Source organism: Gossypium hirsutum, chromosome D11, assembly GCF_007990345.1.
Source record: "Gossypium hirsutum isolate 1008001.06 chromosome D11, Gossypium_hirsutum_v2.1, whole genome shotgun sequence".
Lineage (NCBI taxonomy): Eukaryota > Viridiplantae > Streptophyta > Magnoliopsida > Malvales > Malvaceae > Gossypium > Gossypium hirsutum.
The window spans coordinates 55,466,583-55,532,783 of NC_053447.1; the positions used below are offsets into that span (position 1 = coordinate 55,466,583).

General features: G+C 35.4%; 6 protein-coding genes and 2 pseudogenes across 13 annotated transcripts; 4 read left to right on the forward strand and 4 right to left on the reverse strand.

Annotated features, from left to right (window-relative positions):
• Positions 1-3,558: 3,558 nt before the first annotated feature.
• LOC107963428 (germin-like protein subfamily 1 member 7) lies at positions 3,559-4,568 on the reverse strand. Its single transcript, XM_016899950.2, has 2 exons — positions 4,385-4,568; positions 3,559-4,251 (listed from the first exon to the last, which is right to left on the reverse strand). The coding sequence occupies exons 1-2, from the start codon at positions 4,506-4,508 to the stop codon at positions 3,698-3,700; spliced, it is 678 nt and encodes a 225-aa protein (XP_016755439.2). The 5' UTR covers positions 4,509-4,568; the 3' UTR covers positions 3,559-3,697.
• Positions 4,569-5,615: 1,047 nt separating this feature from the next.
• LOC107963087 (germin-like protein subfamily 1 member 14) lies at positions 5,616-9,216 on the forward strand (annotated as a pseudogene).
• Positions 9,217-11,889: 2,673 nt separating this feature from the next.
• LOC107963088 (uncharacterized) lies at positions 11,890-13,780 on the forward strand. The gene is made up of 2 exons (XM_016899678.2): positions 11,890-12,786; positions 13,103-13,780. The coding sequence occupies exons 1-2, from the start codon at positions 11,890-11,892 to the stop codon at positions 13,778-13,780; spliced, it is 1,575 nt and encodes a 524-aa protein (XP_016755167.2).
• Positions 13,781-16,109: 2,329 nt separating this feature from the next.
• LOC107963090 (germin-like protein subfamily 1 member 14) lies at positions 16,110-16,887 on the forward strand (annotated as a pseudogene).
• An 18,711-nt stretch (positions 16,888-35,598) lies between these two features.
• On the reverse strand, positions 35,599-40,909 carry LOC121223123 (uncharacterized). Of its 7 annotated transcripts, none has more exons than XM_041104158.1 (9): positions 40,256-40,909; positions 39,878-40,186; positions 39,211-39,417; positions 38,811-38,912; positions 38,268-38,330; positions 36,865-36,922; positions 36,191-36,292; positions 36,000-36,088; positions 35,599-35,918 (listed from the first exon to the last, which is right to left on the reverse strand). In XM_041104158.1, the coding sequence occupies exons 5-9, from the start codon at positions 38,276-38,278 to the stop codon at positions 35,726-35,728; spliced, it is 453 nt and encodes a 150-aa protein (XP_040960092.1). In that variant the 5' UTR covers positions 38,279-38,330; positions 38,811-38,912; positions 39,211-39,417; positions 39,878-40,186; positions 40,256-40,909; the 3' UTR covers positions 35,599-35,725. The 7 variants fall into 7 exon arrangements, with proteins under 7 accessions (XP_040960092.1, XP_040960097.1, XP_040960096.1 ...); XM_041104163.1 differs by having other exon boundaries at positions 39,211-39,380; positions 39,878-39,990; positions 40,074-40,909; XM_041104162.1 differs by having other exon boundaries at positions 39,878-39,990; positions 40,074-40,909.
• LOC121203119 (probable UDP-3-O-acyl-N-acetylglucosamine deacetylase 1, mitochondrial) lies at positions 38,838-40,315 on the reverse strand. Its single transcript, XM_041104322.1, has 4 exons — positions 40,256-40,315; positions 39,878-40,141; positions 39,211-39,417; positions 38,838-38,912 (listed from the first exon to the last, which is right to left on the reverse strand). The coding sequence occupies exons 1-4, from the start codon at positions 40,313-40,315 to the stop codon at positions 38,838-38,840; spliced, it is 606 nt and encodes a 201-aa protein (XP_040960256.1).
• Positions 40,910-44,369: 3,460 nt separating the features above from the next.
• Positions 44,370-45,368, reverse strand: LOC107961914 (germin-like protein subfamily 1 member 7). The gene is made up of 2 exons (XM_016898087.2): positions 45,184-45,368; positions 44,370-45,050 (listed from the first exon to the last, which is right to left on the reverse strand). Exons 1-2 carry the CDS (start codon positions 45,305-45,307, stop codon positions 44,497-44,499), a joined length of 678 nt encoding a protein of 225 aa, XP_016753576.1. The 5' UTR covers positions 45,308-45,368; the 3' UTR covers positions 44,370-44,496.
• A 1,081-nt stretch (positions 45,369-46,449) lies between these two features.
• Positions 46,450-59,403, forward strand: LOC107961913 (germin-like protein subfamily 1 member 14). Of its 2 annotated transcripts, XM_041104165.1 has the most exons (3): positions 46,450-46,573; positions 58,678-58,910; positions 59,022-59,403. In XM_041104165.1, exons 1-3 carry the CDS (start codon positions 46,450-46,452, stop codon positions 59,229-59,231), a joined length of 567 nt encoding a protein of 188 aa, XP_040960099.1. In that variant the 3' UTR covers positions 59,232-59,403. The 2 variants fall into 2 exon arrangements, with proteins under 2 accessions (XP_040960099.1, XP_016753574.1); XM_016898085.2 differs by lacking the exon at positions 46,450-46,573 and adding an exon at positions 58,370-58,501 and having other exon boundaries at positions 58,678-59,403.
• The last annotated feature ends 6,798 nt before the right edge of the window (positions 59,404-66,201 follow it).

The following is a 66,201-nucleotide window of genomic DNA, read 5'->3' on the forward strand; positions in this document are numbered from 1 at the left end:
ATTGATGAAGGTAAAATTCGTCTTCAGAAGATTAAGACTGCAGATAATCCCGCAGATATGATGACCAAGGTGGTAACAACAATCAAGTTCGAATATTGTTTGAACTTGATCAATATTCTGCACGTTTAACAGTTGAAGAAGGCACTATCAAGTATTGTTGTCGAAGGCAGAAAGAATTGTGTGAAGATAAGATTATTGGAAATCAAATCTTCAAGGTGGAGATTATTGGCAACCTACAATCTTTGATTTTTCAAAGATATTTGTGTCAGAAAATTGGGCACCGAAAATCTAAGCATTTAAGGCATAGATTTTTGGGTTGAAATTTGGCTTGGGATAATTGCAATTTTGGTCCCTAATTGTATAGGGACTTTGCAAGTTAATCCTTGAGCTTCAGCTATAAATAGGCCTAGCTATTTCTCATTTTCTCCATCCCACAAATGTCATTCTCTACTTAAGGCATTATTCTCTCTCCTTATTTGTAAAATTTCACTTGTATTTTGGAGTGAAATATATTTGGCAGTGCCCGAGGACGTAGGCAAAATTTGCTGAACCTCGTTAAAATTCTAGTGTTCTTTATTGTTTATTCTGCATATTTTACGAGTGTGATTGTAGTGATTTATTGTGCTATTAAATTACGATAGAGGGATATTCTGGCTAGGAAAGACCTGGTACTTAAGCGATCTTCGTGATCCACCTCTTTTTCCTGGGAATTGAACTTAGTGTGATTTTTTAGTACAATAATTTTACTCTTTTACACGCTTCCACGCAACAGGGTTATTCTCTTCTCTTCTATTACATTATTTTTACTCTGGTAACTGACCAAAGAAAGAGTTTTTCATTAGAGAAAGACCAACAAGTTTTTGATTTATAAGAAAAGTTCTACTATAGGCTAAAGATATGAAATTTGAATTTCAAAGTGTTGAAGTAAGTTTAGTAAATTTCAAAGGTAAGTTAAATTTTTTTAAAGAAAGGTATAGTTGAATGAATTCAGTATGTGTGCGAGCATTTATTAATTGAATAATTTTAAACATTATGTTACGATTCATTTACCTATATATACTCTTGTAGTGCTTACTAAGCCTTCACCGGCTTAATGTGTTTATTTTAATGCGCAAGTACAATTAGACTTGAAGAGCTAGAGTCAGGCTAGGAGATCTCTCATCCAATCATATCCTCTAGAGCTACAAGAGTAGGTACTGTATTTTGAGTTAAAATGGCATGCACATAGGCAGACCAAATGTGTTCCAAAGTGTTAGGAACTAAAATGCAAACTCTTGAAACTCTATCTATTTTGGTTTTTATTTGAAGAATTTTGGCTCTATATGAAATGAATTATTGAGGTTATAAGTATGTCTGCAAATGTAGTTTGTTAAAGTGATAATTGTGATTGATTTGGAGTTATTTTAAGTAGTTTAAATGCATCTTGAATTGGTCTTAAAAGTTGAGTTGAATCCAATATATTGTAGATGGTGTTAGTGAGCTTTTAACTGATTTTTACCAAAATTTACCCAATATATCGATCCCTATACCCTTGGTATCGATACCTAAGCTTTAAAACTCAAAATTTCCAAAAAATAATGTGATTTTGGAATTGTTTTTAAGATAAGTATCGATATTGAAGGCTAGGTATCGATACCTAGGCCTAAGGTATCGATACCTTCATCAAAATTTGAATTTCCAGAAGGCTAATTTGGTATTGCCTTTCTTGTTTTCTCTTCAAAAAGCCATTTGGGCATCATTGAAATACTTTTACAATCCAAGGATTTTGATCATGGAAGAAGATCAATGAAGGATCTAAATGTCCTTTTGTTACTCATATGGGTAAGGACGCAAATTCTTTACAGAAGAATGCTATGAAAAGTTATCTCAATCTTCATAATTCCTTGAAAATATTGAGAGGATTATTGAGAAACAAAATTCTGAACAAGTTGCAAGAAATCGGCTATAGCTCAAGGTGTTAATAGATGTTGTTAAGTCTCTTGCATTTCAAGGTTGTGCCTTTAGAGGACGCGATGAAGCACAAGATTCAAGATATCGAGGTATCTTTCTTAAACTAATAAAACTCTTGGCTTCTTATAATGAAGATGCGGGGGCAATTGTCTTAGAAAATGTCCCTCAAAATTCACAATATGTTAGTCCGACTGTTCTAGAGGACATTCTTTCTATTTCGGCGAGTAAAATTCAGGGATTCATTCGAGAAGATATTAGAGATTCAAACTTTTCCAGTTTAAGCCAAGCGCACATTTAATGGTCAAAATTTTAGTATATTCATATTCTTGAATTCCTATCAGCCCCACAATCATAATGCAACACAACCCCACAACCTAAAGCCCCTAGTTTTTCGAAAGCGGAATCGTCAACATTAAACTTCAAAGCTCCCTCTTTATAGGGATCGCACTGAACATTGAATTTGATTTTAACCACACAACAGTCTTGGGCACATAAGCTTGAGTCATCCTAAAAAGTCCACTCATTAACAACACCCCCCTCTTTAACATTAATCAATTAAAGAATTTTATTTTAATAAGGATATTAATGTTAATAATAATATATTTTATTTTAATTAAAACAGATTGAACAACTAATTTTTTTTTTTTTAAAAGAACTTAGAATAAAGATTTCATTCACTATCTCTAATACGTACATTTATGTATAATTTGAGGGGAGAGGAAAAAAGCCAAAGAAATTGCGAAGGGTTTATACAATTTTGAAGGGTGTATAGATGATTATTGAATTTTGTCTGTAAACAACAATTGTAGTTGAGAAACTAACGAAATAATATTATGTTAGATCCCAATCAATTTTCAAAGGAGAGAAAAAACAACAAAAAATTAATACAATAATCAATCGTAGTGATTGTCAGTACAAATCTCTGGTGAAAAAAATCTCGAAAACACGAACGGAACTCGAACAGAAATAGAAGAAATAGGACAAGGCTCCAAGGCGTGTATCAAGTCACTATCTTTAAGGTTATATTCGCCCCCACCTATCTTCGGTGTGCAAATGAGTTCCAAGCAAATTAACCTCAAGGATACAATGAAGTCAATGACTATTTGCGTTTTGCACTGACAAGAATAGTCTACCACACACTGAGCAATATTTAACAAGAAACTCAATTTCTACAAAGGATTTCTGCAGTAATACTTTATAGAATAATCTAATAATATTAGAAAATGAAGGGAGGAAAGAAAGAATATTAGAATTTGTTGCTGTAATTTTCAAATGAAATCTCATTCCTATTTATAGGAATTTTCATGTCTCTTTATAGGCATCTTTTAATAGGTGTCTTTCTGAACAATAATGTTTTTAAAATAAACATATAATTATTCATTTAATATTATAACTATTCAAATGATATTATTTAAATAGTTATAATTCTTTCTCAGAAAATCAAATAATATAACTTTTGATTAATTACACCCATTCATTTATAGTTATTCGAACACTATAAATATTTGAAAATGTTCTAGTGATTCATTCATTTCCCTAAACAAAGGTCCGAAATCCAAACTTCAAATTAAAAATAAATTGTAATTGTAATACTCTATATCGTATGACAAAAATAATATTACTGAGAGGTTACAAAGGTACATGAGAAACCTCTTTATTTTTCTTTCAACTAAATTCAACGTGAAAAACAAGTTAAACATCATCCAAACAATTAGCTACTAAGGTTCATGGGGTTTAGAAGTATCCCCTAGTTGTTGTCCCACCAGAACCGGGACTGAAGTTGTTTAACGATATTTTGATCCAGCTGGAAGGCCTTGGCAAGAACATCAGGATTGATGGCCGGGTCAGAGCCGAACACTGCATTTGCAATGGTGATCACCCCTGGGTTTTGGCTACTGAGAGCAGCAAAGGCAACCGCATTCGTACTCCCTATGTTGAACTGGAAGTGAATCATACCTTCGGGGAAAACGAATACATCTCCGGGGTATAGGACTTTGGTGAAGAGACGGTTATCCGTGTTCGATGTGACAAAGCCGACGGAAAGTGTGCCCTCCACAACGACTAGAATTTCAGTGGCACGAGGGTGAGTGTGAGGAGGGTTTAGGCCACCGTAAGGTGCATAGTCAATTCGAACAAGAGATATGCCAAGAGTGTTAAGTCCAGGTATTTGTTGAACATTGGCTGGAGTGACCATTGATCCTACTTGGTTTGATGTATTTCCAGGAATGTTGAGGCCAGGCAGGAAGAAGTCTTCTGCGGTTGCAAGCTTGGGGTCCTTGCAGAACTTGCCATTAACGAAAACTGCATAAATGGAAACAAAAGAGTTTACTACTTGGACACTTGTCCAATACTTGTACTTGCTATATTTCTCCACTTTTAAGAGTCGAAACGAATATATTGCAAAGATGAAATTTCAAAGAATTAAAGAACACACCACCGTCTTTAGTATCATTAATTGCTACACAGAAATCCTGAAGAGGGCTGGGATCTGAAGCTGAGACAAATTTGGAAGCCAAAGCCAAGAGGACAAATGCTACAAGGAATTGAACACCTTTCATTGTTGTAAGCAACAGTCCTGAACCTGATCAAATTGAGCTTCTAAGATTTCTTGCTTTATGAGGGGTGAGAAATCTGGTTTCAAAGCATGTCCATTTATAGATAGTAGTCACTGAGCAGGTCCATCGTCATTTTATTTCTTTAACAATTCCGTTTTAAAAAGGAAAATAAAAAAAGACGTTTGCCAAGTCTGGAGTGATTACTGGTTCTTAAAGAAATCTGAAGGAATCATTCTTCAACTACTCTACACCCTCATCCTCATCGAACTGGTCGTTTTTACATACCCAATATCGTCTTAACTACGCTACTGACTTTGAATGTATATATATATTCACAATTGATAAGCCTCTAGCAGTATTTCAAAGTTGCAGTGCTCCTATATATCCATAGAATGGTGAAAACTATATGCAGATTACATTTAATGCAACCGGGCTTTTATGAAGATGTCCATGCACGTGTATATTCAGAGAGATATAAAACCACAAGTATTGAATCATTCCGAGGCGCTTTTCTTGCAAATACTTCTTACTTAATCAAGCTATTTTATTTGAATTAATTAATAGATGTTGAAGCTGGTTAATAGGCCGGCCTGGAAAAACAGTTTCTCTAATTTTTTTAAAAAATAAAATAGAATTGAGATCACTAATTGCAAAAGGAGATGATAATGAGGGAAAAAGATCATGTCAAAGGTTTCAATAGTTAATCTCCCTCAACCCACAATGGCAGTCTCTTTCACACTTTAACCAAGCCCAGCTGCTGGCACTTTATGTTTAAACACTGCCAAATGGCAAAATGTTTCCAACTAGGATTATTGTTAACATTATTTTCATTGTATCTTGCATGAATAGTGTTGCCTGCCCGCAGCCTTAGCAACCTTGGGTATCTCCTAAGGTCAACGTTCGAATGGATCAAGTTGCATTAAGTACTACAAAAGACATAATTTAATTACAGGTTTGACTACTTCCATGACAAAGATACTGATGTAAGCATTGGAAGTGGGAAGAGACAAGGGTAGTAGTTGAAGAACAATTCATCAGAAATGGAAAAACATAGACTAGCTCAAAGAATGTTCTGTATAAATAGTCATGTTCTGCAGCAGAGTTCCTCATCCTCTCCAAAGCAATCAAAATTCCATTTATCACAATGAAAACTGCCCATTTCATCCTAGTATTTTGTCTCTTGGCTCTGGCTTCCCCATTTGCCTATGCATCTGATCCCAGCCCTCTCCAAGATTTCTGCGTAGCCATCAATGACCCCGAGGATGCTGGTAAGTTTTGTTTTTATCTCTTCTTCTTAAACAAATTATAAAAAATGATTTTTTAGCCCGGTTTAACCAGTCCATACTAGCTCGCAGGTCAACTAGTTTTTTACCTCTCATCGGATCGATACCCTAGCTAATTCTTGACCCAATCGATCCGGTCCAGTTTAAATAACATTAAATTTTAGAATTTCTTATGTTTTTAAAATAGTTTTGAAAACATCTTTTTAATCTTTTATTTTTAAATAGTTTTATTTTTTAAATTTTTTTAATTTTTTAAAAACTTATATATACTTTTTATTTTTTATTTTTTTATGTTTTAAAATAGTTTCCATAATGATTTGACTTGTTCTTTTCTTGTGTTTTAAGCTATATTTATTATGTACACGTATGCCACTTAAGAGGCAAAATTGTTGAGCACTTTAGCGACAACCATTCCTTAGCTGATTCAACTATAGGAACATTAGCAAGTATCAGCATTAATTGGTGCAAGAAGTTTCTATTTGGAATGCAAGGTTAGGTCAATCCTGCATGAAGTTCGACTATAGCAACATAAGCAAGTAATGTTTTCTTTTCCTTTAAATATACAATTTTTTACACTCCATCACTACTAGAAAACATGACACCCCTAAAGCATGTTGCTTTTTGCCAAAGAGTGAGCTATCTCATTAGCCACTCATAACACCATAGAGAAAGCCACTTCTCCAATCTTATTCAATGACTAGTTTTATCTTACTTTTTCAGTTTAAGTTAATGGCACATTTAACGCTCACAATTTCAGCATCTTTAAAATCTTGAATTCCTATCAGCCCCACAATCATAATGCAATACAACCCCACAACCTGAAGTCCCTAGTTTCCCGAAAGTGGAATCGTCAACATTAAACTTCTAAGCTCCTTTACATGTGGATCCCACCGAACATTGAAATTGCTTTAACCACACAACAACATTGGACACATAAGATTGAGTCATCCTAGCAAGTCCACTCATTAATGAAAACCCCTTCCTTAACTGCCTTTAGCCAATGGTAAGCCATCGTTCTAGCTAGAAATGTAAAAATCAGAGAATATGAAAAAATTATTTACAAAAAAAATTATGTACTTTTGAAAGGTAAGAACCGAATTGGCAAAAAAAATTGTAAATGTTGAGGGCTAAAAAAGTTGTTCTACCTTTGACAATGTTAACTTTAACGGCAAAAATTAAACAAAGGGACAAAAAAATTTTAAATAAAAAAGCACAGAAATTTAAAATATAGGGACTAAATTTTAAATTTTGAAAGAGTACAAGAACCTTTGACATATTTAAATTTAAATATTAGAAAGGGAATGACAAACGGATATAAAATGCTAATGTAATTAGATAAAATTGTAAAGGATGTCCAAACATGCCTAGTCACTTTGATTCAATCCAGAATTGGAATATATCATATACCTAATCACTTGATTTTGACTGGGTAAAGTCTGTATATTCGATTTTGTACAACATTGGATAAGCCTACACCAAATTTACCACATTCTTAATATATCAAACTCTTTGCTATTGCATCATATCGTATTTGTTAGTTCATGGTGTTGCTGACTAGCAATAAACTTGTATTAAACAAAGCGGTGTGATCACTCAAACTAATATGATTCGAAGTCTGTGAGGTAACTGAAGCCTTGAAGTTTACTTTTCTGTACTAGGAAAAATTCAAGTCATTAATTAGGCTTAAAAATATTTTATTACAAAGTTGGCAACGAATTGGATCAGTGATTAATTCAAAGCTCATTTTTGGGTAATTGCAGTGATCAACAGACTTGGAAAGTTTCGCTCTTGCATGCATGCTTCATTGAACTTGCAAGAAATTGACAATGTTGTGGATGTGATAAGCACAGATGTCAGTACAAATGAACATGCCAGAGAAGACTATGTCAACTGAGATTGTATAACATGTTGATTACAGACACAATCAGAAGCCTTTAATCAAGCTTAAGTTTTTGTCTCCATAGCATTTCCTTGATCATGCTAACTAAAAGATTGACCGAGTTCAGTTTTACATACAAAACTGTCGGCTGCTTGCAGCAACTCCAAATCTAAATTAAATTATTCCCACTATCTGAATAAAAAATTACATATATATAGATTTGTTTGCATAAGGCCAGATGGAGTTATTTTTGAGTTCACATTTGATGCAATATATATATTTGAAAGAAGTATTTTACCAGAAAACTTTCTTGTGACTAGCAAATTATAAGATAATAATGTATTTTCAGCACCTCCTTTTCCCCATCAACTTTAGTCTGAGAAGGAAAAGTCAAAGCCTGGATAAGAAAATGTTTAGAACTGCGACTGAATTAAGACCAATTCCACGACATACATTGCAATGATGTACGAGGAGAACAGAACTAGAAAGTGTAGTGGTTGAAGACTGATTCACCTCCTAATAAGAAATGACTAATTGTGAAGGCAAACGCCTAGTCTTCACGTACTTGATGAAAGGCAAATCAGGACGAGTTCTTTTGTTTCAATGCCTATATATAAACTTGTTTGCCATAAAGGATTTCCCACCCCTCTCCCAAGTAGTAGCATATATTCCGTGCTTGCACATCAATTATGATGAAACGACTTCAACTTTTCGTTGCAGCTTTTGCCATCTTGGCCTTCAGTTCCTTATTAGCCTCAGCTTCTGATCCCAGCCCCCTGCAAGATTTCTGTTGAGCCATCAATGACACCAAGAATGGTGGTACGCTATTGTTACATTATGTTTTGTTTCTCAGTACTCTCTTGTTGACTAGTATCTTTAAGTCCATAATTATGCAAGACGCTAGAGCCTTTTATCCGAAGTAACAATTTCTTCATAAGAATTCATATATTTGCATGGATTCACGATATTGACTAACCTTAGTTTATTTCATGCAGTGTTTGTAAATGGAAAGTTCTGCAAGGACCCAAAGCTTGCCAATGCAGAAGACTTCTTCTACTCAGGGCTTAATATCCCTAGAAACACCTCAAATTCGGTTGGATCAACTGTGACTCCTGTCAATGTGGCATAAATACCGGCACTTAACACTCTCAGCATATCTCTAGTTCGAATTGACTATGCTCCATATGGTGGCCTAAACCCTCCTCTCACGCACCCTCGTGCAACGGAGATCCTTGTGGTTTTGGAAGGCATACTTTATGTCGATTTCGTTACATCCAACACAGATAACCGCCTCATCACCAAAGTCCTAAACCCTTGTGATGTGTTTGTTTTCCCTGTCGGTCTCATCCACTTCCAATCCAATATCGGGAATGCCAAAGCAGTTGCATTTGCTGGTCTCAGCAGCCAAAATCCAGGAGTTATCACGATTGTAAATGCAGTATTTGACTCTAACCCTCCCATTAATCCTGATGTTCTCACTAAGGCCTTCCAGTTGGACAAGATTATTGTTAGCTATCTCCAATCCAAGTTTTGGTGGGACAACAATTAGTTCATTTAAATATATGGGAATAAAATTTCTTCAATCATAAGAAGTTGTGATTGTTTTATTTTAAATAATGTGTGTTTTTATTTATAATGTGCCTGATCTGATGATTATGGCATGGTTTCTAGCTTGTGTCGTGTTTTTTCTTTGCCGTCTCAAGATTTGCTTTCAATAGTGGTTATTTCTACAATGTTTGCTTCGATAGTGGTTATTTAATTAAAAGATTTCCTAAAATATACTCAAAGTATACTAAGGCCTTAATATATAGAGATAGAGAGGCAGCATAAAACTATCTCTTATCAATGTGAGATTTTAAGGAGCCAAAAATTAACAAATATCCACCTTTGGCCCCTTTATCAATCCCATTGAATTTCCGCAATCTTCGATCTTCAATTGTGCCTCCAAATGCATTCTTAAACGCCATACATTTCAAAGTGTTTGTTGAGTATAACTCATACAGTTAAATTTGAGAAATTATCTTTTAGTTAAACTCTATTTATTTGTTTTAATCAAACTCTGATTAGTCTAGATTATTTTATTATTATTTGACCTATGAATTTAGCCTATAAATAAGCTCTTTTACAACCTTAGAAAATACATCCATTAGAGATTAGAACTCATAACACATTTAGAGAATTTTGTGTTTACGTTTTGAGGGTTCTTTGTTTTCAGGTTTTCGGGGTTTGGCTTTTATTTCCATTTTTTGTATTCTTCGTTCTTTTTCCATTATAGTAAAATTATCTCTGCCCATGGTTTTTTATCCACTTTGGAGGTGTTTTTCCACGTTAAATTTGTGTGTTCAATTTCTCAATTTCTTCCACTATCTGTACTTGTTCGTTTCTTAATCGGGTCGATCCCCAACAAGTGGTATGACAGCTAGTTCAATTTTCATTCAGAGATGGCAGCAACAAGGTTTGAAATTCAGAAGTTCAATGGTGTCACAAATTTCAATATATGTCAAGTTCAAATGATGGCAATTCTAGTTCAAACCGGCTTGAAAAAGGTTGTTACCGGGAAAAAACTGAGAATCTAAATCAAACAGAATGGGAAGAACTTGATGAAAAGGCCTTGTCTGTAATCCAGTTGTGCTTCGCGAATACGGTATTGCAGGAGGTATTGATGGAGAAAACCTCATCCGCCTTGTGGAAAAGGTTAGAAACTCTTTATGCGACTAAGTCTCTGGCTAACCGTTTAGTGTTGAAACAACGTCTATTTACGTTTCGCATGAATGAAGGTGAGCTGCTTAGAGATCACATCAGTCAATTCATCACTCTTTTAAATGATTTAAAGAATGTTGAGGTTCATATTGACTATGAAGATCATGCTATCCTATTATTGTGCTATTTACCCCCTTCATACAAGTCTTTCAGGGAGACCCTAATTTATAGCAGAGACAAACTCTCGTTCGAAGATGTGAAGGGTCATTTGTTGAGTAGAGACAAACTCGACAATGAGTTTGGTTTGGATAGCAAGGTAGATAGGCAAGCTTCCGTTTTGGTAGCATCAAAGAAACTAAACAAAATGTGTCGCTATTGTAAAAAGTTAGGTCATGTCAAAGTAGATTGTTATAAACTGCGAAATAAAATAGTTGCTGAAAGTACCAAGGAAGATCTAGCTGGTGCTAATTTGGCCAATGAAAGCAGTGACGATTTCTTGTTAGTGTCAACGAGTGATAACTCCAAGCTCACGTCTGAGTGGATCCTAGATTCGGGATGTTCTTTCTACACGTGTCTCAATAGAGAATGGTTCTCTACATATAGTGATAACTCCAGATGGAATTATTTTTGAGTTGACATTTGATGCAATATATATATTTGAAAGAAGTATTTTACAAGAAAACTTTCTTGTGACTAGCAAATTATAAGATAATAATGTATTTTCAGCACCTCCTTTTCCCCATCAACTTTAGTCTGTGAAGGAAAAGTCAAAGCCTGAATAAGAAAATGTTTAGAAATGTGAGTGAATTAAGACCAATTCCACGACATATATTGCAATGATGTACGAGGAGAACAGAACTAGAAAGTGTAATGGTTCAAGACTGATTCACCTCCTAATAAGAAATGACTAATTGTGAAGGCAAACGCCTAGTCTTCACGTACTTGATGAAAGGCAAATCAGGACGAGTTCTTTTGTTTCAATGCCTATATATAGACCTGTTTGCCATGCAGGATTTCCCACCCCTCTCCCAAGTAGTAGCATAGATTTCGTGCTTGCACATCAATTATGATGAAACGACTTCAACTTTTCGTTGCAGCTTTTGCCATCTTGGCCTTCAGTTCCTTATTAGCCTCAGCTTCTGATCCCAGCCCCTGCAAGATGTTAAGATAATATGTTAAAGATTGCTGCCATTTAAATTTTTTCTGTTACTAATTTTTGAATAATTCTCCTCGACTTTAGGAGATTAGTTTTTTGATTTGTTTGGTATATTGTTACCATTTTTTTAGCAAATTTTTAGAACCTCTTTTTTCTATTTTTAGCTTGAACTTTTGTATTTAAATAGTTGAGGTGCAAATCAATTAATATATTCCAGTCTTCAATTATTTTTCTACTTAAAAACTTTCCGTCTCTTCTTTTTGCTTCAAATCTCTCGATCAACCATCAAAGTTCATGTTCTAAACACCAACAATTGGTATCGGAGCTGTTTTCTTGAGGGATCTGTGAGGTTATTTGCGTGTTAAGATGGAAGGAGGATCCAATTTTTCAGTTGTTGCACCACCAGTCTTCGATGGAGACAATTACCAGATGTGGGCAGTTCGTATGGAGACTTACTTGGAGGCTTTGGATCTTTGGGAACCTATAGAAGAGGATTACGAGGTCCCACCTCTTCCAGCAAATCCTACTGTGGCACAGATTAAAGCACAAAAGGAAAAGAAGACAAGGAAATCAAAGGCAAAAGCTTGCTTATTTGCAGCTGTGTCTCAAATGATTTTCACACGAATAATGTCCTTGAAATCAGCAAAGGAAATCTGGGATTACCTCAAGGCTGAGTACGAAGGAGATGAGAGGATTCGTGGAATGAAAGTTCTGAATCTAATCAGGGATTTCGAGTTGCAGAAGATGAAGGAGTCTGAGTCAGTGAAAGAATATTCTGACAGACTTCTCAGCATTGCCAACAAGGTGAGATTGCTTGGTTCTGAGTTGAACGACTCTAGAATCGTAGAAAAGCTGTTGGTCACTGTTCCAGAGAAGTTTGAAGCCACCATTACTACTCTAGAGAACACCAAGGACCTGTCAAAGATCTCTCTTGCAGAGCTCTTGAATGCTTTACAAGCACAAGAGCAAAGAAGATCCATGAGGCAAGAGGGAGTGATAGAAGGGGCCTTACCTGTCAAGCATCAAGACAACAACAGGTATAAAAAGAAGAAAAATTTTAAGAACCAATCGACGAGTGGAGAAAATTTATCAGACAATTATCAGAAGAGCAAAAGAGGAGGTGTCAAGAAATCCTACCCACCTTGTCACCATTGTGAGAAGAAATGTCATCCACCATTCAAAAGTTGGAAAAGACCTGACGCCAAATGCTCCAAATGCAATCAACTTGGACATGAAGCAGTGATTTGCAAGGTCAAAGGCCAGGTGTAAGAAGTAGATGCACATGTAGTTGATCAAGAAGAAGAAGATCAATTTGTTCGTGGTTACTTGTTTCTCAAGCAGAGAATCAAGTGAGAACTGGTTGATTGATAGTGGGTGCACAAATCACATGACGTATGACAAGGAGCTCTTCAAGGAATTGAGAAACACTTAAGTCAAAAGAGTGAGGATTGGAAATGGTGAGTACTTGGAAGTTAAGGGAAAAGGCACAATAGCTATTACAAGCTATGAAGGTACAAAATTCATTTCAGATGTTTTATTTGTACCTAAAATTGATCAAAATCTCTTAAATGTTGGCCAGTTGCTGGATAAAAGCTATAAAGTGCTATTTGAGAATAAGCAGTGCTTGATCAGAGATGCTAATGGCAAAGACTTGTTGAATGTCAAAATGAAGGGAAAAATTTTTGCTCTCAATCCAATGGAAAAGGAGCAAATGGCTTTTAAATCCAGAGTTAGTGCTACTGAGACTTGGCACAAGAGACTTGGGCACTTTCACCATCAAGGATCACTTCAAATGCAGTCGAAGAAGCTAGTGGAAGGACTTACAGACATTGATGATGATCTACCTCATTGTCAAGCTTGTAAATTTAGGAAACAACATAGACAACCCTTTCCTAAACAAGCTTGGAGAGCCTCGAAGAAGTTACAACTTGTTCATACTGATCTTTGTGGTCCTCAAAGAACGCCTTCGTTAAATTGTAACCTTTATTACATAGCCTTTATTGATGATCTAACAAGAATGTGTTGGATTTTTTTGTTGAAGCAAAAATTAGAAGTTGCTGGTGTGTTCTGGAAATTCAAAGCTAGAGTTGAGAATGAAAGTAGATGCATGATTCAGATTTTAAGATCTGATAATGGCAAGGAGTACACTTCAGAAACTTTTAATAGGTTTTGTGAAGAGGCTGGAATTGAGCATCAGCTGACGGCGCCATACACTCCACAACAAAATGGAGTCAGTGAAAGGAGGAACGATTCATAATGGAGATGACTCGATGTATGCTTCATGAGAAAAGTCTTCCAAAAAGCTTTTGGGGAGAAGCTGCAAACACTGCTGTGTTCTTGGAAAATCGAATTTTAACAAAAGCTGTGAAGGATCAGACGCCATTTGAAGCTTGGTATGGTTACAAACCTTCTTTAAAGTTTCTTAGAGTGTTTGGTTGCCTATGTTTCACTTACATTCCATAGGTCAAGCGTGATAAGCTTGACAAAAAGGCAGAAGCTGGCATTTTTGTTGGGTATAGCACTGTATCTAAAGCTTACAGAATCTTTCAACCACACACTGGACGTGTTATTGTGAGTAGAGATGTTTATTTTGTTGAAAATGAGCAATGGAATTGGGAAGACTCGATTAAGACGAACCAAAGGTCTAGTACACCAAATCGTTCTACAATTGGCAGCATGTTAGAAGAGCTTGAAGATGAAGGGCAAGATGTTTTGGCTGATGATACGCCTGTCAGAGGTACAAGGCTGCTCTCTAACATTTACCAAAGATGTAACATGGTTATTTGTGAGCCTGTAGGGTATTATGATGCAAAAAACAGTCAACATTGGATGGCTGCAATGAAGGAGGAGATTTCGATGATCGAGAAAAATAAAACTTGGGAGTTGGTTGATCGACCTCTAGACAGAAAGATAATTGGAGTAAGATGGGTGTTCAGAACGAAACTAAATCCCGATGATTCAGTTAACAAATTCAAAGCAAGACTTGTTGTGAAGGGATATGCACAAGTCTTTGGAGTCGATTATTCAGAAACATTTGTACCTGTTGCCAGGCTTGACACTGTAAGGTTGCTGTTTGCTCTTGCTGCACAAAAGAACTGGAAAGTTTTTCAGTTAGATGTTAAATCTGCATTCTTAAATGGAGTTTTGCAAGAAGAAATATTTGTTGAGCAACCTGAAGGTTTTGTAAGCAGAGGCAATGAAGACAAAGTTTACTTGCTGAAGAAGGCTTTGTATGGCCTAAAACAGGCTCCACGAGCATGGTATAGTAGAATTGATGATCATTTGATGGGACTTGGCTTTCATAGAAGTCAATCTGAGCTCACACTGTATGTCAAGCATGAAGGTACAAACACTTTAGTCATTTCTCTTTATGTAGATGACTTATTGATTACAGGGAGCAATATCGATCAAGTTAATCAGTTCAAATTGGAAATGCAAAAGGTCTTCGAAATGACAGACCTTGGTTTGATGTCTTATTTCCTTGGCATTGAGATCAAACAAAGCCAAGATGAAGTGTTCATCTGTCAAAGAAAGTATGCAAATGAGATACTTAGAAAATTTCATATGGAAGATTGCAAAGCAATGAGTACTCCTATGAATCAAAAAGAGAAGCTAATCAAAGATGATGGTTCTGCTAAAGTCATTGAAGCTGAGTTCAGGAGTTTGGTAGGTTGTCTAATGTACTTAACAGCAACCAGACCCAACATCTTGAATGCTGTAAGTATTCTCTCTAGATTCATGCATTGTCCCAATGAGACTCACATGAGAGCTGCAAAAAGAGTTATCAGATACATCAAGGGGACATGGAATTATGGAGTAAAGTTTTCAAAGCACAGGGAATTAAAGTTGATTGGTTTCTCTGACAGTGATTGGGGTGGCTCAACTGATGATATGAAGAGTACCTCTGGTTATTGTTTTTGCCTTGGATCAGGCATGTTATCCACTGCTGAGGCAGAATTTGTGGCTGCAACAGCAATATTTAACCAAGCTCTCTGGTTAAGGAAGATTCTTATTGATCTAAACATGGAGCAGAAGCAAAGCACAAAGATTCTAGTTGATAACCAGGCTGCCATTGCAATCTCTAACAATCCAGTCTTTCATGGGAAGACTAAGCATTTCAACATCAAGTTATTTTTGTTCGAGAAGTTCAAAAGAGTGGTGATGTGTCTCTTTGTTACTGCAAATCTGAAGATCAAATTGCAGATATCTTCACCAAACCATTGCCACTTAGCAAGTTTGAAAGCTTCAGGAAGAAACTTGGAGTTTGCAGCATCTAAACAAGGAGGAGTGTTAAGATAATGTGTTTAAGATTGCTGCCATTTAAATTTTTTCTGTTACTAATTTTTGAATAATTCTCCTTGACTTTAGGAGATTAGTTTTTTGATTTGTTTGGTATATTGTTACCATTTTTTAGCAGATTTTTAGAACCTCTGTTTTCTATTTTTAGCTTGAACTTTTGTATTTAAATAGTTGAGGTGCAAATCAATTAATATATTCCAGTCTTCAATTATTTTTCTACTTAAAAACTTCTCGTCTCTTCTTTTTGCTTCAAATCTCTTGATCAACCATCAAAGTTCGAGTTCTAAACACCAACACAAGATTTCTGTTGAGCCATCAATGACACCAAGAATGGTGGTACGCTATTGTTATATTATGTTTTGTTTCTTAGTACTCTCTTGTTGACTAGTATCTTTAAGTCCATAATTATGCAAGACGCTAGAGCCTTTTATCCGAAGTAACAATTTCTTCATAAGAATTCATATATTTGCATGGATTCACGATATTGACTAACCTTAGTTTGTTTCATGCAGTGTTTGTAAATGGAAAGTTCTGCAATGACCCAAAGCTTGCCAATGTAGAAGACTTCTTCTACTCAGGGCTTAATATCCCTAGAAACACCTCAAATCCGGTTGGATCAACTGTGACTCCTGTCAATGTGGCACAAATACCGGGTCTTCACACTCTCGGCATATCTATAGTTCGAATTGACTATGCTCCATATGGTGGCCTAAACCCTCCTCACACGCACCCTCGTGCAACGGAGATCCTTGTGGTTTTGGAAGGCACACTTTATTCGGTTTCGTTACATCCAACACAGATAACCGCCTCATCACCAAAGTCCTAAACCCTGGTGATGTGTTTGTTTTCCCTGTCGGTCTCATCCACTTCCAATTCAATATCGGGAATACCAAAGCAGTTGCATTTGCTGGTCTCAGCAGCCAAAATCCAGGAGTTATCACGATTGCAAATGCAGTATTTGGCTGTAACCCTCCCATTAATCCTGATGTTCTCACTAAGGCCTTCCAGTTGGACAAGAATATTGTTACCTATCTCCAATCTAAATTTTGGTGGGACAACAATTAGTTCATTTAAATATATGGTAATAAAATTTCTTCAATCATAAGTTGTGATTGTTTTGTTCTAAATAATGTGAGTTTTTATTAATAATGTGCCTGAGCTGATGCTTATGGCATGGTTTCTAGTTTGCTAGTGTACTTGCAATGTTAAGAGCTAGTGACTTATGTTTCCATGTTAAGTTTTTTCTGTCTTGCATTTTGTATCAAGATTTACTTTCGATACTTGCTATTATTTTCGATAGGGATTATTTTAAATTGGTGTTACAACCTCCCACTTAACATATCACGTGGTGTCTTCGGTGTCAATACTTTCTTGTAAGCTATCATATTAGGTCATTTTTGTAAGTTATATTTCTAAAAAAATTATGTATACTTTATTGCTAGAATTATGACTCATCATAGTATATTTATAATTAATTTAATCATTTTTGTACTAATTTTTTTATTTATTAAAAAATTATACATTTTATAATTAACAAATTTTTACTCATTATTATTTATAATTATTAATTTTTATTGGTTAATAAATCGTGGGTGAATCTTATATATCATATACATCAATTAACTTATACTAACAAATGGTTGGAAAAAGCAGCCCTGGACTTTCTCCCTAAGAATTTGGATTGAGTTTAAATCCTAGGGCCATTATTGTTTGGAAAGTTTACCTGAATACTAGCCCCAACCCAAGCAAAATTAGGCTCAAACCTTAAAATCAATTAACTTATTATATTTGTATGTCAAAAATTTCAGAGTAAATTATATTGTTAGTTACTCTAAATTGGGCTTGTCTCTAATTTGGTCACCCCAATTTTATTTTTTTAATTTGGTCACCCAAAAAAATTATCAAATTGGTCACTCCACTAATAAATGGTAACAGAAGACTAATGATGCATTTATACTAAAAATTTTGGAGTCAACAAAATAGGAACTACCCCTATTTAGAGTGATTAATAGGTAGTTTACTCAAATTTCGGCGTGACTAAGGTGGAAATTCACCACTAATAAAGGATGTCCAAACATGCTTAGTCACTTTGATTTAATCCAGAATTGGAATATATCATGTCGAAACTATTTTTTTGAAAATGGGGTCGACTTTAATTTTGAAAACGAAAACGAATATGAGAGTTGCCACCAATCTTTTTTAATGAGGTGTGATCGGGTCACCTCGAAAAATAGTTATTTTTATAAACGATTTGATTTATTAAAACAACAATTTTGGTCCACGAAATTCAGAAAGATGGGTTAGGGAGTCGGTTACATACGAGGAAGGATTAGCACCCTCGTAACGCCCAAAAATTGGTACCTAGTTGATTAATTAGTGTCTTAATGTTGAAAAAATTTTAAAATACGATCCTTTTATTCAAAAAGACACTTGTGTAAATCAAATTACATGCTAAGACCCCCTTATTTCAGAGAGATAAAATGTCACACCCAATGAGTTAGGATATGATGTTTCTCATCCTCAAAAATGAACTTGTCCTTTGATTTTTAAAACTCATGCAATGAAGTTTAAAAAGGATATTCAATTGTTTAAGTCAGATGAAAAATTGAAGCCCAGTAAGTTAGGGCACAATTTCTCTAAATTCCAAACATAGAATATTGCCTTTAAAAAAAATCCTCGTCTCGAGAGAACAAAATGTCATATCCAATGAGTTAGGACACAACGTATCGAATCCCCGAGAATGAGATTTTTATTTATATGTTTTGATTAAAAAAAGGATACTCATTACTTAGATTCAACGAGGAAAATTGGAACCCAGTAAGTTAGGGCACAATCTTCTCGGAGACCCCAAATACCGAGTATTGCGTTATCTTGAAAGCTTTGGAATAAAATGATTTCAAAACTTAAATGATATTAAACGTAACTTTTTAGGCGAACAAAACGCGATGGAATGATAATGTACAACGCAAAGTGACATCTTGAAAACAAAATGTACACTAATGAACGACAAATAATCAATATACTAAGGAATTCGGTACACATAATGGTACATATCATCTTGATGTTAATATCAAAAATCAAAGAAATTGCGACGAAATTATATACAACACAATTTTAAGGTAAATAGCACAACAATTTAAGTTAAATAATATGCAAAACAAATTAAAATGAATAATATACACTGCAATTTAATATAAATAACCTCCATGACAATTTTAAAACAACATATAAAAAGTTTAAAATAAATGAATAGTAAAAATAAATTTAAAATAATATACAAAATAGTTAAAAGGATATACATAAAAAAAATTAAAATGGGGGATAGAACAATTTTAAATTTTTTAATATATGATAAAAGATTTAAAATAAACAAACAAATAGCAAATTTACGAAAACAAATTGAAATCAAACTGACTTGGGACTGAATAAATAAACAAATAAAATAAATAGAATATTTCTCCCTTTTCTAAAAATATGTATAATATTAAATTTAAATATACACAAGGGTATACAAAATAGTACTCAATAAATTTAATTAATATCAAGTTCGAATATTAAAATAACATAAGTTTAAATTTAAATACTTTAAAAGTAATAGAATACTAAATAATTACATAAATTAATATATTGAGCATGAATAATTTAACTTGGCAACTAAGGACTATACTGAAATCAAAATAGAATTACAAGAAAAAACAAAAATAAAAATAAAATAAAATGAAGGGCCAAAGTATAATGTCCGAATAACATGGGGGTCAAATGGGAAATATTCCCTGTCCCCCAAAACGCAGCGCTGCAATATGGGCCAAAATGAAATAAAAACAAAATGCGAGGCGAAATTTAAAAAAATAAAAGAACAAATCGGACTTATTTGGAACACCTCGCAAATGCGGATGGACTAGGGGGATAAATATCCCAAAGCTTAAAAACACACGGATCCCCCAGGAGCGGGTCGGGTCGCGCAAGTTATGGCTGTCAAACGGCGTCATTTTGGCGCTATGGACCCTAGCTCAAAACGGCGTCGTATTGTATTATTACTTAAACAAAAATTTCTTAACAAAAAAAAAACATTTGCAGTCTATGTTTCAAAAAAAAAAGGCGCCTGCTCCTATTTTCTCAGCTAGGGTTTCGACCCTAGCCTCCATGTTGCCACCTTATCTGCCGTTCTTCCGCCATGGCTCCGCCAAGAAAGGCGATCTGAGACGACGAGGAGACCATGGACCTTCAGTAAGTCCTCTCACTTACCCTTTTTCTATTATTCTTTACAAAAAAGCAGAGAAAAAATTTAAAAGAAATAGAAAAAGAAAAAAAAGGAAATATCAATCACCTTTTCTAGAACTTTGATTTCGTTTTTGTAATCTTTCTTTTTCTATTGATTATATGCGTCCAAAAAAATATACATGAACTGGGGCTTTTTTATAGCCCGAAAATACAACATTTTTCTTTGTTTTCCTACATTTTCTATTATTTGCTTCTTGCTCGTTTGTTTTGCAGGTGTAGAGGCCATTGGCCAGCTGGCGTATGGAGGTGCACGTGGGGAAGGTGCGGCACGTGTGGGATAGGTAGTGGCGGCACACCTTGCTGAGTTAGGGTTTGTTGATTTTTTGGTTATTGGGCTGGGGACTAATTTAGGCTTAGGATTGGGTTTGGTTTTTGGGTTGTGTAAATGAACTTTTAATTGTTGGACTTTTATTTTTTGGAGGGGTTTATTTTTTGTTTATTTTGGTCTTGGGTCCAGGCCAAAATTGGCCCATTATAGCTACCCCTCTTTACTCATTGTTGTGTAATAGGAATGGAGCAAAGAAAAAAGGGCCAATTTTGTCTTGTCTAGCCGAGTCTTGACTTTCTTCGGTGTTTCTCTTCTAAGTAGCTTCATTCCAATCCACCATATCTTCAAGGGTATGGGAAATGTCTGCTCCACCGCAACTTCAAGGAGATAAGATTTGATATGATCTACCTAACTGTAACTCCAAAAGATAAGATCTGCGATTTGTAGCTTCAATCTGTTTCAATGCAATCTTCAGAGAGACAAGATTTGCTATCTTCAGTTTGCTCCACTGTAACTTCAGGGAGATAAGACTTGCTATGGTAGATTTAATCTGACCTACTGTAACTTCAGAGGTATAGGATTCATCGTTTTAATCCATTCCACTGCAACTTCAAGGAGATAGGATTAGTAGCTTTAACCTGCTCCACTGTAACTTCAGGGAGATAAGGTTTGATATCTTCAATCTGCTCCACTGCAGCTTCAGGGAGATAAGACTTGTAGTTTTAATCTGCCCCACTGCAAATTCAGGGGGATAAGATTTGTATCTTCAGTCTACTCCACTGCAACTTCAAGGAGATAAGACTTGTAACTTCAACCTGCTCCACTGCAACTTCAGGGAGATAAGGTTTGATATGATCTGCTCTACTAAAACTTAAAAGATATAAGATCTGTAATTTATAGCTTCAATCTGTTCCACTGCAACTTTAAGGACATAAGATTTGCTATCTTCAGTCTACTCCTCTGTAACTTCAGGGAGATAAGACTTTTAACTTCAATCTGCCCTACTAAAACTTCAGGGGAATAAGATTGGTGACTTTAACCTACTCCACTACAACTTCAGGGAGGTAAGGTCTATAATTTAGCCTTAATCTGTTCCACTGCAACTTCAGGAAAATGAGATTTGCTATCTTCAGTCTGCTCCACTGCATCTTCAGGGAGATCAAACTTGTAACTGCAATCTACCCCACTGTAACTTCACGGGGCAAGATTAGTGGCTTTAATCTGTTTCACTGTAACTTTAGGGAGATAAGATTTATCATAATGACTTTAATCCATCCCACTGTAACTTCAGTTGTATAAGATTTGTGGTTTCACTAATCTGTTCTTTGGGGAACATGACCTATAGAGTCCATTTCATGGACCTATTTATGTCTGGTGATTAGGATGTTATGATCAGAATGAATCAAATGCTCCTAACTAGATGTGTACGCATGATATCTATATGAATGCAAAATGTCATGAGAATGATCCCTTAATGTTTGAGTTGTCATTGCTCGTTGTTCATTAATGCTTTAACACTGACATGTTATAATGTCATCTTGTTCAGCTGGTATCTCCAAAGAAACACTCACATTTTACTTAATCAGATTGCCCCCACTATAACTTCAAGGTTCATTCCACTGTACTTTTGGGACATAAGATTTGTACCATCTTCCTCCAACTGTAACCCAGGAGTATAAGATCTGGCTCTTTCTCAATCCTCTCATATTGCAATTCAAGGGTACAGGATGTGAATCTCTTTGGTCTTTTACACCATTCCCAGGGTGTCGTGACCAGATGTTTATGCACAAATGTAGAATTTTCTTCTCCAAGAATAACCTCCTCTTATTGCTTGGTAATCATTGTTTATTTGCTCATTGAAGCTTTATCACCGACAAGATATCTTATCGTTTTGTTCAATCAATATCTTGACAACATAATCCGAAGGGATAGTCTTAATTTAGACTCTTCCTTCTCAGATATTTCCAACCTTTAAACCTGTTGCATTCTAAACAATAATTCTGCTTCAGGTTCTTGTATCATTTAGAAACTTCTAGAATAATATGCAAAACTTTCTTTGTGAAAGTATTGTTAATCCATTAATCATTATTCCAATGCAACATGCTTGCAAAATATCATAGCACTGGATAAGAATAGAATTGATTTGGAACATAGCTCGAAATGAATAAATTATCAACGATGGTAAAAAAATAAAAAAGGAATTGATTGGGAACATGTATCTTGAAAAGGAAAAAGTATTCCAAGAATAGAAAATTTAATATAGATAATATGAAGACTAGGTGCCCTAGATATCGCAACTTCAACTTCTATGTACAAACTTTCTAAAAACCGTTTTGAGCTTGACATGTGTTTAGGAGATCTAGAGTACCTTGTCGATGCCCTAGATGTCGTAGTCCCTATCCTGTTGATTTAGGCATAGCAAGATTACCGCACTCCATTTTGATCAAAATTTGAGCCGCCTTTTTCGGGTTTTCAACTCAAATCCCCTTTGGTCTCAAGGCGCCCTTTGCGGGTTTTCACCTTGGCCTCTCCTGTTTTTATTTTTTAAGACTCAAAGCGCCCTTTACGGGTTTTCGCCTTGGTCCCTTCTCCTTCTTTAGGTGAAGTACTTCTTGACTAAATCTAAATTTACATGATTAAGCAAGTTTTTACCATCCATCTCGGTCAAAATCAATGCTCCTCCAGAAAAGCTTTCCTTACCACATAAGGTCCTTCCAAATTTGGCATCCACTTCCCTCTAAAATCGTTTTTTAGGGGAAGAATCTTTTTCAATACCAGGTCCCTCTCGTGGAATTCTCTAGGATGAACATTTTTGTTGTAAGCTCGTATCATTCATTTTTGGTACATCTGACAGTGATGAATAGCTTTTAGCCTTTTTTTCTTCAATTAGGTTCAATTGATCATATCGAGATTGTATCCATTCTGCTTCATCCAACTTTAACTCAGCCAATACCCAAAGAGAAAGAATTTTGACTTCGATGGGTAAAATTGCCTCCATCCCATAAACCAGAGAGAAAGACGTTGTCCCGGTGGAGGTCCTGATAGATGTTCGGTGAGCAAAGAAAGCAAATGGTAATTTCTCATGCGAGTCTTTGTAAGTCTCAGTCATTTTCCCCATGATCTTCTTAATATTTTTATTAGTTGCCTCTACCGCACTATTCATTTTTGGGAGATACGGTGACCAGTTATGGCGTCTGATCTTGAATTGACTGCAGACCTCCGCTATTGTGCTATTGTTCAAATTTAGCGTATTGTCAGATATGATTCTTTCTGGCATCCCATATCGACATGTGATCTCTTTTTTTAAGAATTTACCGACTGTTGAATTCATGACGTTAGCATATGAAGCAGCTTCCACCCACTTAGTAAAGTAATCAATGACCACAAAGATGAAGCGATGCCCATTGGAAGCCTTCGACGATATTAGCCCAGTGACATCCATGCCCCACATGGAGAAAGGCCATGGAGAAGTCATAACGTGAAGAGGTGGAGAAGGTGCGTGTATTTTGTCTCCATAAATTTGACATTTATGGCACTTCTTGGCATAATTGATGCAATCTCCTTCCATGGTGGACTAGTAGTACCCGAATCTCATAATCTGCCTGGCCATTGTGAAACCATTTGCATGCATTCTGCAGATACCCTCATGGACTTCTTCTAAGATTTTCTTAGCCTCCAAAAATTTCACGCATCTTAATAGTACCTGATCCTTTCCCCTTTTGTATAAGATCTCTCCATCTAAGACATAGTGAATGGCTAGTCTTCTCAATGTCCTCTTATCATTCTCAGTTGCCTAGTCAGGGTATTCGCGATTCTTCACATATCATAGTATATGTTGATACTAAGGATGATCATCATTTTCCTTTCCTTCGATGCCGTAACAATGAGCCGGGGATCGCATAGATACTCATCTGGATAAGCTTAACATCCTCTTGTTTGTTCACTTGATCAGGAAAGCTAGGGTAGCCAACGCATCAACCATCTAAATTTCATCCCGTGGGAGATAGCAAAAAGTAATGTCATCAAACTCATCAATCAATTCAAGAACGAACTTTCAATAACTAATTAATTTGGGATCTCTTGCCTCCCATTCTCCTTTGAGTTGGTATATCACCAATGCGGAATCCCCATATACCTCTAGTACTTTGATTTTACGTTCTATGGCTGCACAGATGCCCATGATGCACGCTTCATATTCTGCCATGTTTTTTGTGCATTCAAAATCCAATTTGCTAGTAAAAGGACAATGATCTCCGTTTGGGGATACTAAGACTGACCCAATTCCATTGCCTACAGCGTTTAAGGCTCCGTCAAAGTTTAGATTCCAAATGTAACCTACTTGGGAATTTTCTTCAGTGGTTTCCATATATATCAAGTCCTTGTTCGGGAAATCAAAGTTTAAAGGCTCGTAATGCTCCAAGGCTCTACTAGCTAGAAGGTCTATTAGTGCACTCCCTTTCATGGCCTTCTGGCTCACATAAACTATGTCAAATTCGAAAAGCAAAATCTGCCATCTGAGCATCCTCCCATTTAAAGCAGTCGACTCTATCATATACTTTAAAGGGTCTAATTTTGAAATTAGCCAAGTCGTATGGTACAAAATGTACCGCCTTAGTCTCTGAGTTGTCCAAATCAAAGCACAACATAATTTCTCAATAGGCGAGTATCTCATTTCACAATCAGTCAATTTCTTACTGAGATGGTATATCACCCTTTCTTTCCTTCCTGTCTCATTATGTTGGCCTAGCACACATCCCATGGAATTATCGAACACTGTTAAATACAATATCAGTGGCCTATTTGGACTAGGTTGTGACAGTACCAGAGTATTGGACAAGTACTGTTTTACATTGTCAAAAGGTTCCTTACATTCTTCGTCTCATATTCCTGGATTATGTTTCTTCAAAAGACGGAATATGGGGTCACATTTCTCGGTTAGTTGTGAAATAAACCGAGAAATGTAATTCAGTCTTCCTAGGAAACCTTGAACTTTGTTCTGAGTGCGTGGTGGAGGTAATTCTTGTATTACCTTGACTTTATCTGGGTCAATCTCAATTCCTTTTTCACTGCCTATGAAGCTTAACAGCTTTCCTAACCTAGCTCCGAAAGTGCATTTTGTTGGATTGAGCTTGAGCTGGAGCTTCCTCAATCTTAAGAACAATCTTCTCAGGACCTGCACATGTTCCTTTTCTGTTCTAAATTTTGCAATCATATTGTCGACGTAAACCTCGATTTCCTTGTGCATCATGTCATGGAACAAGGTTACCATGACTTTTTGATACGTTGCTCCCGTATTCTTTCATCCAAATAGCATCACTTTATAGCAAAATGTTCCCCACAGGGTTACGAATGTACTTTTCCATGTCTTCGGGATGCATCTTTATCTGATTGTATCCAAAGAAACCGTCCATGAAGGAGAAAAGCGAGTAACCGAGTAATCGAGGAAAATTATTTTTAGCTGAATAATACTTTTTATATGCTTCTGTGCCCCTTGTTTATTGAATAAAATGCTATTAGCCCTTCAAGGAAAAAAATTAAAGTAAAATTTTGTCAGTAATACCAGATAAACAATATGGACTTGTGAGTTGTGATCTTAAATGGTTTGCTCAATAACTTTCAACATATCATTCACTAGATGTTGTTTTTCAAAGCACAAGATCCTAGTGTCATGGGTTGCGCATGGGAGCCCGCAACCATGACACATTCGTGTGATCCATCAAGTGGGAAGGAGGTCATTTGGCCCGATCGGACTGACCCATTACTTGAAGAGATTGAAGGCCCATCTACAAGCTCGTCACATATGGAAACATAATCTTCGAGGATATACAATCGTAGATTTGATATGTAATCTTAGAAGATATGATTTTGTAATCTTAGAGATTTGATTTGTAGATACCATTAGATCTTAGCCGTTCATGTACTTGATCTGTACAGTTAGATTTGGGGAGGCTCTACTATAAATAGAGGACTCTCCCCTCATTGTAAATCACTTGAGTTTTGAGGAATAATAAGAGTTCTTGAGAGTATTCACAGAAACATTATTCTCTCTTGTGTTCTTGATATTTCGTGGCTAGTTCTTATTGCGTTCTTCGTTCATCTTTGCTTGATCTTTGAGTTACTTTCGTTTGTGTTGGTTTTTCAAAGGGGAATTCTATTGAATCCTCAAATCGTGGGAGTTAGGCTGACTTACGCGTTTTTGAAGCAAGAAACTGCCTAAGGCTGCACGGATTGTGAGGCAAAAATCCTTAGTCCGTGACAGTTGGTATCCGAGCCAAGTTTTTCAAAAGCACTATTAAAGGATGTCGAGAGAAGTTGGTGAGAATGAGCCAATGGAGGCCCGTGGGAGGGCTAGAAAGGCTAGTCAATCGAGGGACATGTTGTCAAGCTTGGAAAATCGAGTAGTCAATCTCGAGGAGTCTGTTGGTGACATGAGGGAGACACTCGAAGTGGTCCTGACCCGTATGGAGGAACTGAGGGAAGACAGCAAGGAATTCGTGCTGGAGACTCTTAGGTCCACTTCAGACAAGTTGACGGTAAGGGACGAAGCTCTTGAGGCCCTGGTGACTGCCATGAAAGAAGAGATTGCTGAGCTTAAGAGGGAGCTCACAATCTATAAAGTCGCTCTGGGAAGTGGGATGTTGGCTTCAGGACCGAAGCAACGTCATGTTGATGTTCCAAAACCTGAGAAGTTCAAGGGGGTTAGGTCTGCGAGAGAAGTGGACAACTTCCTATGGGAATTGGAGCAATATTTTCGAGCAATGGGCATTGAAGACGATGCCACTAAGGTAAACACTACTTCGATTTACTTTACTGATGTTGCTCTCTTGTGGTGGCGACGTAGGTCCACGGATGAGAAACATGGAGGAACAGCTATTGGGACTTGGGAGGAGTTCCAAGGAGAGTTAAAGAAGCAGTTTTATCTGCAGCATGCTGAAAAGGAGGCTCGTGCTAAGTTGCGCCAGCTTACACAACAAAGCACCGTTCGAGATTATGTGCGGGAGTTTATTGAGCTGATGCTTCAGATCTCCGATTTGAATGAGAAGGAAGCATTTTATTGGTTTGAGGATGGGCTAAAAATGTAGGCTAAGCAAGAGTTGCTTCGCCTAGGTATCACTAATTTGACTGTAGCCATGGCTGAGGCAAAAAACTTTTACGAAGTTGGTGGGAGGAAGTTTGACAATAGTGACGCTTCCAAGCCCAAGCCAAGACCGAAAGGAAATGGTGGGGGAGACAAAGAACAAACCAAAAGGAATGGCGAAGCCCCCAAGGACTAATGATGGTAGACCATGGGATGAGAAAGGGCCAATGAGATGATATCTTTGTCAAAGTCCACACAGGTTTAGTGCTTGTCCAAAGAGGGCCGCTTTCAAAGCTGTGGAAGCGCACGAAGAGGGCGATCATGACACCAAAAGTCTTAGCGAATTTTTTGGGTGGTGTTGAAGACAAGGCAAGTAATGGGTTGATGTTTGTGGATATCATCGTGGCAGACAAGAAATTGAATACCCTTGTTGATACTGGCGCATCCGATTTGTTCATATCCAAAGAGATGGCAAAGGAACTCGGTCTCAAAGTGGAGGAAGATTCGGGTCGACTCAAAACGGTGAACTCAGAAAGTATTCCCATAACGGGTGTGGCTAAAGGGGTGGAACTCAAACTTGGCGAGTGGACAGGCAAGGCAACCATTAGGGTAATCCCACTTGATGATTATGATTTTGTGGTAGGATTGAGTTTGCTTGACCGACTTAATGCGAATATTCATTCTTCCGAGAATTACATGACGATCTCTGATTCGAACCACCGATATATGGTGCGAATGAAAATAAAGGGAAACATGGAAGGCAAAACATTGTCGGCAATCCAATTTGCCAAAGGAGTACGTAGAAACGAAGTCTCCTATTTAGCCACCTTAAGGGACAATGTGGATGAGAAATTCGAGGGGAAATTCCAAAGGAAGTGAAGTAGCTGTTGCAGTCTTTTCAAGATATAATGCCCACGGAGTTGCCCAAGACATTGCCACCGAAAAGGGAGGTGGATCACAAGTTTGAGTTGTTGCCTAATACTGAGCCGCCAGCAAGGGCACTATATCGAATGTCTCCGCCTGAGTTGGAGGAATTGCGGAAGCAGTTAAGGGAACTTCCAGATGTCGGGTTCATTAAACCTTCCAAAGCCCCATTTGGTGCGCCAGTGTTATTCCAAAGGACGCATGATGGGTCCTTAAGATTGTGCATTGACTATAGGGCCTTAAACAAGATCACTGTGAAGAACAGGTATCCCATTCCTCTTATTGCAGATTTGTTTGATCAACTTGGTAGCGTAAGATGGTTTACTAAGTTGGATTTGCGATCGGGGTACTACCAAGTGAGAGTAGCCGAAGGGGATAAGCCCAAAACAGCCTGTGTGACTCGATATGGGTCTTTTGAATTATTGGTGATGCCGTTCGGGTTGAAAAATGCTCCGGCAACATTTTACACCCTAATGAATAAGGTATTACAACCTTTCTTAGATCGCTTTGTGGTTATTTATCTTGACGACATTGTCGTGTATAGTAAGATGCTTGAGGAGCACGTTGGACATCTGAGGGAGGTGTTCCAAGTCCTACGGGAAAATGAGCTGTATGTCAAAGAGGAAAAATGCTCATTTGCCCAACGAGAGGTGTCTTTTCTTGGCCATATTGTAGGAGGTCGCATGATCCAAATGGATGCAAGCAAAGTCCAAGCAATTTCTGATTAGGAGCCACCAACCAAGGTAATGGAATTGCGGTCCTTTCTTGGTTTAGCAAACTACTATCGACGTTTCATTGAAGGCTACTCCAAGATCACTGTACCCTTGACGGACTTGTTGAAAAAGGGTAAAGTATGGGACTGGGACTCTCGGTGTAAGAAAGCTTTCGACCAAGTAAAGCAAGCAATGGTGAGTGAACCTGTACTTGCTTTACTGGACTTTTCAAAGGTGTATGAGGTAGGTACGGATGCTTCAGACTATGCAATTGGGGGAGTATTGATGCAAGAGGGGCATCCAATTGCTTTCGAGAGTCGAAAGCTGAATGAGACGGAACGGAGATACACAGTCCAAGAAAAAGAGATGACTGCTGTGGTGCATTGTTTACGCACATGGAGGCACTATTTGCTGGGTTCCAGGTTCATGGTATTCACTGATAATGTTGCAAATAGTTATCTCCTAACCCAGAAAAAGTTGTCCCGCAAACAGGCTCGTTGGCAGGTTTTCCTAGCGGAGTTTGATTTTAGCATGGAGTACAAGCCGAGGAGTGCCAACATTGTGGCTGATGCGCTTAGCCGAAAGATGGAATTTGCAATGATAAGCCAACCCAATAGCCCCTTATTGGAGCGCATTCAATAAGGGTTGTCCCACGATTCCACGGCCAAAAATTTGATTGAGCTTGCCAAGGAGGGAAAAACGAGACGATTTTGGCTCGAAGGAGAATTACTATACACTCAAGGACAACGTCTATATGTGCCCCAACATGGGAACTTACGAAAGGAAGTCATGAAGGAATGTCATGATTCAAGATGGGCTGGTCATCCGGGCATGCACCGCACTTTGGCTCTCTTGGAGGATCGATTTTATTGGCCTCACATGAGTGACGATGTGGAGACTTACATGAAAACTTGTTTGGTGTGCCAACAAGATAAAATTGAGTTGAAGGCTCCTGCTGGGTTGCTACAGCCTTTACCTATTCTGGAGCGCCCATGAGAGAGTTTATCCATGGACTTTATTGTAGGTTTGCCTAAATCTGATGGATTTGCAAGCATTTTTGTTGTGGTGGACAGGTTTTCGAAGTATGCAACTTTTATCCTCGTAACCAAGGAGTGTCCTGCTGAGGAGGCTGCTCGCTTGTTTCTTAGACATGTGGTGAAGTATTGGGGAGTGCCACAATCTATCATCAGCATCGAGATGGGCAATTCACGGGACGATTCTGGACGGAGTTGTTCAAGTTAATGGGCTCGAACTTGAACTTTTCAACTAGCATGCATCCACAAACCGATGGGCAAACTGAACGAGTGAATGCGTTGTTGGAGATGTATCTTCGGCACTATGTGAGTGCCACACAAAGGGACTGGCCAAAGTTGCTGGATGTGGCTCAGTTTTCTTACAATTTGCAAAGAAGTGGGGCAACAAACCAGAGTCCGTTCGAGATAGTGACAGGACAACAGCCACTTACACCCAATGCCGTTGCGACTCCTTATGGGGGACCGAATCTGGCAGCCTATCGATTTGCGAGAGATTGGCAAGAGCAAAACAATTTGGCTAGAGCTTGTCTTCACAAAGCGAGTAAGCGCAATAAGAAGTGGGCGGATCAGAACCGAAGGGATGTACAATATCAGGTTGGTGACTCCGTCCTTGCTAAACTGCACCTGATTTTGCGGCACAATGGGTTGCATAAAGGGCTTGTTCGACGTTATGAGGGGCCGTTCCGAGTTGTGAAGAAGGTAGGCAAGGTGGCCTACAAGCTTGAGTTTCCTGAAAAACTCAAACTTCATCCAGTGTTTCATGTGAGTATGCTTAAGCCATTCCATGAAGATGGAGAAGATCCAGAACGAAACAAGTCCAAACGAGCGCCGATGGGGGTAAAAACCGCCTATGATAGAGAAATGGAGAACATAGAGGGGGATCGTGTGATCAGACGGAAGTACTATCGACCGCGGCATGAATACCTAGTTCGATGGAAGGGATTCCCCGATAGTGAGACAAGTTGGGAACCCGCTGAAGCCTTGTGGCAATTTCAAGATAAGATAGATCGTTACCATGCGGAGGACGAGACGAGGACGTCGCTAGATTCGGTGGGGGAGAATGTCATGGGTTGCGCATGGGAGCCCACAACCATGACACATTCGTGTGATCCATCAAGTGGGAAGGAGGTCATTTGGCTCGATCGGACTGACCCATTGCTTGAAGAGATTGAAGGCCCATCTACAAGCTCGTCACATATGGAAACATAATCTTCGAGGATATACAATCGTAGATTTGATATGTAATCTTAGAAGATATGATTTTGTAATCTTAGAGATTTGATTTGTAGATACCATTCGATCTTAGTCGTTCATGTACTTGATCTATACCGTTAGATTTGGGGAGGCTCTACTATAAATAGAAGACTCTCCCCTCATTGTAAATCACTTGAGTTTTGAGGAATAATAAGAGTTCTTGAGAGTATTCACTCAAACATTATTCTCTCTTGTGTTCTTGATATTTCGTGGCTAGTTCTTATTGCGTTCTTCGTTCATCTTTGCTTGATCTTTGAGTTGCTTTCGTTTGTGTTGGTTTTTCAAAGGGGAATTCTATTGAATCCTCAAATCGTGGGAGTTAGGCTGACTTAGGCATTTTTGAAGCAAGAAACTGCCTAAAGCCGCACGGATTGTGAGGCAAAAATCCTTAGTCCGTGACACTAGGACACAGATAAACCGCCTTCACGCCTAGATAATTTTAACCTCCATACCCTTGTCTAACCATTCCTTCATCCCTCTCGGCAATTCCTTGTGTCTTGAATATGATATTATACATCTTGAATATGCAGGAAAGTGGTTATATATATGAAAAGAATAACTTAGAGAGACATAACAAACCAATTTTTATATTACTCAACTCATTCATGTGTTTCGCTTTATTCTAAGTTAAAATGTCTAGCCATTTGATTGTGAAAGCACTTCTTTGTTGACGATAAATAGAACAGATATAGGCTAGTTGGAACCATAAAAACTTCAATTCTATTTAAATATAGAAAAAAAATTAATAGAAAGTACTAGTCAATCTTTAATTTAATAAATATAATTAATTTAGCAATTTCAATTTAATAAGAATTTTGATTTTAATGGTAATAAAAACAATATAAATTTTATTTTGATAAAAAAATTAAATAATTTAAATTTTATCATAAACTAACTTTTTGAAGTCATAAGAAACTAACTCATTCTATCAATTTAAATATAGAAATAATGAATAAACTAGTCCATATTTAATTTAATAAAAATAATCAATTAAATAATTTTATTTTAATAAGGATATTAATGTTAATAATAATATATTTTATTTTAATTAAAAAAGATTGAAGAACTAATTTTTTTTTTAAAAAATCAAGCATAAAGATTTCATTCACTATCTCTAATACTGTACATTTATGTATAATTTGAGGGGAAGAGGAAAAAGCCAGGGAAATTGCAAAGGGTTTATATAATTTTGGTTTTTATTTGAAGTATTTTGGTTCTATATGAAATGAATTATTGAGGTAATAAGTCTATCTGCAAATGTGGTTTGTTAAAGTGATAATTGTGATTGATTTGGAGTTGTTTTAACTTGTTTAAATGCATCTTGAATTGGTCTTAAGTGTTGAGTTGAATCCAATATATTGTAGGGTGTTTTAGTGAACTTTTAACTGATTTTTACCAAAATTTACCCAATGTATCGATACCAAAGGTATGGGTATCGATACTTAGGCTTTAAAACTCAAAATTTCCAAAATAGAATGTGATTTTGGTATCGTTTTTAACATATGTATCGATATTGAAAGCTAGGTATCGATACCTAGGCCTAAGGTTTTGATACTTTCATCAAAATTTGAATTTCTAGAATGTTATTTTGGTATTCCGTTCCTTGTTTTCTCTTCAACAAGCCATTTGGGATCATTGAAAAACTTTTACAAGCCAAGGATTTCGATCATGGAAGAAGGTCAATGAAAGATCTAAATGTCCTTTTGTTACTCATGTGGGTAAAGATGCAAATTCTTTACATGAGAATGCTATGAAAAATTGTCTTGATCTTCATAACTCCTTGCAAAATATTGAGAGGATTATTGAGAAACAAAATTCTGAGCGAGTTGCAAGAAATCGGCTACAGCTCAAGGACATTCTTTCTATTTTGGCGAGTAAAATTCAAAATGCACATAATGAAGATGTGGGGGCAATTATCTTAGAAAATATCCCTCAAAATGCACAGTATGCCAGTCAGACTGTTCTAAAGGACATTCTTTCTATTTTGGCGAGTAAAATTCAAGTATTCAATCGGGAAGATATTGGAGATTCAAACTTTTTCAGTTTAAGTCAAGCGCACATTTAACGGTCTCAATTTTAGCAAATTCATATTCTGAAATTCCTATCAGCCCCACAATCATAATGCAACACAACCCCACAACTTGATGTCCCTAGTTTTTCGAAAGTAGAATCATCATCATTAAACTTCAAAGCTCTCTCTATATAGGGATCGCATCAAACATCAAATTTGTTTTTAACCACAAAACAGTCTTGGACAGATAAGCTTGAGTCATCCTAAAAAGTCCACTCATTAACGACAGCCCCTCTTTAACTGCCTTTAGCTAGTAGTAAGCCATCGTTTTAGTTGGAAATGTTGAAACCAGAGAATCTGATTTACTTGGAAACTTATTTTTGTGAAATCAGCCTTTGATTTTTTCCCTGGTTTTATGTGAAATAATACATTAGTTTCTTAATTTTGTTTCCCACTTCAGCATCTAAATAGTTCCAATTAGAATAAAATAGTTGTTCATTCTTCAAATTCTTCAAGGTATCAATTCCAAAACATATATCATTAATCCAATTTTTTTCCAATGACTAGATATGGCATGACCAAAGGAAAAAAACAATGGAGTTATCGGTCGATATCTCACCCAAACATGAAACGATGTCCTAAGGGAATCAGGATGGATTTGAAAGTTTTCATACTCCTATCATAGGTTACAAGGTCAATGGAAACAACTATATTCCACAGTCCCAATCAGTTAAAATGGTCATTTGTGGTCGAGGAAAAATATTTTTAGCTGATAATATTTCTTGGCATGCTTCTGTGCCCCTTGTTTATTGAATAAAATGTTATTAGCCCTTCAAAGAAAAAAACTAAAGTAAAATTTTGTCAGTAATACCAGATAAGCAATCTGGACTTGCAGGTTGTGATCTAAAATGGTTTGCTCAGTAACTTTAAACATATCATTCACTAGATGTATGTTTGTCAAAGCACAAGATCCTAGGACACAGATAAACCACCTTCACGCCTGGATAATTTTAACCTCCATACCCTTGTCTAACCATCCCTTCATCCCTCTCGGCAATTCCTCGTGTCTTTAATATGATATTATACATCTTGAATGTGCAGGAAAGTGGTTATATATATAAAAAGAAATAACGTCTTAGAGAGACATAACAAACCAATTTTTATATTATTCAACTCATTTATGTGTTTTTCTTTATTCTAAGTTGAAATGTCTAACCATTTTATTGTGAAAGTTCTTCTTTATTGCTGATAAATAGAATGGAGATAGGCTAGTCGGAACCATAAAAAACTTCAATTCTATTTAAATATCGAAAAAAATTAGTAGAAAGTATTAGTCAATGTTTAATTTAATAAATATAATTAATTGACCAATTTCAATTTAATAGGAATTTTGATTTTAATGGTAATAAAAAGAATATAAATTTTTATTTTAATAAAAAATTAAATAATTTAAATTTTATCATAAGCTAACTTTTTTTAAGTCATAAGAAACCAACTCATTCTATCAATTTAAATACAAAAATAATGAATAAACTAGTCCATATTTAATTTAATAAAAATAATCAATTAAAGAATTTTATCTTAATAAGGATATTAATGTTAATAATAATATATTTTATTTTAATTAAAACAGATTGAACGAGTAATTTTTTTTAAAAAAATTAAGAATAAAAAATTCATACACTATCTCTAATACGTACATTCACTACACCAAAACAAGCTTTTAGCGGCGCTTTTTTAGGTCTTTAGCGGCGCTTTTTAGAGTCACTAAAAGTATTTGCAGCGCTTTCAGGAGCGCCAAAAAAACGCCGCTAATGAGTGTTAGCGGCGCTTTTTCCACAAACGCCGCTAAAAACCAAGACCTTTAGCGACGCTTTTCCTACAAACGCCGCTAAAGACCAGGACCTTTAGCGGCGCTTTTTCCACAAACGCCGCTAAAGACCAGGACCTTTAGCGGCGCTTTTTCCACAAACGCCGCTAAAGATCAGGACCTTTAGCAGTGCTTTTACCACAAACGCCGCTAAAAACATGACTTAAAAAATATTTTAATTAAATAATATATATTTCTATCATAAATATAATATTATGTTTTATTTTTAAAATTTAAACTTTAAACTATATACTTTTAAGGATAAAAATATTAAATTAAAATTTCTATTAAAATTTTAACTTTAAAGCTAAATATAAAAATTAATGAATTTAAATTAAGCAAATTAAAACAAGTTACATTCTATATTAGAATTACATAAGAAAATTGTTTACATTCTATATTAGAATTACATTAGAATTACATAAGTTCTGTTTACAAGTTACATTCTATATTAGAAAATTGTTTACAAGTTACATTCTCTCATGACCAACTCTCAAAATCAACTCTTTAAGGGATCTTTTTTCCCTTAACTCGGTGTAACCGAGTTGCAAAATGTGGTTTTTCCATACTTTTCTTGCCATCCCACATGTAGCAGTAGCAGTAGCAGCCCAGTACTTACCAGCAGAAATGCTTACGATTGTTTTTCTCACAAAGGGAATATTGCTGTACAAATTCATCCAAATGAAGTAAATAAAAGCTTCACTCCAGGGGAAGTTAAAATCAACAAAGACAATGGAATAGAACCTGTTGGCATCTAAGATGAGGATCTGAGGAAACCCAATAAAATAATGCTCCATCTTCAGTAATAGCCATGCTATGTACCATCCCAGCAGCTATTGCAACCACAGAACCCAAGTACAGTCAAGGCCTCAAGGGCATAGATGAAGGCTACTACAGCAGGCTCAGAATGAGAAATTAATTCAAGAGAGAATCACCATGTTCTCAGCAATATGCGGATTTGCTTTCTCAAGCAACAATGAGATGATGATTGGGTCAGCTTCAGTATGATGGTTTGATATAAGTACAACGTTGTGACCCTGCACCCAATTGTCTGACAATTAGATCCATAAAAAAGCCAGTTTAAACATGAAAGATTCAGCCAGTATTGCAAGCTTCCTAAGTCCCAGTTGCACGTAAAAGTTTCCCGAATGTTGAAAACTTAATATGACCACGTTTAGCTTATGCCAATACAAAATTGAAAGGAAAACACCATTAAACTTTCCTTCTGAATACTAATATATAATTCAGCCTTGCTTGCATAAAAAAATATAAATTGACATGATCTAAAGCTGATGAAAATTAAGAAATTAAAATAAAATGGACACAAATTTAACATACAAACCTGTTATTTTATTTCTTCCTCAGATGCACGTTCTTGTTAGTTATTAATCAAAGAATATGCAAGTATTGTAGCATGCAGAATAAAAAATTTCATCAACTTCCTACCAAGCAGCTCTGTGATGGATAAATCATGTTATGATCTTTAACAGTATGTTTGTTCAAAATGTAAATAATGACAAGGACATCTTAGTGAAAAAGATGCTGGAGCAAAACTCGGTCTTGTTTAGAGGAATCAAGTAAAAGGAAAAAGAAAACTGAACATAGTCACCTGCTTAAGCTTCTCCTCTATTTCATAGAAAAGAGAAAGATTGCCAACATATGAATTTCTGCAAAGAACATAATACACGGATGTTAAGAGAAGTGATTTTTTTTAATTTTAAAAAAAGAGACCGAACATGTCCTTTAGTGATTTTAAATATGAATAACATAAATGTTATATGAAGCACATGAAAGAGGGTGAATAAGTTAAATATACAAAATACATGCTTCTTTTTCTTTGCATTTTTGTCAATTCGGTTGATGATAAATAATCAAACATGAAGAGAAAAACTACTAAAGACCATATGAAACCCTCAATGAAAAAAACACAAAAAAGAATGCACAAGATAAGAAACATGGAATAAGCTTAACCTTGGATGGTCTCAAATAGTAGCTAATAATTAAGAAAGAATTACAGTCCCTATTGCACTTCTCTCTCTCTCTCTCTATATATATATATCTATATCCATGAACCTTAAAGTTTATTACCACGGTTTACAAAATAGAATTATGAAATTTTAAAAATACAAATTCCTTCAGCAAAGCACATGCTTAATTTTCAAGAAGCTTTTACAAATTAATTGATATCAGCAGAGAAACCAATGAAACCAATGAATTCTTCCAATGAAACCAATATCAAACACGTCATAGACACTTAAAGCTGACAATCCAATTCTAACAGCAATTTCTGTTCTATCCTTCAAGCATGTGAGTTTTATAAATGCCAAGTCAGGCATATTATTCATTTATAACTATCATTCAAGAGTATCAATGTGCTTTGGCTTTGCGTTTCTTTCTTGTTTCAATTTCCTAGTTTACATATGTATGTGCCACTGGACTTGTTAAGTGAAGAATGAGAACCAAATTTTTGTCAATGACTGCAGGACATAAGACCAAGAGCATCAAAAGTTTCCAAACATGAAACAACTAATCTATATTAAGCAAGTCAGAAAATCAACGAGCTTATTGTTTTAGCTAACATAATTTTCTTGAACAGGGGTAAATTAAAAATTTACCTTTAAACAGTCGCCTACTGCTGTAAAATAAACATCAAAACAGGTCCTAACATGAATATGACATATACTGAATAAAAAATTATGTAACCAGCTAAAGAGCAGCTGGACATATACTGATTGTATGTATATCCAGCTAAAGAGCAGCCAGAAAAACCCACAAGATATCCGCATATCAGAATTAAATAAATAGAGGAAGCAAAGTAACTTAAGAGGTTGCATCTACATTAGTTAGAAGACACACCACAACAGTTAACGTGTTAAATAAATTAAACCAATTAAATGATTCAATTTTAAGAAAAAGGATTAAGGCAAATTTCAATGATTCGATAAATTAAATTGAACTCCATTTGTATAAACTACATCAGCTGCTATTTCAGATTTATTAACGTTAACTTACCTAAATCCCATACTTGAAACTTGATGTTGTTGTATTGTACAACCTCTACATTAAACCCAATCGCTGCAAAAAAAATAGTTCAAAAAAATGGTGCATCGAAGCTGTCAGTCATTTAGAAAAAAAATGAAAACCCAAAACAAGAATGATAAAGAAGAACATTTCCACAATATGCATGTATATAGGCATACATACATTCTCAGTCAATATGCATGGAAAAGCTTGTAATTAAAAACCAAACAATCTTTTAGTTGGGACAGAAGCTACATGTATATAGGCATAAATGTAATAAAAACCTCAAATGAAAAAAAAAATGATTAACTAAACAGTATCATTAAGCATTTCCACAATGAATTTCAAAAGATTTGGCTCAAGAAAATTACCAACCTAAATTTATTGAAATGCAATGGACAAATTACAACAGGATTAACATTTATAAAGCATCTAAACTAAGTGATTATCCTGAATCATGGTACATCAACAAAGCACCAAAGTTACTCAACAGTTAACTACTAAACATCTATTAAGAACACCAAAAAGACTTACCTGCAAAGAACATTTTAGATAGAATGGCTAAAACTGGGATATAACCCGCAAAACGCAGCCTTCTTGTTGGCCATCATTGTCGTTTTCTACATCCCAAAGCCCCTAGAATACACAGCAACTTCAAGCACATATTAGAAACATTTCGACTGAGCTAAAAGTGTAAAAAAAAAATAGATTATGCACAAAACTGATCTCTTGTGATGTCTTTATAACCAAGTGATTAAAAAGTTGCACATTACCCACATCCAAGCCGATTAAAAGTTAAAAAGGATAAGCTCTTAAACTGTTTTCCTATTTCCCCTAAAAAAGAGAAGAAAAGGTAAAGCAAGACTAACGAGACAATTACCATTTGAATTCAATGTGGTTAACAATCAGCATACCAAAGAACAAAAGAATTTACCTTTGGAAAGTCAATTCCACAAGATATGTGAACCTTTGAAGCAGGGAAGGCAACCATAAAAGAATCATTTCTCGAAACATAAAATGGTTCACTCAAATATGGTGCCAATTTCTCAACATTGTTGCCACTCCGATCCAAGGCCTCTTTTCTGCCAACTTGTTCTATTGCCTCTACCCAAGCATTTGCAGACCCATCAAAAATAGGAACCTGTGTTAGTTAAAATTCCAATTATCACCATCTATAAAATTGTATGAAAAAAGAGACTCAGCTAAATTATTACAGTGTTTGTACATTATATGTTACATTAAACAGTTCTCTCTACAAATTCATTGACTATGTTTAAATCTCCTCGCTCATCCCTCAATCCAGAACGCATATCCTACAATATGGCCTTCAAAGGTTCTTTCCGGCTGTTAGATTGCAGCTTCATGCTTTTAGCTTGCTCCAAAGTTGTCTTGAAGTGAACGAACAATTGAATATATATTTGTTCCATGTAAAATGTAAAATCATGCATTTTATTATCCAACAATACCTTACAGGAAAAGTCGCTTTTCTTGCAAAAAGGAAAGAATGTGACAAAAGTAACAACCAAATGAATAACAAAACTTACAATTTTAAGCAAATTAAAAATCAATTTTGATATCCAAACAAAAATTATGGCACTAACCTCGACCTCAGTATCCTCAGAATCGAGACTTTGAATCTGAATTCTACAATTGTCAATGCCTTTAGCTTCCAAAGCCGAAAGCAAATGCTCGACGGTCCGAATCTTGTATCCGTCTTTGCAAAGAGAGGTACACAACGGCGATTCTCGAACAAAATCGATGGATGCAGGAATCAAATTTGAGTGAAACTCAAAGTACCTTCCTTGGCCGGTGAATCCCGGCCATATCTTTACCTTCGAAACCTTCCCCGACTGAGGTGTTTTTCCCTACAGTTCGATGCATCCCGCTAGGGTTTGTTGAAGCTTACCGGTCTGGGATCACAGTAGAAGTTAACGGAAATGGAGATCAGGTTAGGATGTTTTGGAAGTGATGGAAGGTACCGTTTTCCATGAGATGAGATTGGAGGACTTGAATGAGTTAATCGCGGCGGAGAGATGCATGTTCCAGAGCGGAATGATACGAGGTTAAACTTACAGCTATGGCAAGATTTTCTTTTGGCGGGTTTTAAAATTATGAAAATATTAAAAAAGCATTGAACTTTTTCCCTAAAAAAAACAAATTCAAAAGCATTGAGTGATAGCTTGGATGACTTCCCATATTGTTGCAAATTCAAAAATAAAGGGAATCGGGGTAGGGGAGAAATGGTTTGGGAAAAATAAAAGGACTGTCGATTTGGGGAAATTGGGGGGAAACAGACTCTTGTTCGGCGACAGCTGTTTCTTCTCGTTCTTGTTCAACAACAGTTGTTTCTTCTTCTTCTGCAGACTTGAGTTTCCAAGTACCGTGAAGAGTTTTGCTGTTTTTGAAGGATAAGGTCAAGTTATTGGAAGAAAAGGTGGAAACTTTGGTCTGAAAATGGATAGAATTTGGATAAAAGAAGAGGTTTTTGGGAGATTTAAAATGGATTTGGGAGATTAAATGCAAAGGAGTTGAAAATGCTGAAATTGTTGCCATTTGGTCTTCAAAATTTGTGCTTTTGGATGAGAGAACTAAGAAAAATTTGGGGGGAAATTTGGGGTTTTTTCGTTTTTGAGTTTTAGGGGAGAAATTTGGTAAAAAAGCAGGGCGAATTTTTTTTAAGTAAAATGAATTTTGTGGCGTTTTTATAAAAAAACGCCACTAAAAATAAAATTAAATTTTTACCATGAAACTTTACGTTTTAAAAAATTCAATGGGTATTTGCGGCGTTTTTATACCTTTTGCGGCGTTTTTCTTATAAACGCCACTAATGATTGACTTTTTCTTACAATTTTATATTTAATTATTATATAATTCATATCAAATTTAAATAAATAAATTTTGAAAATTTAACTAATATTTAAAAGAATTAGATAAATTTTAAAATTTTTATATAATTTTTTATGTAAGAAAACAAAAACAAAAAATGAAAAAAAAACTTTAAAAAACTATATTAATGATAATTTTAATAAATTAAAATTCATATTATCTCTTTTATTGTCAATCTATTACATTAATTTGTTACATTAATTTATTTATTTATCAATTTTTTTAAAAATCTAATATTTAAATATATCAAATGATTTAAACCATTTAATCTAAATTTAGATTAAATATTTTTAAATATAAAAACATTAATTAATTGTATAAAATTTTATCATTTAACAAATCTAAAGTAAACCTTAAATCCTAAACCATTTAATATGTATAAAATTGATCTATTATCTCTTATATAATTTAAACTGTAATCATAATTTTAATATATTAAAATTAATATTATCTCTTTTACAATTATATAAGAAATTATTTAATATATAAATTAAGAAACACCAATTAATATAAACCCTTAATCCCTATCTCCTAAACCCTAAATCATAAAACATAAACCCTAAACCCTTAACCCCTCTTTTACAATTATATAAAAACTTAATTAATATAGGAATTAAAAAAATACTAATTAATCTAAACCTTAAACCCTAACCCGGTCTCAAATCTTTAAACCCTAAATCACTAACTCTTAACCCCTAATCTCTAACCCCTAACCCCTAACTACTAACCCATAAATCTTATTTAATATATAAATTAAAAAACACTAATTAATCTAGACCCTAAATCCTAAATCCTAAACCCTAACGCAAATCCCTAACCCCTAACCCCTAACCCCTAACCCTTACACCTTATTCAATATAAATTAGAACACACTAATTAATCTAAACCCTAAACTCTAACCTGACACTGAATTCATAAACCTTAAAACACTAACTCTTAATCTCTAACCCCTAACCCCTAAATTACAACCCTTAAACCCAAATCCCTAATCCCTAATTCCATAATCTATAAACCTTAAAATTGTAACTCCTAAACCGGCCTTAAATCCTAAATTAACCATATACCCTAAACAATATATATTAAACCCTAAACTATAATGATAATTAATTAAATATTTTAAAATTAATACTATCCTATCTTTTACACTTTAAGTTTTATGATATTTTATTTTACTCATAATTTAATATATTTTTCTAGTAGTAGTTTAAATAAACTGTGATTGAAAAATAATAATAAATAGCTAGGAGTTAGGAATTAGGAATTCTCTTTAATAAAAACAATTTGTATTAAACAATATTATTTGTTATAATTTAAATGTAAATTTGACCAATATATAATAAATACAACGAAATATCAATTTTTTCAACTTATAATAAAAAAATATAATTGAAACATTACTTGAGAATATATCAAAGAATGAGATAATTGAGAATATATCAAAAACGGGCATTAGCGGCGCTTTTTAAAAAACGCCGCTAAAGGCCCGAGCATTAGCGGCACTTCTTCAAAAACACCGCTAAAGGTCTAAGCATTAGCGGAGCTTCTTCAAAAACGCCACTAAAGGTCTGAGCATTAGTGGCGCTTCTTTAAAAACGCCGCTAAAGGCCCGAGCATTAGCGGCGCTTCTTCAAAAACGCCGCTAAAGGCCCGAGCATTAGCGGCGCATCTTCAAAAACGCCACTAAAGGCCCGAACGTTAGCGGCGCTTCTTCAAAAACTCCGCTAAAGGCCCCAAAAACTCAAAAAACGGCGTCGTTGGGCTTAGGCTTGTTGCGGCGCTTTTCAAAAAACACCGCTAATGCTTATTTTTTGCGGCGTTTTCCAAAAAGCGCCGCTAATGCTTGACCTTTAGCGGCGTTTTTAGAAAAGCGCCGCTAATGCTTGGTTTTTAGTGGCGTTTTTTGTCCAAACGCCGCTAAAAGCCTGTTTTGGTGTAGTGATTTATGCATAATTTGAGGGAGAGAAAAAAAAGCCAGAGAAATTGCAAAGGGTTTATATAATTTTGAAGGGTGTATAGATGATTATTGAATTTTGTTTGTAAACCGTAGTTGTAGTTGAGAAACTAATGAAATAATATTATGTTAGATCCCAATCAATTTTCAAAGGAGAAAAAAAAACAACAAAAATTAATACAATAGTCAATCGTAGTGATTGCTAGTACAAATCTCTAGGGAAGAAAATCTCGAACACACGAACGGAACTCGAACAGAAAAAGAAGAAATAGGACAAGGCTCCAAGGTGTGTATCAAGTCAATATCTTTAAGGTTATATTAGCCCCCACCTATCTTCGGTGTGCAAATGAGTTCCAAGCAAATTAACCTCGAGGATACAATGAAGCCAATGACTATTTGCATTTTGCACTGACAAGAATAGTCCACTACACACTGAGCAATATTTAACAAGAAACTAAATTTCTACAAAGGAATTTTGTAGTTTTACTTTATAAAATAATCTAATAATATTAGAAAATGAAGGAAGAAAAGAAAGAATATTAAAATTTGTTGGTGTGATTTTCAAATGAAATCTCATTCCTATTTATAGGAATTTTCATGTCTCTTTATAGAGGCATCTTTCAATAGGTGTCTTTCTGAACAATAACGTCTTTAAAATAAACATATAATTATTTATTTAATATTATAATTATTCAAATAATATTATTGAAATAGTTATAATTCTTTTTTAGAAAATCAAATAATATAACTTTTGATTAATTACACCCATTCATTTATAGTTATTGGAACACTATAAATATTTGAAAATGTTGCAGTGATTCATTCATTTCCCTAAACAAAGGTCTGAAATCTAAACTTAGAACTAAAAATAAATTGTAATTGCAAGACTCCATATCGTATGATGAAAATAATATTACGAGAGGTTACAATATGTATTGGAACACTTATAGTTATTGGAACACTATAAATATTTGAAAACGTTCTAGTGATTCATTCATTTCCCAAAACAAAGGTCCGAAATCCAAACTTCAAACTAAAAATAAATTGTACTTGCAAGACTCCATATCGTATGACGCAAATAATATTAAGAGAGGTTACAATAAGTATTGGAACACTTATAGTTATTGGAACATTATAAATATTTGAAAATGTTCAGTAATTCATTTATTTCCCTAAACGAAAGTCCGAAATCCAAACTTCAAATTAAAAATAAATTGTACTCCATACCGTATGACTAAAATAATATTACTAAGAGGTTACAAAGGTACGTGAGAAACCTCTTTATTTTTTTTTATTTTTCTTTCAACTAAATTCAACGTGAAAAACAAGTTAAATATCATCCAAACAATTAGCTACTAAGGTTCGTGGGTTTAGAAGTATCCCCTAGTTGTTGTCCCACCAGAACCGGGACTGAAGTTGTTTAACGATATTTTGATCCAGCTGGAAGGCCTTGGCAAGAACATCAGGATTGATGGCCGGGTCAGAGCCAAACACTGCATTTGCAATAGTGATCACCCCTGGGTTTTGGCTACTGAGAGCAGCAAAGGCAACCGCATTCGTACTCCCTATGTTGAACTGGAAGTGAATCATACCTTCGGGGAAAACGAATACATCTCCGGGGTATAGGACTTTGGTGAAGAGACGGTTATCCGTGTTCGATGTGACAAAGCCGACGGAAAGTGTGCCCTCCACAACGACTAGAATTTCAGTGGCACGAGGGTGAGTGTGAGGAGGGTTTAGGCCACCGTAAGGTGCATAGTCAATTCGAACAAGAGATATGCCAAGAGTGTTAAGTCCAGGTATTTGTTGAACATTGGCTGGAGTGACCATTGATCCTACTTGGTTTGATGTATTTCCAGGAATGTTGAGGCCAGGCAGGAAGAAGTCTTCTGCGGTTGCAAGCTTGGGGTCCTTGCAGAACTTGCCATTAACGAAAACTGCATAAATGGAAAGAAAAGAGTTTACTACTTGGACACTTGTCCAATACTTGTACTTGCTATATTTCTCCACTTTTAAGAGTCGAAACGAATATATTGCAAAGATGAAATTTCAAAGAATTAAAGAACACACCACCGTCTTTAGTATCATTAATTGCTACACAGAAATCCTGAAGAGGGCTGGGATCTGAAGCTGAGACAAGTTTGGAAGCCAAAGCCAAGAGGACAAATGCTACAAGGAATTGAACACCTTTCATTGTTGTAAGCAACAGTCCTGAACCTGATCAAATTGAGCGTCTAAGATTTGTTGCTTTATGAGGGGTGAGAAATCTGGTTTCAAAGCATGTCCATTTATAGATAGTAGTCACTGAACAGGTCCGTCGTCATTTTATTTCTTTAACAATTCCGTTTTAAAAAGGAAAATAAAAAAAGAGGTTTGCCAAGTCTGAAGTGATTACTGGTTCTTAAAGAAATCTGAAGGAATCATTCTTCAACTACTCTACACCCTCATCCTCATCGAACTGGTCGTTTTTACATACCCAATATCGTCTTAACTACGCTACTGACTTTGAATGTATATATATATACACAATTGATAAGCCTCTAGCAGTATTTCAAAGTTGCAGTGCTCCTATATATCCATAGAATGGTGAAAACTATATGCAGATTACATTTAATGCAACCGGGCTTTTATGAAGATGTCCATGCACGTGTATATTCAGAGAGATATAAAACCACAAGTATTGAATCATTCCGAGGCGCTTTTCTTGCAAATACTTCTTACTTAATCAAGCTATTTTATTTGAATTAATTAATAGATGTTGAAGCTGGTTAATAAGCCGGCCTGGAAAAACAGTTTCTCTAATTTTTTTTAAAAAATAAAATAGAATTGAGATCACTAATTGCAAAAGGAGATGATAATGAGGGAAAAAGATCATGTCAAAGGTTTCAATAGTTAATCTCCCTCAACCCACAATGGCAGTCTCTTTCACACTTTAACCAAGCCCAGCTGCTGGCACTTTATGTTTAAACACTGCCAAATGGCAAAATGTTTCCAACTAGGATTATTGTTAACATTATTTTCATTGTATCTTGCATGAACAGGGTTGCCTGCCCGCAGCCTTAGCAACCTTGGGTATCTCCTAAGGTCAACGTTCGAATGGATCAAGTTGTATTAAGTACTACAAAAGACATAATTTAATTACAGATTTGACTACTTCGATGACAAAGATACTGATGTAAGCATTGGAAGTGGGAAGAGACAAGGGTAGTAGTTGAAGAACAATTCATCAGAAATGGAAAAACATAGACTAGCTCAAAGACTGTAATGTATAAATAGTCATGTTCTGAAGCAGAGTTCCTCATCCTCTCCAAAGCAATCAAAATTCCATTTATCACAATGAAAACTGCCCATTTCATCCTAGTATTTTGTCTCTTGGCTCTGGCTTCCCTATTTGCCTATGCATCTGATCCCAGTCCTCTCCAAGATTTCTGCGTAGCCATCAATGACCCCAAGGATGCTGGTAAGTTTTGTTTTTATCTCTTCTTCTTAAACTTGACCTTCAAATAAAACATTCTACAATTTTATGTACTTTTAAAGGGTAAGAAATGAATTGGAAAAAAAAATTGTAAATGTTGAGGGCTAAAAAAGTTGTTTTACCTTTGACAATGTTAACTTTAACGGCAAAAATTAAACAAAGGGACTAAAATTTTTTAAATAAAAAAGCGCAGAAATTTAAAATATAGGGACTAAATTTTAAATTTTGAAAGAGTACAAGAACCTTTGACATATTTAAATTTAAATATTAGAAAGGGAATGACAAACGGATATAAAATGCTAATGTAATTAGATAAAATTGTAAAGGATGTCCAAACATGCCTAGTCACTTTGATTTAATCCAGAATTGGAATACATCTGTCGAAACCATCTTTTGAAAAACAAAAATATTTTAGGTTGTCGACCTTTTAAAAAAATTAAAATTGGGAGTCGCCACCAAACTTTATTAGGGTGTGATTGGATCACCTAAAAAAACAGCTTCGGTCTACGAGTTTTAGAAAAACGAATCCGGGAGTCAGTTACGTATGAGGAAGGATTAGCACCCTCGTAACGCCCAAAATTGGTACCTAGTTAATTCATTAATATCTTAAGGTCGAGAATTTGGAAAAACGTAATCCTTAGCAAAACTTAAAAGGCTACGTATTAAGACCCTTATTATTTCAGAGAAAGAAGATACCACACCAATGCGTTAGGGCACAGCATTCTAATTTTCCCCAAAAATGAATTGGGCCAAAATACTTGTGCAATAAAACTTTAAAAGAACATCCACTTATCCAAGATTTAAGACATCACACCCAATACGTTAGGGCACGATTCCTCTAAAATCTCAAACTCGGAATATTTCATTTACTTTAAAAGAACATCCACTTATCCAAGATTTAAGAAATCACACCCAATATGTTAGGGCACAATTCCTTTAAAATCCCAAACTCGGAATATTTCCTTTATTATTTTTAAAAAATCTTCATTTCGAGAAATCAATGCGTCACATTCAATACGTTAGGACACAACGTGTTGAATTCCCAATAATGAATTCTTATTTTTTGATTAAAGAGAAATGCTCGATTGTTAGACTTAACGAAGAAAATCGGAACCCAATACGTTAGGGCTCAATTTCCTTGAAAGTCCTAAATTCAAGCATTCTCTCAAATTTGAAAAGTTTGAAATCGAGTAAAGAATGATGTGATGCTATATTAAATATACAATGCAATAATAAATATTATAATGGCCTAGAAATAATATAAATAAATGAATAAATAAAATCAATATACATAATAAAAATAATCACATACAAAATATCAAATAAATCATAAAAACAATTCTTTTTAACATATAAACGAAAACATGAATTAATAATCGAATGAATAAAATAAACAAAATATAAAGAATAAAAGGCACATAATATATACATTGAAATTAAAAGCCATACACATAATTTACATATGTAACTTTGGATTAAAATTTATAAAAGCAGAATATATAATGCATTTGTGAAAATAAAATATAAATTATAAAGTAAGTGTTAAAAAATACATATATTTGAGCATTTTAAAAAAAATAAATATATTCATATATATATATACAAGTATATAAAAAACTGGTTAAAAATATTAATATGTATACATACATATATATACAAAGATAAATATAACATATATAGATTATAAAAAAATAATTATATATAAATAAAATAAAATAAAAATAATTACCTCATATTAAGAAAATAAATACGCGAAAAATATTAGTTTTAAAAAAATATATAAATACGCACATAGAAACAAGTATACATATATATATATAGCTAAAATAATAATAATTACATATGAAAATAATAATAATAATTACATTAACAAAATTAATTAATTTTAACAAAAATATAAAAAGGATTAAATTGAACTACAAGTAAACAAATCTGGGGTAAATCTATAAATAAATAAAATCTGGAGGACTAAATTGAACGAGCGAATTACATAGAGGGGCTGGAAGGGAAATTTTCCCTTCTCCTCTAAAACGGTGTCGTTTAAAAGGATTAAATTGGAATTTAAAATAAATAAAAGGGTAAATTAAAAAAATAAAGAAAACTTAATTACAAAAACATTAAAAGGCGGAGGGGCTAAATAAAAAATAAATAAAATTCGCAGTGGTATCACCTTCTCCCTTTTTAAAATCGTAAATAAGTAAAAAAAATAATCGAAAGAAAAAAATAGTAAGCCACCTTTAAAAAACTGCCAATCGTTCTTTTTTTATTCCTCATCCTCTTTTCTCTTTTTCTTTCCTCCCCCTTAAATTTGAAGGGAGAGGCCTTTATTTATAGTTGAGACTCCTCAAATCCAACGGTACAGATCAATTACATCAACGGCTAAAATTAAAGGGTATCTACAAATTAAATCTCTAAGATTACAAAATCATATCTTCTAAGATTACATATCATATCTCAGATTGCATATATCATATCTAAGATTGCATATCATATCTAGGATTGCATATCATACCTAAGATTGCATATCCTCAAAAATTATGTTTCCATTGCATATCATACCTAAGATTGCATATCCTCAAAAATTATGTTTCCATATGTGAGCCCGGGCTAAAATTGGGTATTACAGCTGCCCCTCTTTGCTCGTTGTCGTGTAACAGGAATGAAGTAAAGACTTTAAAAATGCCCAATTTTGCCCGGTCTTGCTGGAACATGAAACTCTTCTTCTTCAAGTAGCCTCATTCCTTCCTACTGCATCTTCAAAAGTATAGGAGCTAGTGCTTCAATCTATTCCACTGCAACTGCAGGGAGATAAGACTTAGAATCTTCAATCTATTCCACTGTTGCCCAGGGAAGTAGAATTACTGGCTTCAATGTACTCCACTGTAACCACAGGGAGGAAAAATCCGCCATCTTCGATCTACTCCACTATTGCTTAGGGAGATAAAATCTGAAATCTGAAATCTATTCCACTATTCCCCAGGGAAGTAGAGTTATTGGCTTAAATGTACTCCACTATAACCACAAGGAGGTAAAATCCGCCATCTTCAATCTGCTCCACTACTGCTTAGGGAGATAAGATCTGAAATCTTCAATCTATTCCACGGTTGTCCAGGGAAGTAGAATTACTGACTTCAATGTACTCCACTATAACCACAGGGAGGTAAAATTCGCCATCTTCAATCTGCTCCACTACTGCTTAGGGAGATAAGATCTGAAATCTTCAATCTATTCCACTGTTGTCCAGGGAAGTAGAATTACTGGCTTCAATGTACTCCACTATAACCACAGGGAGGTAAAATCTGCCATCTTCGATCTGCTCCACTACTGCTTAGGGAGATAAGATCTGAAATCTTCAATCTATTCCACTGTTGTTTAGGGAAGTAGAATTACTGGCTTCAATGTACTCCACTATAACCACAGGGAGGTAAAATCCGCCATCTTCGATCTGCTCCACTACTGCTTAGGGAGATAAGATCTGAAATCTTCAATCTATTCCACTGTTGCCCAAGGAAGTAGAATAACTGGCTTCAATGTACTCCACTATAACCACAGGGAGGTAAAATCTGCCATCTTCGATATGCTCCACTGTCAATGCAGGAAGGCAAGATCTGCTATTTCACTGATCTGTTCTCTGTGGAACATGACCTGTATAATGAACCTAATTATGCCTAATGATTTAGGATGGCATGATCAAAATGCATCAAATGCTCCTAACTAGACATGTGTGAATGGTGTTTGCATGAATGCAAAATTTTATTTTTCCGAGAATGATCCTGCTTAGGTCGTCATTACTCGAAGTTTATTAAGGCTTTGTGACTGACGTGCTACAACGCCGTCTTGCTTGACTGGCTTTTCTGAAGAAACATTTAGCCAGGTTGCCCCCCAGTGTGAACCTCCAAGTTTAATCCATTAGGGCGCAAAAATTCATACCATCGTTCTCCCACTGTAACCCAAGAGTATATGACTTTTCTTCAATCCTCTCCTATCACAATTCAAAGATACAGGATCTAAATCTTTCTAGTCTCTTACACCATTCCCAAGGTGTCGTACCAAAGGCTCATGCGCAACTGAAGGCTCTCTTCCCTGAGGTAACCTCTTTCTATTGCCTGGTGATCATTAATTGCTTGTTGACCTAGGCTTTGTCATCAACACGACATCCAATTTTTTGACAACAAAATCCAAAGAGAAAGTCCTAGTTTAGACTGTTCCTTTTCAGATTTCCAACCTTTAAACCCGGTGCGTTCTAAATAATAGTCCTGATTCAGGCTCTTGTATTATTTAGAAACTTCTAGAGTAATATGCAAAACTTCCTTCGTGAAAGTTTTATTAGTCCATTGATCATTATTCTAATGCATTGTGCTTGCAAAAAGAACAAAACGATGGATGAAATAGGGATAATTCTGAGCATAGCTTGAAATAAATAAATTATCAAAGATAGTAAAGAAGAATAACAAAGAGATTAATTGGGAATACGTATCTTGGAAACGAATGAAGTGTTCCGAGAATAACAAATTTAGTGTAAATAATATGAATATTGGGTGCCCCAGATATCGTAGCTTGAACTTCTCTGTACAAACTTTTTTTTTGAAGATCCATCTGAGTTTGACATGTGTTTAGGAGATCCACAGTACTCTGCCAATGCCCCAAGATGTTGCCTATCTTTTCTTGATAATTCTGGTATAACAAGATCACCACATGCCCCAATCTGGTTAAAATTTGAGTTGCTCTAATCACCTCGTGCCCCATTCTGATCAATATTTGAGCCGCCCTTTTCGGGTTTTCAACTCAAATCCCCTTTGGTCTCAAAGTGCCCTTTGCGGGTTTTCACTTTGGCCTCTCCATTTTTCCTTTTTTTTGTTTTTTGTTTTTTTTGGTTTTTTTATTGAATCTGAACTCATAGGATTAGACAAGTCTTCGTTATCCCTTTCGATCAGAACCAATGTAAAATCTTCTTTGTGATCAAATTTCTTTGATAGAGCCTTTTGGGGCATAATTTTAACTATGATGAAAACTTTGGATCTTCCTCTTCAATTAATATGAAATCCAACAACGGAGAAATGACAACTTGACTTCAACGGGCTAAACCATTATGAGCCAAAGAATAAGGCATTGCCCCGGCAAGGAATGCATCGTTCATGATGTTAATCTTGAACATACTGTAAATTTTTTTTTGATATTGCATTGTTGTTCAGATTACAATGTCAATGCATACCTAAGCATGACCATACGAAGACATCTTTGAACTCTTTGAAGAACTCAACAAGGTTCTGCTTCATTTCTTCGGTTATGCACGTTCCCTTAAGGTCACAATCTCCATTGTCTCCTCATGAGGTAAGATTTCATTCCTATTCAACCATCTGTAACAAGTCTGAAAATAAGCCACAATCTATGCCATCTTTAAAGTCATGAGATCCCTGTAAACACAGATCCCACTAAAAGGAACTTCTAAATCCGTAACAGCATCACTCATGTCGTTGATATCTGGGGACCCATAATAGGTACCAAAGAATGAAAGTATAATTATTCGAAAAGAATGAAAGAATATTGGCTTAAAAAATGAATGCAAAGATGTATTTTATTAGAATAACAACGTTCAGACATGAGCCTATTTCATAAAGGAATTCTTATTGCCTCTAGGCTGAAGGCAACAAGTGTGTTTTAAACATTACTCTGAGTAATCTCTAAATACTATAGGGGCTTCTTCTGCAGTCTAATTATTTAAAACACTCCCAAGTCTATAAGGGCAAAAATCTGACAAGGTCTCTTCTTCAGTTGTTTCATCGTGAACACTTCTCGACACCCCTTCATATTCAATCATGACTGGGTACTAGATGAACCATCTATCTTGACAATACCCATGTTGATGAATTTTTCAACTAGCTTTTTGAAGGTAATGCAATTTTCTATAAAATGCCCTGTAATTCCTGCATGATAATCACATTGTGCACTTGCATCATACCATTTGCGATACGGGGGCTGTGGAGGCTTCACATGTAAAGGAGCAACAACATGCGCATTGAATAAGCTTTGATACAGCTCCTTGTACGACATTGGAATTGGCGTGAACTGGAGCTTTTCAGTACCTGGCTTTACACCTAATTCTTGTCTTGATGAACCCTGTTGGTTAGCAATCAATTTTCTGTATGTATTGTTAGCAATCAATTTTCTGTATGTATTCACGCTGTTCACCTCATTTCCCTTTTCTTTTGAGGCTTGTCTTCTGTTATTTCCTCCAGCATTAATCTTTCCGCTCCTTATGGCACTTTCAATCATTTCACCATTCATGATTATGTCAGAAAAGCTTTTTGTCACACTCCGTAACATATGTGTGATGAACGGAGCTTTCAATGTATTTATGAATAACATTCTCATTTCCCTTTCCAAGAGCGGTGGCTGAACTTGGACGGCGACCTCCCTCCACCTCTATACATACTGCCTGAAGCTTTCATTTGATTTCTTTTCCAAATTCTGTAAGGTGATTCTATCAGGAACCATATCTGTCACATGACTGTACTACTTTATGAATGCCTGTGCCAAATCTCTCCATGAATTAATCTGGGTACAGTTCAATCGATTGTACCACTTGGATGCTGCCCTTGTGAGGCTATCCTAGAAGCAATGAATCAAGAGTTGGTCCTTATTGACATAACCGGTCATTCGTCTGCAGAACATGGTAATATGACCTTCGGGGCTACTGGTTCCATTATATTTCTCAAACTCTGGCATTTTGAATTTGTAAAGGAGCACTAAATCCGGAACCAGACTCAATTCTTTAGCATCCATCCCATAGTAGCCTTCTGCACATTCCATCGCTCTAAATTTCTCTTCCAGCCATTTGTACTTTTCCTCTAGCTGTTTTGGCAATTCATCATTTATTTTTTCCTTTCCAGCCGTCTCATCGAAATCAGGAATAGCAGGATTAACAAAGTTGGCTCTGGGGTTAGAGCCTGATCCTGCTTGGAGATTCAATAGCGTTGCAGCGTCACCCGGAGGATTAATGGTAACAGAGGACCTACGCGGGTATATCTCAACTTGTTGGAGGGTAAAGTCTGGAGGATAAACAGGTCCCTCATTGTCTCTTTCTTCATTATTGAGCACAGAGCTTTTTCCTTTATCAATTCCTTTGTTGAACCATTGAGTTAACTGAGTCATCATACTTCCTTGAGATTCTATCATTTTGTCTATCATTTTTTGCTGCTCATTCATTTGCTTTTGAAGTTGCTCCTGCATTTCCTTTTGGGATTGTTCTAGTCTTTCCATCCTTTGATCCATATCCTTTAGTTTTCAATCGAGTACCGTAGCGGTGTTTAGTAGGGTGGTTGGTTTCCAAATTAACTAAGGAATGATTTATATCAATTAGAATCTTTTAGTGGAATTTAATACATATGATATCATGTAATGTGAATGCATGCAATGAATGCATAAAGAGATGTTGATTCTGTTTCAATTCCATTTAAAGAACTTTACTAGAAAACAAATCTCTTTACATAAAATGAATATTTATACGGCCTTACCCTCATAGGCGAAGACATTCGATCTTCTTCTTCATTCGAGCGTTAAGATAAATCTCACGAACTCTTCAAAAACGTCTCTTCTATCTCCTTTTTGCTCGATCCGGGCCGTAACTTATTGTTCGCTCATCCTCGTGATGCTCATTGGCTTCTCTTTAAGAAGGTTCAACGGTTCTCAAATAATCTGTCATCTTGAATTCTTGGGCAACAGAGCCATAGTTCTCCATTAAATTATCATCCTTCTCTTATCATGTGTTCTTGGACCATATTCGGACAACCATATTGTCATCCACTTTATCAAGAAACCCATTTTCTTATGACCAGCTCTCTATTTAGCAATTGAACATGAATCAACACCTCTTTTATAATGAAATGAAATGCCATGACATGTAAATAAAACACGAAAAGTCAATATCATATAAACATATAATATAATAGTAAAATTCCTACTCGGATATCTACTAGGGTTTAGTATAGTTCTACTTAGGGTGGATTCCTAAGGTTCATTATATGAGGTTTGGCTTCTAGAGTAAAGGTACCCGAACCAGCAGATTCCTCAATCCTCACCCATTATAGGCTCATATGGATCAAGTTCGATTCAGGGGAATACATTTCCCTATGGCTACACGGAGATGAAAATCTCACGAAGACATAGGTACGGATGTATCCCGAAAGCAATCCACTACCCTACACGAAGGTGAAAACCTCACGAAGGCATAGCTTCTTACTCCCACTGAAAAGGGTAAAATTGTTCAACTCATGAAATGTATAATGCAAACAATATTTAAGTGATAAGATAATGAATGCGAAAGGATGTCATGAAGTTTTTAAAAAATATTTTTCTCGACCGTAAGACAAAAATTAATCAACTTTGTGGCTCGACTCTCTTTTTTTTAAAAAAAGTCCCCAGCGGAGTCGCCAAGCTGTCAAAACCATCTTTTGAAAAACAAAAATATTTTAGGTTGTCGACCTTTTAAAAAAATTAAAATTGGGAGTCGCCACCAATCTTTATTAGGGTGTGATTGGATCACCTAAAAAAACGGCTTTGGTCTACGAGTTTTAGAAAAACGGATCCGGGAGTCAGTTACGTATGAGGAAGGATTAGCACCCTCGTAACGCCCAAAATTGGTACCTAGTTAATTAATTATTGTCTTAAGGTCGAGAATTTGGAAAAACGTAATCCTTAGCAAAACTTAAAAGGTACGTATTAAGACCCTTATTATTTCAGAGAAAGAAGATACCACACCCAATGCGTTAGGGCACAGCATTCTAATTTTCCCCAAAAATGAATTGGGCCAAAATACTTGTGCAATAAAACTTTAAAAGAACATCCACTTATCCAAGATTTAAGAAATCACACCCAATACGTTAGGGCACGATTCCTCTAAAATCCCAAACTCGGAATATTTCCTTTACTTTAAAAGAACATCCACTTATCCAAGATTTAAGAAATCACACCCAATACGTTAGGGCACAATTCCTTTAAAATCCCAAACTCGGAATATTTCCTTTATTATTTTTAAAAAATCTTCATTTCGAGAAATCAATGCGTCACATCCAATACGTTAGGACACAACGTGTTGAATTCCCAATAATGAATTCTTATTTTTTGATTAAAGAGAAATGCTCGATTGTTAGACTTAACGAAGAAAATCGGAACCCAATACGTTAGGGCTCAATTTCCTTGAAAATCCTAAATTCAAGCATTCTCTCAAATTTGAAAAGTTTGAAATCGAGTAAAGAATGATGTGATGCTATATTAAATATACAATGCAATAATAAATATTATAATGGCCTAGAAATAATATAAATAAATGAATAAATAAAATCAATATACATAATAAAAATAATCACATACAAAATATCAAATAAATCATAAAAACAATTCTTTTTAACATATAAACGAAAACATGAATTAATAATCGAATGAATAAAATAAACAAAATATAAAGAATAAAAGGCACATAATATATACATTGAAATTAAAAGCCATACACATAATTTACATATGTAACTTTGGATTAAAATTTATAAAAGCAGAATATATAATGCATTTGTGAAAATAAAATATAAATTATAAAGTAAGTGTTAAAAAATACATATATTTGAGCATTTAAAAAAAAATATATATATTCATATATATATACAAGTATATAAAAAACTGGTTAAAAATATTAATATGTATACGTACATATATATACAAAGATAAATATAGCATATATAGATTATAAAAAATAACTATATATAAATAAAATAAAATAAAAATAATTACCTCATATTAAGAAAATAAATATGCGAAAAATATTAGTTTTAAAAAATATATAAATACGCACATAGAAACAAGTATACATATATATATATATAGCTAAAATAATAATAATTACATATGAAAATATTAATAATAATTACATTAACAAAATTAACTAATTTTAAGAAAAATATAAAAAGGATTATATTGAACTACAAGTAAACAAATCTGGGGTAAATCTGTAAATAAATAAAATCTGGAGGACTAAATTGAACTAGCGAATTACATAAAGGGGCTGGAAGGGAAATTTTCCCTTCTCCTCTAAAACGGTGTCGTTCAAAAGGATTAAATTGGAATTTAAAATAAATAAAAGGGTAAATTAAAAAAATAAAGAAAACTTAATTACAAAAACATTAAAAGGCGGAGGGGCTAAATAAAAAAATAAATAAAATTCGCAGTGGTATCACCTTCTCCCTTTTTAAAATCGTAAATAAGTAAAAAAAATAATCGAAAGAAAAAAATAGTAAGCCACCTTTAAAAAACTGCCAATCGTTCTTTTTTTTATTTCTCCTCCTCTTTTCTCTTTTTCTTTCCTCCCCCTTAAATTTGGAGGGAGAGGCCTCTATTTATAGTTGAGACTCCTCAAATCCAACGGTACAGATCAATTACATCAACGGCTGAAATTAAAGGGTATCTACAAATTAAATCTCTAAGATTACAAAATCATATCTTCTAAGATTACATATCATATCTCAGATTGCATATATCATATCTAAGATTGCATATCATATCTAGGATTGCATATCATATCTAAAATTGCATATCCTCAAAAATTATGTTTCCATATGTGAGCCCGGGCTAAAATTGGGTATTACAATATCATATACCTAAAGTCTGTATATTCGATTTTGTACAACATTGGATAAGCCTACACCAAATTTACCACATTCTTAATATATCAAACTCTTTGCTATTGCATCATATCGTATTCGTTAGTTCATGGCATTGCTGACTAGCAATAAACTTGTATTAAACAAACCGGTGTGATCACTCAAACTAATATGATTCGAAGTCTGTGAGGTAACTGAAGCCTTGAAGTTTACTTTTCTGTACTAGGAAAAATTCAAGTCATTAATTAGGCTTAAAAATATTTTATTACAAAGTTGGCAACAAATTGGATCAGTGATTAATTCAAAGCTCATTTTTGGGTAATTGCAGTGATCAACAGACTTGGAAAGTTTCGCTCTTGCATGCATGTTTCATTGAACTTGCAAGAAATTGACAATGTTGTGGATGTGATAAGCACAGATGTCAGTACAAATGAACATGCCAGAATAGACTATGTCAACTAAGATTGTATAACATGTTGATTACAGACACAATCAGAAGCCTTTAATCAAGCTTAAGTTTTTGTCTCCATAGCATTTCCTTGATCATGCTAACTAAAAGATTGACCGAGTTCAATTTTACATACAAATCTGCCGGCTGCTTGCAGCAACTCCAAATCTAAATTAAATTATTCACACTATTTGAATAAAAAATTACATATATATAGATTTCTTTGCATAAGGCCAGATGGAATTATTTTTGAGTTCACATTGGATGCAATATATATATTTGAAAGAAGTATTTTACAAGAAAACTTTCTTGTGACTAGCAAATTATAAGATAATTGTATTTTCAGCACCTACTTTTCCCCATCAACTTTAGTCTGAGAAGGAAAAGTCAAAGCCTGGATAAGAAAATGTTTAGAACTGCGAGTGAATTAAGACCAATTCCACGACATATATTGCAATGATGTACGAGGAGAACAGAACTAGAAAGTGTAGTGGTTGAAGAATGATTCACCTCCTAATAAGAAATGACTAATTGTGAAGGCAAACGCCTAGTCTTCACGTACTTGATGAAAGGCAAATCAGGACGAGTTCTTTTGTTTCAATGCCTATATATAGACCTGTTTGCCATGCAGGATTTCCCACCCCTCTCCCAAGTAGTAGCATACATTTCGTGCTTACACATCAATTATGATGAAACGACTTCAACTTTTCGTTGCAGCTTTTGCCATCTTGGCCTCCAGTTCCTTATTAGCCTCAGCTTCTGATCCCAGCCCCCTGCAAGATTTCTGTGTAGCCATCAATGACACCAAGAATGGTGGTACGCTATTGTTATATTATGTTTTGTTTCTCAGTACTCTTTTGTTGACTAGTATCTTTAAGTCCATAATTATGCAAGACGCTAGAGCCTTTTATCCGAAGTAACAATTTCTTCATAAGAATTCATATATTTGCATGGATTCACGATATTGACTAACCTTAGTTTATTTCATGCAGTGTTTGTAAATGGCAAGTTCTGCAAGGACCCAAAGCTTGCCAATGCAGAAGACTTCTTCTACTCAGGGCTTAATATCCCTAGAAACACCTCAAATCCGGTTGGATCAACTGTGACTCCTGTCAATGTGGCACAAATACCGGGACTTAACACTCTCGGCATATCTATAGTTCGAATTGACTATGCTCCATATGGTGGCCTAAACCCTCCTCACACGCACCCTCGTGCAACGGAGATCCTTGTGGTTTTGGAAGGCACACTTTATGTCGGTTTCGTTACATCCAACACAGATAACCGCCTCATCACCAAAGTCCTAAACCCTGGTGATGTGTTTGTTTTCCCTGTCGGTCTCATCCACTTCCAATTCAATATCGGGAATACCAAAGCAGTTGCATTTGCTGGTCTCAGCAGCCAAAATCCAGGAGTTATCACGATTGCAAATGCAGTATTTGGCTCTAACCCTCCCATTAATCCTGATGTTCTCACTAAGGCCTTCCAGTTGGACAAGAATATTGTTACCTATCTCCAATCCAAATTTTGGTGGGACAACAATTAGTTCATTTAAATATATGGGAATAAAATTTCTTCAATCATAAGTTGTGATTGTTTTGTTCTAAATAATGTGAGTTTTTATTAATAATGTGCCTGAGCTGATGCTTATGGCATGGTTTCTAGTTTGCTAGTGTACTTGCAATGTTAAGAGCTAGTGACTTATGTTTCCATGTTAAGTTTTTTCTGTCTTGCATTTTGTATCAAGATTTACTTTCGATACTTGCTATTTTTTTCGATAGGGATTATTTTAAATTGGTGTTACAACCTCCCACTTAACATATCACGTGGTATTTTCGGTGTCAATACTTTCTTGTAAGCTATCATATTAGGTCATTTTTGTAAGTTATATTTCTAAAAAAATTATGTATACTTTATTGCTAGAATTATGACTCATCATATTATATTTATAATTAATTTAATCATTTTTCTACTAATTTTTTTATTCATTAAAAAATTATACATTTTATAATTAACCAATTTTTACTCATTATTATTTATAATTATTAATTTTTATTGGTTAATAAATCGTGGGTGAATCTTATATATCATATACATCAATTAAATTATACTAACAAATGGTTGGAAAAAGCAGCCCTGGACTTTCTCCCTAAGAATTTGGATTGAGTTTAAATCCTAGGACCATTATTGTTAGGAAAGTTTACCTGAATACTAGCCCCAACCCAAGCAAAATTAGGCTCAAACCTTAAAATCAATTAAATTACTATATTTGTATGTCAAAAATTTTAGAGTAAATTATATTGTTAGTTACTCTAAATTGGGCTTGTCTCTAATTTGGTCACCCCAATTTTATTTTTTTAATTTGGTCACCCAAAAAAAATTATCAAATTGGTCACTCCAGTAATAAATGGTAACAGAAGACTAATGGTGCATTTATACTAAAAATTTTGGAGTCAACAAAACAGGAACTACCCCTATTTAGAGTGATTAATAGGTAGTTTACTCAAATTTCGGCGTGACTAAGGTGGAAATTCACCACTAATAAAGGATGTCCAAACATGCTTAGTCACTTTGATTTTATCCAGAATTGGAATATATCATGTCGAAACTATTTTTTTGAAAATGGGGTCGACTTTAATTTTGAAAACGAAAACGAATATGGGAGTTGCCACCAATCTTTTTTAATGAGGTGTGATCGGGTCACCTCGAAAAATAGTTATTTTTATAAACAATTTGATTTATTAAAACAACAATTTTGGTCCATGAAATTCAGAAAGATGGGTTAGGGAGTCGGTTACGTACGAGGAAGGATTAGCACCCTCGTAACGCCCAAAAATTGGTACCTAGTTGATTAATTAGTGTCTTAATGTCGAAAAATTTGTAAAAATTTTAAAATACGATCCTTTTATTCAAAACACATCAATTTAAAATAAATAACCTCCATGACAATTTTAAAACAACATATAAAAAGTTTAAAATAAATGAATAGTAAAAATAAATTTAAAATAATATACAAAATTGTTTAAATACTTTAAAAGTAATAGAATACTAAATAATTACATAAATTAATAAATTGAGCATGAATAATTTAACTGGGCAACTGAGGACTATACTGAAATCAAAACAGAATTACAAGAAAAAACAAAAATAAAAATAAAATAAAATGAAGGGCCAAAGTATAATGTGCGAATAACATGGGGGTCAAATGGGAAATATTCCCTGTCCCCCAAAACGCAGCGCTGCAATATGGGCCAAAATGAAATAAAAACAAAATGCGAGGCGAAATTTAAAAAAAATAAAAGAACAAATCGGACTTATTTGGAACACCTCGCAAATGCGGATGGACTAGGGGGATAAATATCCCAAAGCTTAAAAACACACGGATCCCCCAGGAGCGGGTCGGGTTGCGCAAGTTATGGCTATCAAACGGCGTCGTTTTGGCGCTATGGACCCTAGCTCAAAACGGCGCCGTATTGTATTATTACTTAAACAAAAATTTCTTAACAAAAAAAAAACATTTGCAGTCTATGTTTCAAAAAAAAAAAAGGTGCGTGCTCCTTTTTTCTTAGCTAGGGTTTCGACCCTAGCCTCCATGTTGCCACCTTATCCGCCGCTCCTCCGCCATGGCTCCGCCAAGAACGGTGATCTGAGCCGACGAGGAGACCATGGACCTTCGGTAAGTCCTTTCACTTACCCTTTTCTATTATTCTTTACAAAAAAGCAGAGAAAAAAATTTAAAAGAAATAGAAAAAGAAAAAAAAGGAAATATCAATCACCTTTTCTGGAACTTTGATTTCATTTTTGCAATCTTTCTTTTTCTATTGATTATATGCGTCCAAAAAAATATACATGAACTAGGGCTTTTTTATAGCCCGAAAATACAACATTTTTCTTTATTTTCCTATATTTTCTGTTATTTGCTTCTTGCTCGTTTGTTTTGCAGGTGTAGAGGCCATTGGCCAGCTGGCGTATGGAGGTGCACGTGGGGGACGTGCGTCACGTGTGGGATAGGTAGTGGTGGCACACCTTGCTGAGTTAGGGTTTGTTGATTTTTTGGTTATTGGGCTGGGGACTAATTTAGGCTTAGGATTGGGTTTGGTTTTTGGGTTGTGTAAATGAACTTTTAATTATTGGACTTTTATTTTTTTTGGGGGTTTATTTTTGGTTTATTTTGGTCTTGGGCCCAGGCCAAAATTGGCCCTTTATAGCTACCCCTCTTTACTCATTGTTGTGTAACAGGAATGGAGCAAATAAAAAAGGGCCAATTTTGTCTTGTCTAGCCGAGTCTTGACTTTCTTCGGTGTTTCTCTTCTAAGTAGCTTCATTCCAATCCACCGTATCTTCAAGGGTATAGGAAATGTCTGCTCCACTGCAACTTCAAGGAGATAAGATTTGATATGATCTACCTAACTGCAACTCCAAAAGATAAGATCTGCGATTTATAGCTTCAATCTGTTTCAATGCAATCTTCAGAGAGACAAGATTTGCTATCTTCAGTTTGCTCCACTGCAACTTCAGGGAGATAAGGCTTGCTATGGTAGATTTAATCTGACCTACTGTAACTTCAGAGGTATAAGATTCATCGTTTTAATCCATTCCACTGCAACTTCAAGGAGATAGGATTAGTAGCTTTAACCTGCTCCACTGTAACTTCAGGGAGATAAGGTTTGATATCTTCAATCTGCTCCACTGTAGCTTCAGGGAGATAAGACTTGTAGCTTTAATCTGCCCCACTGCAAATTCAGGGGGATAAGATTTGTATCTTCAGTCTACTCCACTGCAACTTCAAAGAGATAAGACTTGTAACTTCAACCTGCTCCACTGCAAGTTCAGGGAGATAAGGTTTGATATGATCTGCTCTACTAAAACTTCAAAGATATAAGATCTGTAATTTATAGCTTCAATCTGTTCCACTGCAACTTTAGGGACATAAGATTTGCTATCTTTAGTCTACTCCTCTGCAACTTCAGGGAGATAAGACTTTTAACTTCAATCTGCCCTACTAAAACTTCAGGGGAATAAGATTGGTGACTTTAACCTACTCCACTACAACTTCAGGGAGGTAAGGTCTGTAATTTAGCCTTAATCTGTTCCACTGCAACTTCAGGGAAATGAGATTTGCTATCTTCAGTCTGCTCCACTGCATCTTCAGGGAGATCAAACTTGTAACTGCAATCTACCCCACTGTAACTTCACGGGGCAAGATTAGTGGCTTTAATCTGTTTCACTGTAACTTTAGGGAGATAAGATTTACCATAATGACTTTAATCCATCCCACTGTAACTTCAGTTGTATAAGATTTGTGGTTTCACTAATCTGTTCTCTGGGGAACATGACCTATAGAGCCCATTTCATAGACCTATTTATGTCTGGTGATTAGGATGTTATGATCAGAATGAATCAAATGCTCCTAACTAGATGTGTACGCATGATATCTACATGAATGCAAAATGTCATGAGAGTGATCCCTTTATGTTTGAGTTGTCATTGCTCGTTGTTCATTAATGCTTTAACACTGACATGTTATAATGTCATCTTGTTCGGCTGGTATCTCCAAAGAAACACTCACATTTTACTTAATCAGATTGCCCCCACAGTAACTTCAAGGTTCATTCCACTGTACTTTTGGGACATAAGATTTGTACCATCTTCCTCCAACTGTAACCCAGGAGTATAAGATCTGGCTCTTTCTCAATCCTCTCATATTGCAATTCAAGGGTACAGGATGTGAATCTCTTTGGTCTTTTACACCATTCCCAGGGGTCGTGACCAGATGTTTATGCACAAACGGCCTTTTACACCATTTTGAGCTTGACATGTGTTTAGAAGATCTAGAGTACCTTGTCGATGCCCTAGATGTCGTAGTCCCTATCCTGTTGATTTAGGCATAGCAAGATTACCGCACTCCATTTTGATCAAAATTTGAGCCGCCTTTTTCGAGTTTTCAACTCAAATCCCCTTTGGTCTCAAGGAGCCCTTTACGGGTTTTCACCTTGGCCTCTCTTCTTTTTATTTTTTAAGACTCAAAGCGCCTTTTGCGGGTTTTCACCTTGGTCCCTTCTCCTTCTTTAGGTGAAGTACTTCTTGACTAAATCTAAATTTACATGATTAGGTAAGTTTTTACCATCCATCTCGGTCAAAATCAACGCTCCTCCAGAAAAGCTTTTTTTACCACATAAGGTCCTTCCAAATTTGGCATCCACTTCCCTCTAAAATCCTTTTGTAGGGGAAGAATCTTTTTCAATACCAGGTCCCCCTCGTGGAATTCTCTAGGATGAACATTTTTGTTGTAAGCTCGCATTATTCATTTTTGGTACATCTGACAGTGATGAATAGCTTTTAGCCTTTTTTTTCTTCAATTAGGTTCAATTGATCATATTGAGATTGTATCCATTCTACTTTATCCAACTTTAACTCAGCCAATACCCAGAGAGAAGGAATTTTGACTTCGATGGGTAAAATTGCCTCCATCCCATAAACCAGAGAGAAAGACGTTGTCCCAGTGGAGGTCCTGATAGATGTTCGGTGAGCAAAGAAAGCAAATGGTAATTTCTCATGCGAGTCTTTGAAAGTCTCAGTCATTTTCCCCATGATCTTCTTAATATTTTTATCAGCTGCCTCTACCGCACTAATCATTTTTGGGTGATATGGTGACCAGTTATGGTGTCTGATCTTGAATTGACTGCAGACCTCCGCTATTGTGCTGTTGTTCAAATTTAGCGTATTGTCAGATATGATTCTTTCTGGCATCCTATATCGACATGTGATCTCTTTTTTTAAGAATTTACCGACTGTTGAATTCATGACATTAGCATATAAAGCAGCTTCCGCCCACTTAGTAAAGTAATCAATGACCACAGAGATGAAGCGATGCCCATTGGAAGCTTTCGACGATATTGGCCCAGTGACATCCATGCCCCATATGGAGAAAGGCCATGGAGAAGTCATAACGTGAAGAGGTGGAGAAGGTGCGTGTATTTTGTCTGCATAAATTTGACATTTATGGCACTTCTTGGCATAATTGATGCAATCTCCTTCCATGGTGGACTAGTAGTACCCGAATCTCATAATCTGCCTGGCCATTGTGAAACCATTTGTATGCATTCTGCAGATACCCTCATGGACTTCTTCTAAGATTTTCTTAGCCTCCAAAAAGTTCACGCATCTTAATAGTACCTGATCCTTTCCCCTTTTGTATAAGATCTCTCCATCTAAGACATAGTGAATGGCTAGTCTTCTCAATGTCCTCTTATCATTTTCAGTTGCCTAGTCAGGGTATTCACGATTCTTCACATATCATAGCATATCTTGATACTAAGGATGATCATCATTTTCCTCTTCTTCGATGTTGTAACAATGAGCCAGGGATCTCATAGATACTCATCTGGATAAGCTTAACATCCTCTTGTTTGTTTACTTGATCAAGAAAGCTAGGGTAGCCAACGCATCAACCATTTAAATTTCATCTCGTGGGAGATAGCAAAAAGTAATGTCATCAAACTCATCAATCAATTCGAGAACCAACTTTCAATAACTAATTAATTTGGGATCTCTTGCCTCCCATTCTCCTTTGAGTTGGTATATCACCAATGCGGAATCCCCATATACCTCTAGTACTTTGATTTTACGTTCTATGGCTGCACGGATGCCCATGATGCACGCTTCATATTCTGTCATGTTTTTTTGTGCAATCAAAATCCAATTTGCTAGTAAAAGGATAATGATCTCCGTTTAGGGATACTAAGACTGACCCAATTCTGTTGCCTACAGCGTTTAAGGCTCCGTCAAAGTTTAGATTCCAAATGTAACCTACTTGGGAATTTTCTTCAGTGGTTGCCATATATATCAAGTCCTCTTTTGGGAAATCAAAGTTTAAAGGCTCGTAATCCTCCAAGGCTCTACTAGCTAGAAGGTCTGTTATTGCACTCCCTTTCATGGCCTTCTGGCTCACATAAACTATGTCAAATTCAGAAAGCAAAATCTGCCATCTGACCATCCTCCCATTTAAATCAGTCGACTCTATCATATACTTTAAAGGGTCTAATTTTGAAATTAGCCAAGTCGTATGGTACAACATGTACTGCCTTAGTCTCCGAGTTGTCCAAATTAAAGCACAACATAATTTCTCAATAGGCGAGTATCTCATTTTACAATCAGTCAATTTCTTACTGAGATGGTATATCACCCTTTCTTTCCTTCCTGTCTCATTATGTTGGCCTAGCACACATCCCATGGAATTATCGAACATTGTTAAATACAATATCAGTGGCCTATTTGGACTAGGTTGTGACAGTACTGGAGTATTGGACAAGTACTGTTTTACATTGTCAAAAGGTTCCTTACATTCTTCGTCCCATACGCCTGGATTATGTTTCTTCAAAAGACGGAATATGGGGTCACATTTCTCGGTTAGTTGTGAAATAAACTGAGAAATGTAATTCAGTCTTCCTAGGAAACCTTGAACTTTGTTCTGAGTGCGTGGTGGAGGTAATTCTCGTATTACCTTGACTTTATCT

Coding starts and splice junctions, on each gene's coding strand:
- LOC107963428 (XM_016899950.2), bottom strand. CDS start 4,508: ATGAAAGGTGTTCAATTCCTTGTAGCATTTGTCCTCTTGGCTTTGGCT. Junction 4,252..4,384: donor TAATGATACTAAAGACGGTG/GTGTGTTCTTTA, acceptor CCATTTATGCAG/TTTTCGTTAATGGCAAGTTC.
- LOC107963088 (XM_016899678.2), top strand. CDS start 11,890: ATGGAAGGAGGATCCAATTTTTCAGTTGTTGCACCACCAGTCTTCGAT. Junction 12,787..13,102: donor TTTGCAAGGTCAAAGGCCAG/GTGTAAGAAGTA, acceptor AATGTTGGCCAG/TTGCTGGATAAAAGCTATAA.
- LOC121223123 (XM_041104158.1), bottom strand. Junction 36,293..36,864: donor TAGAGGAGAAGCTTAAGCAG/GTGACTATGTTC, acceptor AATTGGGTGCAG/GGTCACAACGTTGTACTTAT. Junction 35,919..35,999: donor CTCATCTTAGATGCCAACAG/GTTCTATTCCAT, acceptor GAATTTGTACAG/CAATATTCCCTTTGTGAGAA.
- LOC121203119 (XM_041104322.1), bottom strand. CDS start 40,315: ATGCATCTCTCCGCCGCGATTAACTCATTCAAGTCCTCCAATCTCATC. Junction 40,142..40,255: donor ATCTCATCTCATGGAAAACG/GTACCTTCCATC, acceptor ATCGAACTGTAG/GGAAAAACACCTCAGTCGGG. Junction 39,418..39,877: donor CTGAGGATACTGAGGTCGAG/GTTAGTGCCATA, acceptor TAACTAACACAG/GTTCCTATTTTTGATGGGTC.
- LOC107961914 (XM_016898087.2), bottom strand. CDS start 45,307: ATGAAAGGTGTTCAATTCCTTGTAGCATTTGTCCTCTTGGCTTTGGCT. Junction 45,051..45,183: donor TAATGATACTAAAGACGGTG/GTGTGTTCTTTA, acceptor CCATTTATGCAG/TTTTCGTTAATGGCAAGTTC.
- LOC107961913 (XM_016898085.2), top strand. CDS start 58,372: ATGATGAAACGACTTCAACTTTTCGTTGCAGCTTTTGCCATCTTGGCC. Junction 58,502..58,677: donor CAATGACACCAAGAATGGTG/GTACGCTATTGT, acceptor TATTTCATGCAG/TGTTTGTAAATGGCAAGTTC.